At 38.6% G+C, this 72089-nt stretch overlaps 4 protein-coding genes across 4 annotated transcripts; 2 read left to right on the forward strand and 2 right to left on the reverse strand.

Annotated features, from left to right (window-relative positions):
• The first annotated feature begins 12264 nt into the window (after positions 1-12264).
• LOC111909092 (pre-mRNA-processing protein 40C) lies at positions 12265-18332 on the forward strand. The gene is made up of 16 exons (XM_023904881.3): positions 12265-12472; positions 13549-13775; positions 13924-14064; positions 14312-14924; positions 15016-15158; positions 15272-15309; positions 15417-15495; positions 15600-16037; positions 16386-16469; positions 16556-16696; positions 16806-16912; positions 16988-17111; positions 17197-17340; positions 17401-17547; positions 17620-17742; positions 17863-18332. The coding sequence occupies exons 2-16, from the start codon at positions 13557-13559 to the stop codon at positions 18187-18189; spliced, it is 2868 nt and encodes a 955-aa protein (XP_023760649.1). The 5' UTR covers positions 12265-12472; positions 13549-13556; the 3' UTR covers positions 18190-18332.
• An 819-nt stretch (positions 18333-19151) lies between these two features.
• On the reverse strand, positions 19152-22938 carry LOC111909093 (uncharacterized). The gene is made up of 3 exons (XM_023904882.2): positions 21400-22938; positions 20874-21313; positions 19152-20792 (listed from the first exon to the last, which is right to left on the reverse strand). Exons 1-3 carry the CDS (start codon positions 22903-22905, stop codon positions 19349-19351), a joined length of 3390 nt encoding a protein of 1129 aa, XP_023760650.1. The 5' UTR covers positions 22906-22938; the 3' UTR covers positions 19152-19348.
• A 5153-nt stretch (positions 22939-28091) lies between these two features.
• LOC111909094 (phosphomevalonate kinase, peroxisomal) lies at positions 28092-31609 on the reverse strand. The gene is made up of 11 exons (XM_023904883.3): positions 31458-31609; positions 31323-31377; positions 31010-31160; positions 30751-30842; positions 30483-30592; positions 30348-30400; positions 29611-29994; positions 29243-29347; positions 28931-29158; positions 28708-28830; positions 28092-28443 (listed from the first exon to the last, which is right to left on the reverse strand). The coding sequence occupies exons 2-11, from the start codon at positions 31328-31330 to the stop codon at positions 28213-28215; spliced, it is 1485 nt and encodes a 494-aa protein (XP_023760651.1). The 5' UTR covers positions 31331-31377; positions 31458-31609; the 3' UTR covers positions 28092-28212.
• Positions 31610-47483: 15874 nt separating this feature from the next.
• Positions 47484-51213, forward strand: LOC111909095 (pentatricopeptide repeat-containing protein At2g26790, mitochondrial). Its single transcript, XM_023904884.3, has one exon. The coding sequence runs from the start codon at positions 48096-48098 to the stop codon at positions 50490-50492; it is 2397 nt and encodes a 798-aa protein (XP_023760652.1). The 5' UTR covers positions 47484-48095; the 3' UTR covers positions 50493-51213.
• The last annotated feature ends 20876 nt before the right edge of the window (positions 51214-72089 follow it).

The raw sequence follows: 72089 nt of genomic DNA on the forward strand, positions 1-72089 counted from the left end.
GTACATGCAACCCTATAAACCTTGGATCTATGTTTTCTCTATAATACATGCAAATAAGAACTTTCCAAGGCTTTAATCCTAACTAGCATATTATGAAGTTCTTATACTACAAAGTACTAGTTAGATGACATACCTTTTTGATGTAGCTTGATGTCTTCAAGCTTTAAGAGTTTAGCCCCAATAGTGTGGAAGCCTCAAGTGGAATCACAAATCACCAAGACACCTTGGAAGACTTTAGAGAATATGAATACTTGGTTCTCTCTTAGTGAAATCGGCTAGCCCTCATAGTGTATCCACACACTAGTGCCAATTTCACCAACCAAAGACATCTTTATATAGTATGGAGGATTAAGGTTAAACCCTAATACCCATGACCTTTCATTTCCTAGGATCCATGGGTTAAACACTCCATGGACTATCCATGAAAGCTTAGCCCAACCTAAATGAACTTGGCCCATTCCATATATATAAGAGTCCATATTTAATTAGTTCTTTTTGATCACTTAATTAATTATAAATTAATTCTTGATCAATACTAATTAAATAATATGATTCCATATTAATATATTAGAACTTATAATATATTAATATTAATCATAAACATACTATTCTCAAAAGATTATCCATATAAATTGTGTCGGTGAAGTGCAACCCAAATGGACCATACCGGGTCGGGTCAAGTACATACCAAATATAGTTATGGACTTAGACATTAATCCAACAGTTGAATCATACACAAAGGCACGTTTTATAACATCGAGTTACCGAATGCGTTTTCGTCCAATCAATGTACAACTAACTCATAGTAACAACTCATATCTCTAGGTTTGAAGAATATAGGATATCATCGTCTCATGATCACTCGTGATAAAATCCATGAAGTGATTCCAATGAGCGCGGGTTGAATCTGATACTCAGAACTTATGAGCACTCATGAGTGTTGTAGCACAACTTTGTCCACCAACTTGGACCTCTACAAGCCAACCCATGTCAGTCTTGATTCATATCTACTTCCAACATATGACCGACTGTGGATGGTTTGAATAACTTAGTCATTCCGGAAGAATAACCTAGTTTATTCTGGAAGTCAAAACATGCAAAAATGAAACACAAGAATAATTGAATCTAATATGGTATCAAAACCTATGAACATAAATAAAACACCTTTTATTTATCACCATATGATTACACATTATTCATTGCATATTGTTTTATCTATCAACTTTATTCTTGAATTAAAACAATAGTTGTCCCATGCTCCGAGCATGTACACTATGTTTTTCAAAACAATAGCTTTTCCATGCACCAAGTATGCACTCTATGTTTGTCTTATATCCTTACTTTGTGAAATAAACCAATTGACCAAACTTTCAATGATTCTAATTTCACACTCCCGAATTCTCATGGCAAATGCAGGAATTTCAAATTCATGCCATTTTACCGAAATCTGTTAGATTCTAAACTTATATGCAATGATTCTCTTGTAATGATTATGCACAAAGTCACAAAGACTTTACAACAAACATTACAAAGCATTCCAAAGGAGATCAACTCCTTAGAAACATCCTTCTTGCATTAAGTTTCCTAATCTTACACATATTTATTGAACAACTTCCACTTATGGGATCATTTACATATTCCCCTTTTGACTATCACTTTTGAACAAGAGTTGCCTATTTTCAAAATATGTCAATATAGTCCTTCCAACAATTAACACTATACTTCCAACTGTCCCTGAGCAACCAATCTTTGGTAAACCTTAGATTGTCCTCGACAATTGCTTAATCGTTTTAGTCATATCCAGTTCTAGACCTTTTCCCTTCTTAATGCCCCAGGCATTTGGAAAATTTTAGAAAGGATGAATATATCACATGTAATCGATCCTATATCCGAAGCATATGGGACACGATTCATGATGTCTCACATAAAGATTAAACCAGTCTTTTGCTATAATATTTCCATTTCTATTTGCCAAGTTCTCATAATTCAGATTATGAAAAGGGATGCCGTAATAATAATCGAATTTTAGAACGCAAATAATGAACCCATATATAGAATTTCCTTATGCTGAGCCATTCCAACATGAAATTCATATATATTCTTGACTAAATTTGATTAAAATCTCAATCTAAGCTTTTAGAATTGAAATGAAGTATAATTTCCTCTCCCTTAATTATAGCAAAACAACTTTTTCAACCCCTGCTGCCTCACGAATCAAAACTTTTGTTTTCTATAATTAACATTGTTAACTTGCAATACTTATCATAATTATCATGCTCCCACTAACATGATAATTATTAGTATAACACTTATGCTCCCACTAGCTTTGACATGTACTCAGAAATCAGCTGGACTTCTAGAAAAACAATACTTTATTGACTTTCTTACCAAAGTTCAGATTTTTGATACTAGATTGCTTTGATAAAACTTTATCAATATCATACGCCTTATCTTAGATAGCTCATAGGTGTGTCTAAACAATTTAAGAACTATGAAAAAGGATGTCGTAATCATAGTCTTGATTGTTTAGAATTTTGCCACTTCTCACAAGTCCATGTTAGTGTGCCGGTTAACCACACACGCTCTACTAACGACTTTGAGAATGCAAATATCACAATTGCTATTTAGCTAAAATCTACTTAGTGAAAGTGTTTCCTCACCATCATTTTCATGAATCGGAGAGAAACCTTATGACACTTAGATTTAATGGTGTATGTGTTCTTATCCATGTGAATTGTCAAAACCATAGTCACAAGACAAGGATAATGACAGATCCAAACTCATATGGAATGAACTCAATCTTAATTTCTTGCCATCTAGCAGCTCAAGGGCCTGCCATTGATTCCAAGTTGTTGTGCAACCAATTGAGAACTCTAAGAACTCATGTGCAAAGCCAACTCTAATTGGAATGGGCATAAAATATGTCAACACGATAGGTTATAAACATCAAGTCGTGTGCTAGTGAAGAACTTCAGGTTTTATTCTTGATTAGTTCTTGAGACTTTCAAGACCTTTAAAACTCCCACTGTCCTCTTGACATGTAAGACTCCCTTTTCAAACATCCAAGAGATAGTGTGGATTCTAATCAAGACAAACACTTCACACAATTGGTCTTAGTTGGTCTTTGTTTTGTCCAAAACATCACAACTTACCAATTTCAAATGTACAAGAGTATAAAACTTTTACTCTTACATTTGACTAGTGTTTTAAACCTTTCTTTAAGATATTTCACTCAACTTACAGTCTTGGAGTATGACTCTAAGACTTGTTTTGGAACGAAGTATGACTCATCTTCTTGATTTTACCACTTCAACAATTCATAGCTCCTCTTCTTAGCTATCAGAATGCACTTAGAGGATGAATTGCGATAAGGTCTCTTAATCATTAAGATGGTCATATGACATGATACCAAAGTACTCTCTCATCTTTTCAGATTTGAGAAACTTTTATCCTTCTGCCTAATTTGATTCTTCTTATTCGCTCTGCCATACATTGGAACCTTTTCCAATGTATCAGAATTACACTTAAGCTTGTAAGTATAACCATATTTACTGAGCTTTAGTAAATTATGACAAATAGTCTTATCGATCTTTTGTGGTGGACTTGACCAGTGCACAAGAATGTGTACTCGATGCCTTAGTCCTTTACTTGACTCACACATCCATGTGAACAAGTAGTTAGCCTTAATTTTCCAATGCTTGAAAGTTCTCATTCATCATGCTATACAAACTTGCATGATTCCAAGTTTCGGTTCAATTGAAACTTGGGCGAAGAGAAATTTTCCTTATTTGGTAAATTTAGACACTACCACAAATGAAAGAACCAAATTCATATTTCCACTCTTGCTATTAATGGAATCATATAAACAATAATTTTTTTTCACAAATGTCATTGTAAGGATATTTTAAAATAAATAAAATCAAAATGTTTTGCTTTTATTTTAAAAACTTTGCGAAAAAACTATCCTTACAGTGCAAAAGCACATGAAAACTTTGTTGTTATCTATTCCTAAGCAATATATCATAACTCCTAAGAAGTAGCTCAAAAATCTGATCCTCAAACTATGCGATAGAAATCCATCTACGCGATCAGATTCAACATACTCTTTCATAAGTTTCTTCACTTTTCTTTGATTCGTACAACATCAACATGTGACCCAATCACATCATGTAACAAGAATCTCAGAATAGAAACTTAACAAAGTTAGATAATGGACTTTATCATGAAGTAGAGTCAAACTTATTGACTTTAACATCCTTAGGTAAAATTGGCAGCTTCGCAACTAATGCCCCTTCCTTTGGCAATATAAACATATGGACCCTTTAATAATGATACGCAGGACTATCACATACTTAGCTTTTCTCTTTACCATTTGGTCAACCGAGTTGATTATGGACGATCCCTTTCCATTGGGAGGAGAATGCTTTTTCTGGATTTCCATTGTCATCATTGTCACTGTCCATAAAGTTTTAGGAAGTTGATCTTAGCAAATAGATAAGATCATTAAGGGTCTTGTCAAAGTATGTTTCATAAGAGTCCCAAAGGAACTCACTATGTGACTTAGAAAGTGATTGAACCACCAACTTTCTCAAGACTTTGACACCCAACTCTCCCGGCTTGTCAATATGTGACTTCATCTCCAAGATGTGATCATACCTAGACCTTGCCTTGCAAATATGGCTTTAGTGACCTTGAACTTATGGGGTTAGGGAGCATAATTGGAGGAGATGGAGGAAGTGAAGTTCCAAGAGATTTGGGAGGATCATATATGTCTGAACTAGACATCTTTTGGGATACATTCAAGATAGTTGATTAAGAGTCTTTAATATAACACCCAATATGAGATATTAAGGCTAGGACCCTACAAACTATTTTATAACTCGGAAGAGGGATGCCGTAATCCAAACTATAAAATATTTGAAGGTAGGTGAATGATGATTCACCAATTTCCACCAAGATAAACGAAATGTATTATTAGGTTTTAATTGGTTTTGAAACTCTTAGTGTAACACCCTGTTCTGCATTGATTCATAGCCTGATGTTGTGGGATGAATATCGGTCATCATAAGGATTAGGGCCTTTGAAAAAGGCAGGATCTAGGCCCATTTGGGTGCGAGTGATGTATTAGAAGTGATTTGGGTGTTTAGTTATTGTTTTGGAACCTAGGGGTATTTCAGTAAAGTGGCAGTTCGGGCTTTTGGTGGAAAATGGATTTTTGTTCGGAAGGTCTTAAGAAAGGTTTGATTTGTTAGAAGTGTAGAGCTTCTCGTCACCTTTCCATGGATATAAGGATCATCGGAATCGGACTTGTAACGAAGAAGTTATGGCCTTCAGAAGTTTCGTGGTTTTCAGGCTTGGCTGAGTACGCGGGGCGTACACAAATTGTACGCGGGGTGTACTAGGGAAAAAGGGATTACGTTGGGCGTAATTACCAGGAGTGGTCGCGAAGGTTCTCTGGAGTACGCTGGGCGTACTAGAATTACGCTGGGCGTAATTCCGTCAGATCAGAACCCTATTTTAGGGTCTTGGACCCTATTTAAGCTCCTTATCTCATAACCTAACCCCAAGATCTTCAGCCTCCATCCTTCCAAACCCTAGAAATCCACCCTTAACCCCCATTTGAGTGATTTAAGAGCTTCAAAGTGGTTTTTAGTGTGATTTGGTGCTAGAGGAGGAAGAAGGAACTTCTTGATGAGTCATTATTTGACTTGGAGCTTTTGGATCCAAGCCTTGTGCACCCAGATCTATCTTCTGGAGGTATAAAGTCTCAACCTTTATAACTCTTTCATGTAGATCTAGCTAAGAGGTACATTGTTATGATTTGGTCCCTTTGAGGTGGTTCTTGTGAGTAGAAGTTACTCCAGAACCTTTGAGCCTCTTATTTGGTCCTAACTAAGGTTATGGAGTCATAAAGTTTGGATCTTGAGGAGTGTAAACCTTCCATGCATGATTGGGTAGTTATTTGATGAAAGTTTGGGATTTAGGGTTTAGATCTAGGCCCATTGAGTTATGCTAAGTCATAAAGTTGGAAACTTTATGACTTAAGAAGTCCCTTGAAATCAGATCTGAAAGTTTGGACTGATGTCTTAAGGTATTAAGAAGTTTAAGACATTTTGGGAGTGATTTTTGACCTTTTGGAATTCATCTTTGGTGTTTGGGATTCATTAAGCCATGCAAAGGATTGAAGCATTCGACTTTAGGGATCAAGTCACTTATATCTAGCCATTTTGAGGTGTTGGACGTCTTGGCTTAGTGGATTAAGAACTAGGAGTGAGAGTTGGTGAACAAGATGAGTGTGATGGGCGTACAAGCCTGTACGCATAGCGTACAAGCCCTTGAGCCAGTACGCTTAGCGTACAAGCTGAGTACGCCCCGCGTACTCAGCATAATGGGATTTTGGTTTTTGGGCTTCGGTTTGGGCCATCTTCTGGGCTTTGTTGTTTTGGGTGTTGTTGGGCCATCAGGTTTTGGGTTGATATTTTATTTGTAGAGGCCCACTATGGTCTTGGGCCCAGTTTGAAAAATTGGTCCATTGATGGATTAAGGATTATGCTATGGACCCAATTGCTAATTGGGTATATTGATTGGTAGTGACAGCTCGGGAAGCTGGCGAGGCAGCAACTAATGATTTCATGGGGGAAGCTTCTGCAGTGCGAGGTGAGTCTCCTCACCATACCAATGGGTCTAAGGCACCAAGGCCGACCCATTACGTGTTATGATATATGTGTTATCTATTCTGTGAATATATATGCTTGTGATTGTGCTTGCATGAAAGACCTCGGGGGGTTCCCAGGGCACTTAGGTGTAAAATATTGGAGGGTTTCCTTGGCATCCTAGGTCAAAGACCTCGGGGGGGGGGGGGGGTTCCCGAGGCGCTTAGGTATAAGACCTTGGAGGGTTTCCTTGGCATCCTAGGTCGAAGACCTCGGGGGGTTCCCGAGGCATTGGGCTAAGACCATGTGGGGGTTCCCATGGCACCCGGAGTAAGACCCTGGAGGGTTTCCAAGGCTTCCCTATGTGTTGGATTGCATGGTTTATGCGTTCTGTATAACTGATTAGCTAGTATGATATGTTATACATGATTGTGTGTGGGTATGCTCTATGGAACTCACTAAGCTTCGTGCTTACAGTTTTGGTTATTGTTTTAGGAATCATCGATTTGGAAAAGAATGGCTCAGATTGATCGCAACGCACACACCCATGATTTCCATAATGATAGATTTTGGGAGGAACTTTGATAGATGTTTTTAATTAACGATGTTTTGGAATGACTGAAATAAATGATATAAATGTTTGGCTATAATAAAAATGAAATTTTTACCTTTGATTTTTTGGTTGTTACACCTAGATTCTTTTGAGATTCATTGAACTGTTCAATGACATGTTTCAATCTCGAGTGTGCCCTTCAGGTTTTGTGACTGGGATGCTGAGGATCACAAAACAAGGTGTGAAGTAACCATGCAAATATACTTGGTTCCCTTAATATTTACCCCTTAATTGATGTGCCGGTTAACCACACACGCTCCACCGATACTATGATAAATATTAAGTTACCCTTTGCATACCTTGTTAAGTCCAGGTTAGTGTGCCGATTAACCACACACGCTCCACTAACGACTTAAACAAAGTGCAAAGTGTAATTTCATGGGTTAGCACCAAATTCACATTTTCCTAAGTAACTAAGATTGGGTATTAATAAGAGTTTAGTTACTTAGTATTTATCATTAATACTTTTAATGAAGGGATAATTCTAGTCCTTGTCCTGCCCGTTCGGCTAACGACCCTCCACCGGTCAAGGAAGCGGTGGGTGAGAGTGGACACCCATTAAATTGCCATTTTATAGGCAGTAACCTTATACCCCCCTTATAGACCGACTTCGTGAATGAGGCCTACTAACGGTAAGACTGACTTTACTCTTATACATACATATATATATATATATATATATATATATATATATATATATATATATATATATATTATTAACTTATAATATTATAAAGTATAAGGGTTGAATTTTAACTTTTAAAATTCTAAGGGCTAACTTGGAATTAAAGTATTCATAAGCGAAAACTTTTCTAATTCCAAAACTTGAGGACAAGTTTTTTAGACTATTCAAAACTAATTAATTCCATAACTTATGAGTTTAAAGTAGTTTTAATTAAAAACTCTTCAAGTTCCATAACTTGAGGACAAGTTATGGAAGACTTTAAACTATTAAAGAATGTAACTTTTCTTCTTTTGTAACTTATGGAACTAATTAAGGTTACACATTCTTATTATTTAATGAAGTGACTCTTGAACCTCCATAACTTGAGGACAATACTCTTCATTTTTGTAACCATTGCCAACTTTTATGAGTTTTATGAAACTTAAATGTGACTTTTCGTATAACTTGAGGACAAGTTACACAAACACATTTTAGAATCATTTCTTAGATTAAAATGGATTGAAAACACATAATCAATTAACTTATCGATTAATCTAAGCAACTCATATGAACAAGATAATTGGAATCAAACTTTTTCATGTAATTAGCATAACACTTAAACTAATACAAAACATGAATCTATTGACAATTATCTTTGAAATTGGATTAGTATGAACATTACCACATCAACAATAAGTTTATAAGTTCAAAAACAGCTTAGGGTAATGTTCTTAGTCCATTTCTAGCCAAAAAACTCGGAAATATGCTGTCTGGGGATCCTACTCGTTGAGTGTATGAACCTACTCGACGAGTAGGATGATTTTCATCATGGACTCGGCGAGTTCATCAGTGGACTCGGCGAGTCCAATGCCCAGAAAGCCAGAAAATCGATTTTTTTAACATTTTTCAGCAATTTGCATAAAGTATAATTGAAAACAAGCCTAGACTCTTATACTACTGTTGGGTTTTGAGCATTCTAACACTCCTAAGTGTACATGCAACCTTAAATACCTTGGATTTATGTTTTCTCTATTATACATGCAAATATGAACTTTCCAAGGTATTCATCCTAACTAGCAAAATAACATTGATTCATATGGATATCTCAAGTAGAATTACATACCTCTTTGATGTTGAATGTCTTCATGAAGCTTGAGTGCCTGGTGCCCCAAGTGTGACGCCTCAAATGGTTCACACAACACCAAATGCACATGGAATGACTTGAGAGAAATGGAAAACTCCTTGAAATCATATAGCCCTCATATTTACACACTAGTACACGATTTCTTGAGTCATAGGATTCTTTTATATGGTGGCTATTAGGGTTACACCATGTAACTCATAACTTTACTCATTCTTTTATGCTCCATGGATTTTAACCTCCACGGAGTATCCATGGGTCACCCCATGGACTTAGTCCAACATAAGGAATCTTGGATCACAAGCCCACATATATAAGAATGGATGATTTACACAACCAACACATATATTTAATTAGTCTCTTTTTGATCACTTAATTAATTCCAAATTAATTCTTGATCAATACTAATTAAATAACCTTATTAATATATTAGAACTTATAATATATTAACCAACCTTAAGTGTTATTTCTATCATTATAGTCTATCCAAATGCATGATGCCATGCAACCCAAATGGACTATGTCGGGTTGGGTCAAGTTTTACCAATTATAGTTATGGACTTAGACATTAATCCAACAATGCTAGCCATTGTTGCATTTCATGACTATGGGATATGACTGATGGACATCAAAACCGCTTTCCTTAACGGGAAGTTGGCTGAGGATGTTTACATGAGTCAGGCAGACGGTTTTGTTGATGCAAAGCACCCCAATAGAGTGTGTAAGCTTGAGAAATCCATTTATGGATTGAAACAAGCGTCTCACAGATGGAATCTTTGTTTTGATGAGAAAGTCAAAGAGTTTGGTTTTCTACGAAGCGAGGATGAATCGTGTGTATATGTCAAAGCTAGTGGGAGTATAGTATATCGATGACATACTGCTTATAGGGAACGACATCCCGACCCTGCAGGAAGTCAAGTCCTAGCTTGGGAAGTGTTTCGCTATGAAGGACCTCGGAGAAGTTGCCTATGTTATGGGAATAAGGATAGTGAGAAACATGAGTAAAAGACTAATAAGACTTAGTCAGAATACTTACTTGAACAAGGTACTAAAGCGTTTTAGTATGGAGAATTCCAAGAAAGGGGAGTTACCAATCCAAAGTAATGCCAAGTTGAGTAAGACTCAACGCCCGAGTACCGAAGTTGAGATAGCAGAGACGAGCTGAGTACCATATGTTTATGCAGTTGGCTCGATCATGTATGCTATGACTTGCACTCGCCCTGATGTGGCCTTCGCTTTGAGCATGGTCAGGAGATATCAAGGGAACCCTGGCAGAGCACATTGGACCGCAGTCAAGAATATTCTTAAGTACCTTCGGAGGACCAAGAAATGGTTTCTAGTCCTCGGTGGGAGTGATGACTTAAGGGTGCGAGGGTATAGTGACGCCAATTTTCAAACCGACCGGGACAACTACCGTACTCAGCCAGGCTGGGTCTTTACTCTAAATGGAGGAGCAGTGACTTGGAAAAGTTCCAAGCAGGAGACCGTAGCTGATTCAACGTGCGAATCAGAGTACATAGCGGCGAGCAAAGCGTCAAAGGAGACAATATAGTTGAAGAACTTCATTGGAGACCTTGGAGTTATGCCAACCATAAAGGAGCCAATGGAAATTTTCTGTGATAATGAAAGAGCGGTTACCTTGACCAAGGAACCGAGGGATCATGGTAGATCTCGACATATCGACATGAAATATCATTTTATTCGACATCGGATGGAAGAGGGACTCCTCGTAGTGAAGAGGGTATCATCGGAGGATAACCCAACATATCCCCTTACGAAGGGACTGAGTAGGGTTAAGCACTTGCAGCATGCTAGGAGCATCGGGCTGAAGGACAATATTAGTGTAGATTAGATAGCTTCGAAACGTATAATAGATAAATTGTAATTAACATTTGATGATTAAATAAAGGAGTATTATTTATGAGTAAAGTTACTGTCTTATGTTAATTGTTTACCTATTGTTTAACTTTGCATCTTTTGACTTCCTGAATAATAAGATTATTCGAACGTTCCACAGCCGCTCATACTTTAGGATTAGGTATGAAAGAAGATTGTCATGAATTGGTTTGTAGATTGTTTAAAGTCTATTAAACATAGCAAAGGTTTTTTGCAACGTTCATGAGTGCTTATGAATAAGATTTAAGCATTGGATTAAACCCACGCTTGCTGACATCACTTCATGGAATTTATCACGAGTGATCGCAAGACGATAATACCATATGGTCTTGAAACCTAGATATATGGTTTATTATTTGCAAGTTGGTTGTGCATTGATAATGCGTAAACGCATCGATAACTTGATGTTATAAAACACATTGTTGTGCATGATTTGATGAGTGAATGGTAAATACATATAAGTCGAAGATTATCATTTGTTCCTTTTATCCTAAGAGGGTAAAAGCGATATCTGGGCCCCTCGACGATTTGGTTTGACTTATGTGCCGGGCCCGGTCAGGACTGAATTGATGTGTTCAATTGAGTTCTATGTCAGGCGAATCAAAGACCGAGAAACAAATTGTTGGACAATAAGTATGACTATGTTCCATGTAATTGTCTGCACGATATCTAGAACGGAGGACTATACGATCCTTTATCTAAAGGACATGTTACTGATAACATTAGAGTTCGATAGCGTCTTTGAGAGCTACGATTGCTAATCAGATCCTGAAGTTGTACTTATAGTTACTAGACTTATCAAAGTGGAAGACTGTTGAATTAAGACTGTAACTATATTTGGTATGTACTTGACCCGGTTATGCATATTTTATATTTTTCTTCCAATTGGACTTAACTTTTGTTAATACAATATTCAAAATTCAATTTACAAAATGGATAAACTCCTTGGGTGATGTAGATGGGCAAATACTAATTATAAAGAATTTCTAAAAAGCAACAATATATTATGAGAAATTAAATATTTTCATATATTTTTCTTTTTGTTTATCTTCCTATTAATTTGAAATTATGATAATTGTCATATTTTAATAAAATTAATAATATTCTTAGACATTATCATTTAAAGATAAGTAGGAAAAAAAAAGATATTTGTCATATATTATTAACAAAATATTATAATTAACAATTGATATAATTATGTAAAGCGGGAAAGGAAACACTTCAATCGGTCGGACGGACCGGGGCCGTAAGAACCCGAACAGGAGCCATAAGGATGTGATAGTACTATAATTCAACCCAATGAAGCGAATATGGGTTTAAAGAAATAAAAAAGCCCTAATCGAATCGACAAGAGTGAGCAAGACAGAGGCCCGTAAACCCCCTCGCCGATCGCCGTGCGACTGCTCCGTCGCAAGTGTGCTCCGCCTCTGCTTCATTTTCGCCTTTACCGTTATCGCTTGCCCCGGCGTCTGTTTGGTTCTCTCTGCTGTGGGCGTACGACACAGGTTGGTTTGCATTTACAAGTGTAATATCTCTGCACTGATAAGAATGTATTTAGTATTTATTCATGTTACAATACTTAATTCCTGATAATTGACTAGAAATACTTGTTTAGGATCTTGCAAAAATTTCCAACTCTAAAACTTCTGATACTTATATCATACGCGAATTAGTATTTTGATTGAATTTCTATGAATTTGTAACCTTCTGACTGTTGAGCTCTCCTAATTATCCAAAAGGTTCAGAGTCAGACTGCTCTCTACTGTTTATGATAAAAAAAACAGTATTCAATTATTTGGCCCATGATATAATTGTTGTTGAAGCTGGTATCACTGACTGGTTCTGATACATTCTAAATGTCAAATCACTAATTTAGTACACTGCACCTGTGTTTTTGAGGATAAAGTGGCACTGCACAAGCTCTGTTCTATAAGTGTAGATAAATCTCTCTAGCGCTTGTTGCATACTGAATCGTTCTGATGGGTTTTTAATATCAATATTTTTTGCTCAATGGTTGAATAGTGAGATGGCTGTGTTTTGTTGTATTTTACAATTTGTAACTCCTGTTAGATTGAAGTAAATGAAATACACATGCAAATTGTATATTGCTGGTTACTGTCAAGACTCCATTTGTGCTGTGTCCTATTTGCATTCTAGTGCTTTGCTACTGCCTTACTATCCAAATTTCAACAATACTCATGGTCATTGTTTATAATTTGGGATTATGTAATAATAATTAGGATAAATTGTGATGACTGGGTGCATGACTGCATCATGCATCGCTCTTTACTTTTATACAGTCTGTAGATAATTGTATATTTGAGTTGGTTGAGTGTGGATCCTATGACCTATGGTGAATCTAGAATACTTGGATTAACACCAGCTTTGATTCTGTTTTCACCATCTTATACAAGAATGTCCGTGTCAGATTGGATTGAACATTACACTTCAAAATCGAGACACAAATCTATAGTCGGGCTTGAATATTACACTTGAAATGGAAGCAATAATTTTAGTTGCTCTAAAAAATCGATATTGGATGAACCTAAGTAAAATTTCTTTTTCCAATTTCATTTTGCAGCTCAGATTATGGAACCATCATCACCCGTTGAAGGAAAATCTTCAACACCATCAACTCCAACTACTGCACCTGCTTCAGTTCTCAGTACACCCACCTTAAAGGATGCAGACACTGTAAGCACTGAGTCAATGCATGGCTCTGTTGCTTCCATCCCTTCTCTTTCATACAACGTGCCTCAAAATGCGAATAGAAACTCTGAGAGCCCTCATCATTCATCATCTAACACTGTTAGTGGATCCCTCTGAACCTATCTTTTTTCTGCTTGTTGGAAGTGTTTTTACCAATTACTTCATTACCCAAATAGGCAAATATTGTTGTGAAGTTGTTGCAAGCCTTTTGTGCATATTGTCAACTAACTTTTGGTTATAACTGCAGGCAATGATAAATTCACCAGGTTCTTCATTTCCAAGACCTCCTGTTCCTGGTATTTCTTCTAGCAGTGCTCCTTCATTTTCATATAACATTCCACAAACTGAAGTTGCTGTGTCTGGTGGTCAGTCATTCCATTCAAGAGTGGTAATGATGAATTTCTCTATACTTCCATCCAGACATTTACTTATTATATGATTTGTGCTTATCTTTAAAGTAAGACCTTTTACATTTGAATGAAATGTCAATATTCTTTTTCCAGTTGTGGATGTGATAAGATTCTATAAAAAATCTAGTGAATTTTCTCACAAAGAGTGGACCATTAGAACATTTACCTGTGTTTATTTTGATGCTTTGTTCATTGGTTCTCAAATGTAATAAACATCCTTATCAGGTGGTTGCCTCCGAAGTGCCAAAGAATGTCTCAGTATCTCCTACATCTTTGCAACCTCCTGTTTCTGGACAGCTGGCACATCCCAGTTCATTTATACGAGGAATGCCACCACCTCCACCTGTTGCTGTCCCTAGAGACACATCATCAAATGCGGCTAATTTCTCTTACAATGGACATCATCAGTCTGTATCTTCTGCACCACCTGTCCCTCATTCGACTTTAGGTCCCACATCTACAAATTTTTCACCAACATTCTGGATGCCATCCGGACCACCTTTTCAACAACCTCCAGGAAGAGCTGCATCAGCACTACCACCCCCTCCTAACACCACTGTTGCCTCTTCACAGCAGCCAATTTATGGTCCCTATGCTTCCAATCCTCCTCAAGGAGTCTGGATTCAGCCTGCACCAATTGGTGGTTTGTCAAGACCCGCGATTTTACCATATCCTCCTCCTGCTGCTTTTCCTGGTTCCTTTTCATTGCCAGCTCAGCGTATGCCACCACCATCTGATGCTCAGCCTCCTGGTTCTTCAACTGGAGTTCCTGGCATAGTTTCTGACAGCATGCCATCTGTTGGTTCTGTGATGCCACTTGAATTACCTCCAGGGACTGGTATGTCATATGTGTGAGTTAATTGATAATGTCCAGAAGTGAATTTGCTGGGGTTTAGTTGAGTTATTTATTTATGTTTGGGTTTTTGCAGACAATAGCAAACATGTAAATGCTGTTGGTGCTGAACAGTTGGATGCATGGTCAGCCCACAGGACTGAAACAGGAATCTTGTACTATTATAATTCTGTGACAGGACAGTCTACTTACCAGAAACCTCCTGGTTTTAAGGGAGAGGTAAGTCCAATGTTTTTTGTCAATCCTTTCATGATCTATATATGTGCTTTCTTAATTAAGCTAATGTTGCTTTTTCTTTTTCTTTCACATTCTTGATATGTACTTGTTGGCAGCCTGAAAGAGTTTATGCACAACCAACTCCAATCTCATGGTGAGTGCTTCACATGCTTTAGTAGGATACACTTATTATTGCCTTTTTTCACTCTTAGCCCTTTTTAATTGTCAAATATCTGCCTTTTTCATTATTTGTTTGTTCAGGGAGAAGTGTGTTGGCACTGATTGGTCACTGGTTACCACAAATGATGGCAAAAGATACTACTACAATGCTAAAACCAAGGTAAAGTGAGACGGAGCTCTATTTTTAACTTTGTTTTACTAACTTTCTGTTTTTAAAAACATGATGTTTGTTATAAAAAATATAATGTTTATCTGGTTGATCAGTTGAGCAGCTGGCAAATACCAATGGATGTGGCTGAGCAAAGAAAAAAGCAAGAGAGTGATGTATTGAATTTGAAAGAACAATCAATGTCAGTGCCAAATACTAGTTTAACTGAAAAAGGATCTGGTCCTTTAAGCTTGAGTGCCCCTGCTATTCACACAGGTGGTCGTGATGCAATATCAGGTGTACCTGTGACATCATCATCTGCACTGGATTTGATAAAAAAGAAACTTCAAGATCCCACAGCTCCTGCCACCTCTGTAACCCCGCCAGGAGGAGAAAAGTCATCTGAATTGAATGGTGGTGATCAAGTAGGGAGTGAGAATGGAAAAGATAAAGTAAAAGATGAAAATGCTGATGGAAATCTATCAGACACTTCTTCAGATTCAGAGGATGTGGACAGTGGACCAACCAAAGAGGAACGTGCCCTTCAATTTAAGGTATCTTCTATATGTATTTTATTTTTGTCATCTTAAGGGCTGTTTTTTTTTTTTTTTTCATCAAGTCCTATATGGGTAAAGTGGCTGAATCTGTAATGATACTTCTTTTTGTAGACTGAATAAAGGGTCTAGTAAAAAGTTAATGTCTTGATGCATTAAGTCAGTTTTTTTTTGGCTTAACCCATTAACTCATTCTGTCTAGATTAAGTTAAAAATAAACAGTTATAATTAGATAGCTGTCCTCCAGATTAAGTGTTTAACCCATTAAACATATTAAGTAAAGAAGAAACAGGCATTTAGTCTGAAACTGGCGTTTATCATTAATTTTTAATATTATGGAATATTCAGGAGATGCTTAAGGAGCGTGGAGTGGCTCCTTTTTCTAAATGGGAAAAAGAGCTTCCAAAATTCGTGTTTGATCCACGTTTTAAGGTTTGTGATTCTTGTTTTTAAAATTTTCTTTTACTTTTCGTCGTTTTTAATTATAAAGTGTGAAAAAAAACAATATTGTTTTGTAGTTAATTCCGAGTTATAGTGCAAGAAGAGCTATTTTTGATCATTTTGTTCGAACACGTGCTGAAGAAGAACGCAAAGAAAAACGAGCAGCACAGAAGGCTGCAATCGAAGGCTACAGAAGGTTACTGGATGAGGCGAAGGAGGTTTGCATTAAGTCTGTCTCTAATTTTAAGCCTCAAAATATTTTTTCAATTTTTATATATTTTTTATAATAAAATAAATTGGCGTTCTAATTTGTTATCATCCTGTCAGGATATCAACCACCACACCGATTATCAAACATTTAAAAGAAAATGGGGTCATGATCCACGCTTTGAGGCCTTGGAAAGGAAGGATCGTGAAGCTTTATTAAATGAAAGGTGATTTCTTTTATTTTTATTGTTTACTTTTTTATAGTATATTGGCGAAGCTAAAATATATTGTTTCTGTTCAAGGGTTATTCCTCTAAGGAGGTCTGTTGAAGAAGAGGCGCGTGCAAAACGTGCAGCCTCTGTGTCTACTTTCAAGTCAATGCTGAAGGATAACAAGGACATTTCCTCCAATTCTCGTTGGTACAAGGTTAGTAAAAATACCTTCGAGTTTCTAAAAAAACCAAAAGTAGATTGTGTATTTATTTTATTTTTTTGAACTTTTGATCTTGAAGGTTAAGGATATTTTAAGAAATGACCCTCGATACAAATCTGTTAGGCATGAGGATAGGGAAGCTATATTTAATGAATATATTTCCGAGCTAAAAGTTTGTGAAGATGAAGCTGAAAGCATAGCAAAGGCAAAACGAGATGAGGAGGTATTGTTTTATTATTTTTGTTATTTGTAAAACATGTATTTATATAATTATTAAATACAGGAGAAATTAAGGGAAAGAGAACGGGCATTGCGTAAGAGGAAAGAGAGAGAAGAACAGGAAGTAGAGAGGGTGCGTTCAAAAGCTAGAAGAAAGGAAGCCATTGAGTCATATCAAGCATTACTTGTAGAAACAATCAAAGATCCACAGGTACACTTTAGATACACAGTTTTATGATAGTATAATATTTCTAACTAATTAATTAAGTAATTGATGATTTAGGTTTCATGGACGGATGCAAAGGTTAAGCTAGAGAAGGATCCTCAAGGGCGTGCAGCCAATTCATATCTAGATCAATCGGATCTTGAAAAGCTTTTCCGTGAACATGTCAAGTCATTGCATGATGTAAGTTAGCCTCCTCATTAACAGCGTTACTTCTCTTCTGAGGGTAAAATGGCCATTCAGTTAAAAAAAAGAAACAATATCTTTATGTAAATGATTTTTTTGTTGTTGTTGTTGTTTTAGCGATGTGCACATGAGTTTAAAGCGTTGTTATCGGAAGTGATAACGAGTGAAGCATCTACAAAAGAATATGAAGATGGCAAGACGGTTTTGACTTCATGGTCAACAGCCAAAGAGCTTCTAAAAGACGACACCAGATACAACAAAATGCCTAGAAAAGATCGTGAATCCTTGTGGAGGCGACACGTGGAAGATCTCCTCAGGCGAAGGCGCAAGTCAACAGTTGACCAACAAGACGCATCAGAAAAACATGGAGATGATAGAACAACAGCAGTTGATTCTAGGAAATACGTTTCAGCTTCTAGAAGAAACTACGATCCTCGTCGTTAGCTTTGTTATTTTAGAGCTTTATATATTATATATCATTTGAGATTTTATCCACCTTAGTCTTGTCACATTACCTGTGATCTTTTGTATTTTCTTTTTGGTGTACCATGGCTAGAGTTAATTTGATTGGTTATCATATCATGTCACAGCGCTTCTATTTAAACAACATTTGTGTCCAACCAAGCAATTTCACCAAAAATTGAATCCTTGTCGAAATGTTTACCAAACAATTTCATTAGAAATTACTTTATCTGAAAATTAACAAAATTATTTGTAGCAACTAAAAATCATATACAAATAAGCAACTTCAATTGAAAATTTTGCCAAAAAGTTGCAAGTTTGAAGCAAAAAGATCCCAAATTTATTGCAACTCTCATAAAGCCAATGAAAACTCGACGGAAGGTTCAAAACCATAAACTTTCAGGCCACAAACAGCAAGCCTCACTCGACTCCAAAAGAAACAGAAGCAAAAACAATTCATCTTTTTTCAAATAAATATTTCAGTAGTGATTTAGGCCCTGCTTCATTTGCCGTCAGCTACTGTCCCTATCTCCATAAACGATGCTTAAATGATACTATTTGAGAAAATGACAAGGTACTTGAGAAATTGGAAGGAAAAAAATGAGGGAAGATTTGTAAAAGGCAAGGATAAACCGCCTGAAAGAGACTAATAGACCATTTTACCCTTCCATTCCAAAAACCAAGTTTAACAATATTCATCAATTTTAATCAACAGAGTTGGGATCAAAAAAAGAAAGGCAAATAAGTAAAGCGTTAAATGTGTTAATACATTAAGCCAAGTTTTTTGGCTTAACCCATCAGGTCATTCTGTCCGGTTTAAGTGAAAAAGCAACATTCATGTATAGCTGTCCAACTTAAGTGCTTAACCCATTAAGCTCATCAAGTCAAAAAGAAACTCCTTCCATTAAGTCCAACAAAAAATACACACCAATAACAATCAGCTGTTTCACAAAAAACAATATTATCCGTTGCATTATTCAATAAATCATCAGGGATACAAAAAACACATCTCCTAATCAACATAATTCAACTACATAATTAATACATAAATTTACAGATTTAAATCATTTCACAATGCCAAAAAACATCATCAAAAGGGCAATACAGTAAAAAGGAGAATAAAGAAAGTACCTCTCTGAATCTAAGCAAGAAACAAAGCTTCCAAATAATCATCAATATAAGCAAGACACGGCCAATGATCTGTTCTAATCCTAACCAAAGTCGATCCAACCCCAACTTCCATTTGAAATAAAAGATGATACATCGGAGGAAGAAATATCAATACATAAAAACACCCCATTTTTCTTTTATTCAAATAACCCCCATTTTCATTTCCATTTTCACCATACTCCAAATAAAGTGGGCCCTCACTCACATTCAAATCCGCCACCACAACATCAAGGTCACCGGAATCTTTCAAAACCACATCACTTAAAACCCCTCCATCCTTCACAACATCAATAAGCGAATCCCCAACAACATTCACAACAAAACGCGCTAAATTCCGTTCAACACCTCGAACAAGTTCCCTCGCCGGAATTTCAAGAAACTTCACGGACCGTGTCCCGTTCACGGCGGCAACACCTCTGCCGCCCTTCACCGGAAAAGTCTCCCGCCCAGTGCTCGATGAACTCCCGCATGCCTCCCATAACGCATTAAACAAATCTATGTAATACCCGGGTATCGAATCTTTATCAACATCTTCGGGGACAATCGCGTTCAAAAACATGTCCTCGATCCCCACGGTAACACTATGGAGGTGACCACACATGATCTGACCGTTTTCCGTGTTCGATTCTATCGACACATCGATGAGTCCCGGTGTCGGTTCTTGTGGCTGCAATTCAATCAAAACGGGTGATTTGAAGTTGTCATCTTCTTTTATATGCCCGTTGCCAGCTGGCACGATTTCTAGGGAATCAGGTGTATTCTTTTTGGTGGGTCCCCCGAGGAGAAATGGTATGCGGTATGGTTGGATCGACCCGTATGGAGCTGAAGATGAGAACTTGAGGACAGTTGCATATAATGCGGGAAGCAAATCGGGTTCGGGCCCACCCCATATTCGATTAAAGGCTTCTGATTGGAAGCTTAAGTTACATGATATTACGATTTTGATCCCTTCCATGTGTCTGAAATCAGGGATTGAAGAGAAGTGTCTTCTCAAGATTTCAACGATTTCTGAAACTTTTGAATCGGTCACACGAAGGGGTTCATTTGGGCCTTCGATTGCAGGAATGATTGGGGTATTATCGGTATTATTATTATTAATACTATTTGGGGTTTCTGGTTGCCATGATGAGGTGTCATTGTCTCTGATGACTTCAAGATTGTTGTTGTTACTAATGTTGAAAGATGATAAAGATAAGGACCAAGATTGTTTGACTAATAGGGGTTTGACTCGGTCAAGGTGGATGTAGGATGAAATATGTTTTGATTTTTTGGAATCCAAAGACAATTTTGGAGATTGGATGTTGAAGAATGAGGTGGAATGAGAAGATGGTGGAATTCCAGGGAGTTGATCCCCGGTTGTTAGCAAGTGTCTGAGCTTGTTTCCTGGCACACAGAGTAGCATCCGCAAGTATATTCTGAAAATGCAAGAAATAGCAATGTACAGTAAATGACCATTTTACCCTTGTGAGAATAGTGAAGGATTGTTTTTTTGATACCTTGCATTGTCACGGACTTCAAGATCTGGAAAATGTAAGCAGGTGAAAGCAAGAAGACGAGATAACCCAAGAAAGAATCGAGAGCTTTGGTGATGCATCAATATTGTTCTACAAAGAACAAGAACTTTACTTCCTTGAGACCATGATCTTAATCCTGTATCTGGGCCATGTTTTTGAACTAAAATACGCATGTATTTACCATAAAGCTCAAGCAATCCACCTGGTGGAACTGTTTCATTTTCAGCAATTTTTTCAAAAAGTGGGAAATAAGATCCCAATCGATAGTCTACTTTGACCTTTGGAAGCAAATGATTGTTGAATGTTTGAAGCAGACGTTCTCCAAACACATGGTGCTTATGACACCTCAGCAATCGGTTCACAAAAGCTACAATCACAGGAATCAATCCCTGAGAGTTTAGTGTCATGGACACTAACATCCTCTGCACAATTGAAGTTTGATGCATAAATATGAATATGACCTAATCTATATAAGTGGAATGTAGCTATGAAAGATCTTACATTTTACCTCTGAAGCATGGAAGATTGTGGATTCCATGAGAGTTCTGGTGGAAGAACCATTATCAGAATGAGAAGATGCTCCTATCAAAAGTTTATGAAACATCCTGAATGCAACTGAAGTTTCAGTGCTCCATGGTGGCAACCATTTGAAACCAGACACAGATTCAAGACCATCTTCAAATAGCTTCACTACAGGGACATCAGAAACCATCTGACCATTACCATTTGCATCTGCCACTCTTGACATGTCGAGTAAAATTGAACAATATGCAATCAAATCAAGCTTCAAAGCCTTCAAAGCAAGTGGATCGAATACACTTGGGTAAAATTTTAAAGCTGTTGCAAAGATTTTCTCTTTAATGACCTTTCTTGTTGACATCACTATTCCCATGAAACCCAATAACCAGTGAAGTGCAAGCACTCTGAAGACCAAAACATGTTGTGTTTCCCTTGAAATTAGCAACAAACGGCTGATAACTTCATTTTCTTGTCCACTAAAAGCTTCGGGGAATTTCAAATACATTCCTAGAAATGCGTGGCATAGCAGCATATCGAATGTGTAAAGTAACCCAGAAAACTGCACCTTCAACAATGAAGCCTGCAACTCCAATGCTACAGCCACCGGCATTATAATGGACATGAACTCAAATAACCCAAAAGGTGTCAAAAATGGAGGCCATTCAAGCAAGAAAGACATTACCCTCCTCAATTCCTTAATCGGTAAAACAGAATTCTCTCTGGTTGAACCTCCTCCGATCAAAAACTGGGGAACATTGAATGGTATCAACGGAATTGAAGTTGTAAGAATTGAAACGTTTACCTTCGAGATCACTATTCCATGAACGACACTTGCTAGCATCAATACATAGCTTTGAGCAACATGAGTTTTCTCGCTTTGACATAATGTCCACAGATGTCCAGCTGTTTCTGATAACAAGCTAGGGCATTCTCTCTCTAATTCACGCAAACACTCGCATGCGGAACCACGTAGCTGTCGATCTACACCATGATTTGGGCGGTTTACAACCGTCAACAACACCTCAATCAAACCCTCGAGTTGACTTGTGTAAGTCAAACAAGGGGTTTTACTATCCTCGCTGTTATCGATGGTAGAAAGTATGAATATAGATGTAGTTGATACGAGTAGCTGTTCTTTGAGGGAATAAGTGATTGAAACGCCGTCGACCGGAGAATTGATGACGGAGCGAAGTGTTTCGAGGAAGCGAGCTAGGGTGTTTTCCGTTTCGGTATCGGATTCCGGCGATGGAAAAAACGAGGTGAAGTATTCTTCAAGGAAGACGATGAGGTGTAGCTTGAGGTTGAGTGGGAGATCTTTGCGGGAGATGGATGATAGACAGAGGTCGATGAGAGAGATACCGGTGTAGTTCAATGAAATCCAGCGGTCACGGCGGTATCCACCGTACTGGTGGTCGTCGATTAAAGACTCCCACTCTGGCGGCGTCAGTGGTTTCAGTGGTGTCGGCGCCGGAGCCGGAGCCGGATTGTTCTCCATCTTGGCCGTGTATCTTCATTAGTTTTGCTTCCTTTTGTAGATTGGCACTTTGGAGTTTGGTCGTTTAGTTTAGTTTAGATAAAAGGAGATAAAGTCCCTAAGTTCTCAATTCATAACATTTTAGTCCTTTTGATTTTGAAAATTCTTGTTGCCAACACGATAATTATGATTAATAATGTCAAACATAATTAGCTTTTGAAAAACCAGTAACACTCTTTCCATGTGATTTTCTTTCATAATACTTAAACTCTAAGTAACTCTACCTTTCATATGCTTTAATTTACAAAATAAGCCAATCGAACATGACAAGATAATCAAATTTGAATATTGAATTTGGAATAGATCCATCAAAACGGATAAATATTAAGAACGATAATTTTTAGGGATAAAAGGCAATTTGAACGAAAACATTTAAATTTTAAGACCAAATATTTATGACCAAAATTACACGACCAAGTTTTAGTACAAAACTTTCAGCAGCAGCAGTGTGCACTTGTTTTATGTTCACAATCCTCTTATACCATTTAAATTATGAGGCGTTGCCCCTTTACCCAGTAAGTGGGCACAAACTGTGTCATTCGTCACGCCCAAGATCAAACTACTCTAAACAAGTATGCACTTTAACTAACTTGTATTTGAGCATAGTCTAGCATTTCATTAAATTGTAATTTCAACTACCTAAAAATGCTTATGCTTAATGACACAAAAATCCCAAACATAATGTGTTCGTGTTGCATATGATTATGACTACGCACAACAAGATCCTAACGGTTGAAATGTGAAATTCCACACATAAAGTCCAAGGCTTGAACCCTGACATACCCAAAATATTGCTTTTGTTTTGTAATTGAACTTTTCAATGTGTTGTTAGATAATTATGGGACCACTTCATATATATGTAATGTTATCATGAAATCAATTTATTATGGTAAGAATATAAATTGTTGATTGACCGATTTATAGAATATTTACTTACCATGTGAGTTGAGTTCCCGGTTTGACTCAAGATTCTCAAGATCCCTTTCATCTCTCACATTAGGGTTTATATCCATCTATAAGTACATGTGATGAGGAGCAAATCAAAACACACGAAAATACACTAAGAAATCCGTATGGTTCATTGCTGGGGGATTTTAGAGAGAGCTCTTGAGATCAACTGGAAAGCTCTTCCTAGTCTCTAGATCTGAAAATCTCAATGGAATAAGGTATCTAATCATTCTTTCATGTTTAAGTTTTCTTTTAATCAGATTCGAGATTAAAGATCTTCATATTATGCTTCCGCGTTTTACGTTTTGGTTATAAAAATAACCAACAATTGGTATCAGAGCTTACTTGAATCTGTTACTAGAAAATTTTGATTGGATTATAAACCATTAAAATTGTGGGATATTTTCCGATCTGATAACATTTGATGTATAACATACTTGTATACGTAACTTTGTCTTCTTGTTCTTTTCGGACATTTTTTTTCTTGCTTGAAAGCAAGATGGTATGAGATTGTGATGCTTTAAGTGTTTCTCTTATGTTACGGTTGTGAATGATTTAAAATACAAGCCAATGTTTAATTGACTACTTTACTTGTGGATGTCCAATAATAATATCAAAGCTTTATTCTTTTAATTGATTTAAAAGATTTTATGTTTATTAAAGTCTAATAAAGAAATCAAAGATATCAGTGACCATGAGGGGTTTTATCAAGTATCTAAACTTTTAGATACATACGATATATTTAAAGAATATATGTATATATAATTTGGAGACTATAATTTTTTTTTCAAATCTTCATCATGATAAAACCCAATCTGGATTAATATATTGTTTATTTGTATATCTTTGATTCAATTAAACCTTTTGACTATAGATTCGTGTCTTTTCCAACTTTTAGTAAAACTGCAGACATTAGGGTACGTAGCAGCAGCCTTTGCTATTTATAATTTGGTTTCATTTTTTCAATTATTAATTTTTGTGGCCACATACAATTGTGTATGCTCAATGTAACTTTGTTCCAGATTTTAATCCATATTTTAAGTAGCAAATGGTCACAAGTTGACATGTGTGTAAGAATTAACCTTAAAATGAAGTAGCAATTTTTTTTTACCATAAAGTTATATATTTAAATTATGAAATTATGGTACGAATAAGTTTTTAAAATTATGGTGTATGAAATTGCTACCTATTTTAATATGTTCAACTTGTATGGTTAATTTTGGTATGTAATATTTAATTATTGCAGGTTTAATCTTATGAGTAAATATTTAAATTACGGTGAAATTAAATATTTAAAATTATTAAAAAAAGTTGTACAAAAACATGCAATAGAGTTTATGGAAACTTATAAACGTGTTTTTGATTATTGATAAATTTCATTTATGACATATTATTTATTTTAAGGGTAAATTAATTGACACAATATATCGCCAAAGCGATCTCTTTTGTGAAAATTAATTTACAAAGAACTTAAATTTTATGGTTTGTATTTATTACTGCGGATATTAATCGACCCAAAGGTAGGTTAATATTTGGCCGGATAAATACATGTTTGATGATAAATATGCGACGATTTTTTAGGTTACATGTCATTAATAAGTCAATCCAAAGAGGGATTTATTAATTGACATGATATATTGTCAATTCTTATTATCAAAATTTATAGTTTATGTGTTTATTAATGCGGGTATTAGCCGACCCAAAGGTAAACTGATATTTGGCTGAATAAACATATATGTGGTGATAAACGTGTGACGATTTTTTGGTTCCATATGATTAATAAGTCAATCCAAAGAGGGTCTTGTTAATTGACATGATTTATTGTCAACGTTTATATTTAAAATAAGGACATCTCTTGCAAGTTAGTATTACTGTCCAAAGACTTGATATTAATGTTGTGTTGATACCTTGTAAAAATGTCATAAATTGAAATTATTGATTACGATTTATGGATTAATGAGCATAAAAGTAGATTTACCTATACTCTCAAAATAGAAATTTGAATTATGGTATTATACCTGTTAACATTGATCACACTTATGATTCTTACTCAATGAGATTAACTTTATGGAATGCAATGAGGACATTATGTTAGTTCTCAATTGCGTGGATATTGACCATTCATTTTGGATAGAACAACATTCTTTGAGGATGTTGAGTTTGGGGGAGAAACAAGGTTAAAACATTGTCCTTAAGGAGGAATCAATCTTGATTCCTATTATTGCTTTTGATAGTATGCAAATTATGAATCAGTGATCGACAATGTTTTTCAATCTCCTATTTTGATTACACAAACTCAATAACCTCAACTTTGGATATCCTATGTGTGGTACCACATTTATCATCAATTTATTATCTCTTTTGGTTTTGGGGTAAATACAGTAAATGATATTGTGTATCACATATTAAGTGGGAGTAAATTTATCTTTCTGGTTTTGGGTCGATATCTATACAACCTAAGTTTGGATCATAAGAAAGTAGTCAAATGAATTTTGAGATATCTATATATAACAAAAGGCTATATGCTCAACTATAGGAAATCAGATGTTTTGGAGATGATTTTATTAGATGCCAAAATGGTTACCGATCCATATCGAGATACTTTTACATTTTAGCATGATGAACCACTTCATGGAATAGACTTCGGTAGCATCTTCCATAATGGCATCATAATTTATAGCATGAAATATGGTTGCGAAAATTTGTCACGAGGCTACACATTATTGGTATTGAAAGACCATTAAAGTTGTGATAATAAATCAGCAATGTTATATTCCAATAACAGAAGTTCTATTAAATCAAAGCATATTGACATCAAGTTTCCTTCTGTTAACACAATAGTGCAAAATGGAAATATATATATAGTACATATAAACAAACTCCATGAAAGCGGATCCGCTCATAAAGGGATTACCTCCCTAGGTCTTTCATGAGCATACTACACACGTTGGTGTGATATTTGGTTTTAGTGGGAGTTTTATGGTGCGTTATGTCTTGTTTAAGAATATGTTTTTTTGTACAGAATTAAGAATTCGGTTAACTCCATTATTAGTTGCACTTATTTGAATTTTGATCTCACTTCAAGTTAAAAAGGAACTCGTTGGAAATCTATTTAGATTTTAAAACCACACTTCATGTTTAATCTATGTCGTTAGTTATATATGTATATGTGACCATTTATAGGTTTAGTTACGTAAATTGTAACGAAGACCGCTTTGATCCTATACTATTATGATTAGTGGACGAGATTGTTTAAAGGTACCAATATTATGATAGCATTCATTAAAGCGATTATACGGTTATATGTACATTTATATATTTGTGGTCCAGTGGGAGATTGTTAAATAATTATGGGACCACTTCATATATATGTAATGTTATCATGAAATCAATTTATGGTAAGAATATAAATTGTTGATGGACCAATTTATAGAATATTTACTTACCATGTGGGTTGAGTTCCCGGTTTGACTTAAGATCCTCAAGATCCATTCCATCTCTCACATTAGGGTTTATATCCATCTATAAATACATGTGATGATGAGCAAATCAAAACACATGAAAATACACTAAGAAATCCGTATGGTTCATTGTTGGGGGATTTTAGAGAGAGCTCTTGAGATCAACTGGAAAGCTCTTCCTAGTCTCTAGATCTGAAAATCTCAATGGAACAAGGTATCTAATCATTCTTTCATGTTTAAGTTTTCTTTTAATCAGATTCGAGATTAAAGATCTTCATATTATGCTTCCGCGTTTTACGTTTTGGTTATAAAAATAACCAACATGTGTCCCCTGTGAGACAACTTAACCTGTGAGACAACTTAACACGAGCTGCTCAAATGGTGCAGTTTACCATATAGTCATGCCTTAAAACTTGGTTAAATATTTGGTTGTTGCTTGTAGTTACCTTTAAAGGTATCATTTTTTTTTGTCTTTCGTCAGGCGATTTATGGAATAAGAACTTTTAAATGTTCCTTAATGTTGCGTTAACCTCTTGTGAACTAGACGACTTAATGTAGTCTCTGTCTCACCTTGTTCCACCTTTTTGAACGAACAAAAAAAATATACAATTTTTGTTCCATCGACACAATACAAGGATATCTGTCGTGTCTTGCAAAACAAACGGGCCCCTCAAATTTTTTGACAATGAGATTGTACTTTCTTGGAAGTAAACAAATTATGCATAAGAAACAAGAAAACATTTTAGAAACCTCATGCTTATTAGAGGTGACAAGTGCAAAGAGTTATTGATACAACGAACATGAAAAACCATCAACAATTACTTATAAAAAAAAAGGCCTTAATTATAATTTGAGATGATTATTTAGCCCGAGGATCATCACTTTCTAAAGAAACCCCACGGGGATCTTCCCTAACTAACAATGCCAATACGTTGTGTGAACTCCATATTTTGGTTAAATTAGCACTTGAGTCACTTAAAGTGATAGCAAAAACAGCATCAAATCCACCTGCCCCTGGAACTCCACCCAACAACACACCTTCTGTGTCCATCGTCACATCCAGGAGTCTAGTCTGAGATTCAGGTTCGATCTGTAAAATTCAAATGCATATATTGTGATTAAATATAATTAATAATTGCATCTGTATCATTATTTATGTCAAATAAACAGTAATTTATAGCTCTTTGTTATTCAGCATCACTTCTGAACACAAGGGTAAAATGGTCATTTACTCATATTTCGACAACTGAAACAATCTTTTGAACTCAAGACTGAATTTGGATAACTTATGTTTGACTTTGAAGTTAGATGATGAAAAAGTAATGAATTTATAACAAAAAAAAAACTAACTAACCGGGATGCCTGCAGCCTCACCCATCTGTCGCATGAGGGAGCGGATGTTTTGCATGGAATCTCTTGCTCCCAATAGTGCTTTAACTATTTCTACATCACTTGTTTTACTAAATTGCCCCTCCCACTGCTCAACCAACAATTATTTTCTTTATATTTGGAAGGCATTGCTATAATTAGGTAGAATTTTTAACCCTAGTTTAAATAAAAGAGACAAAAGGAATCACCTTCTCTGATTTAAGCATGCTGCAGCTTTCAACAACAGTTTTGTATGAATCCCAGTTTTCTGCAGCCAATTTGCTTAACAAATTAAGGTGTTGTTCAAGTTCAGAATTTGCTTCTGACAACTTGTTCCATGTTTCTGTTGACTTTTGTGGGTCAGATTTTTGCCATTTCTTCACAGCACCAACCATAGATGGTGTTGATGATCCTCCACTCCCGGGTTCTCCCAATACCTTACAAAAAAAATCACAAAATCATTAAAATACAAAAAATAAAAACTAAAAGATTGTAATTATTGTTATTGTTAGCATATTCACCAGATTCATTAATGGTGGCAAGGAGAATTTAGTCCTTTCATGATCCCACTTTCCTTTCAACACTTCACCAATCACTTCATCTAATGGTGTGCTACACACAGCTTCCTGTAATCATAAAACAATATAGTGTCTAATTGACTAATTCAATAACATTGAAATATTATAAAGGTTTTTTTTTCCCATTAAGCCCTGTATGGGTAAAGTAGTTGAAGGGGTAATGATGTTTGTCTAACTGTGCACATTAAGTGCTTAACCGATTAAGCCCATTAAGTCAAAAAGAAACATCCCTAAAGTCTAATGTGTGTGTGTGTGTGTGTGTGTGAGAGAGAGAGAGAGAGAGAGAGAGAGAGAGAGAGAGAGAGAGATACCTGAGCTGAGGAAATGATTTTTGGTGAAAAGCGGACATAGCGATGGCTTCCATAAACAGCAGAACTAACATCAAAACCACTGCCAACTTTCCCTTGAGCAATGCAGTGAGCAGTTTGAGCTATCATATGCACAGTATCCAAATTTGAACTGAAGTCATTTTTTTGATCTTTACTGGAACTTAAAAGATCAACAACTCCAAGGTAATGTAGTAAAGCAGCTACTACAGCAGTTGTCATGGCTGCAGATGATCCTAACCCAGTTTTTGCAACTTCAGGCTTGATGTTTTTTTCTCCATTTGATTCTTCAGCATTAAAAGTAATTGATGTGAATGGTGAAAGAGAAGCCAATGATTCCGGGACTAAAGGGAGCCCACGTGCTTCAATCTAAACTTGTACATACAACTTTTCAGATACTTCAAAGTACTAAATTTCAAGAAATAGCAATGCACTTTCATTTCTTTGTGCATTATAGCATCTTACTTTGACTTCTTTCTATTACAACTTTGTACATTGTGCATTGCAATTTTACTTTTTTTTTTTCGTATTAGGAGTAGGACATTGTGTAAATTTTTCAAAGTAGAAAGTTGTAATATGGAAAAAATTGAAAGTAGGATGATATAAATAACAAATGAATGTGAGGAGTACATTGCTTTTCTTGCAACTGACCCAATTTCAAATCTCTTTATACAATTAGCATTGAAAGGGCAACTGATTTTGCTTTACAGAATGATATATACCTGATTCCGATATGAATAGAAGTCATTGCAACCCAAGATTGTAATATCCATACCTGTATAAATAATCAGTTAGTCATCAGAATGCTGAGTTCGTTTTATTCAGTAAAATATGCAAATATGAAGCCTATATTGTACCTTGTGACAGTAATTTGTGCAAATCATTCCTCTTATTCTTGTCCAGTGTGGCATATGCTGCTGCTATGGAATATTGGACTGCATACTCAACAAAGGGGTTCCTTGATTCACTGAGATTGAAGCAAAAGTTGATGAAGATCAGTGATAAGACTTTTTAAGCCACACCTTAAAAAACCAATAATCGTTCCCATTTTTCTTTATCAACTGCTCTAAATCATTTGTTGGTATTCAACATACATTGTTCTAAACATTCAATCAAAACACTTACCTTGAACATTGAAGTGTAAAATCTTTTAGTGACATTTTGTATGTAGTTTCTCTTGACATCTGAGGAGAGTTTACCTTCACTTCCATCCATTCCTGAAAACAAAAGAGATAAGGACTATAGTCACACAAATGCATTATATTGTTCTAAAAGGCATTATCTTCATAGATATATAAACAAATAACAGGTGCAAATACATGTTTGATTATTGCATTACTAGAAGAAAAGAAAAAAAAAACAAATTTCAACATAGATCACTCACCTCTGCCAAACAATCAGATCCCACTGCATCATAAAGTGGCTTAAGAATAGCATAAAATCGAGCATTTGTACTGAGAACGATTCCTGCATTGGGTCTCTCCAATACCAGATAACCACCAGTCATCAGAACCTTCCCCGGAGCAGAAGCAACCCTAAAAAGATCAAAACTCAACTTTCAAACAACAAGTTTCTCTATTATCCTCTTTAGAACGTATTCAAAGCAAGCATAGTTCAAGATAGACCAGAAATACATGCCATTACGACTCAGTTCCAAACTAATCATTTAAACACGAACAGAGGTATTCGGGACTTACACAGCCATTTTTCAAAAAATCGCAGTCGACGTTTGAAAGATTGAGCTGAAACAACCTACAAATGTAGTCAAAATCACTTAGTTTCTTTCGGAAAACGTAATTTGATCGGTACATGAAGACAAGTTATCATCTTACCCAGAATAGAATTCGACGGAGAAACTATAGAGCAAGCGTAGTGTGATTGAGAAGGAGAAAACACCAGCTGCCATGGTATGTTGATTGTTAATATAGTTATTGACGTTCAACGTTGCATCGCTGCTTGACGAGGGCCCACACTCGTCACTCACACTCTTCACATCTTCCACATTTTAGTGCTCCCTTTTGTCCATATATATGGGACTAAAATATTGTATAAAGCAGCAGGTCTTCTTTGATTTTAGATTTGGTCAAATTTTGTTATACTTATGGGTTAATTATATAAAATACCGAGATAGTGTGTTTTTATCATTTTCTTCCCGGAATCAGAAATTCCTAAATATATATTTTGTTAGAAAAAAAAGTGATTTTAATGTAATATAAGGTTAGTCCGGTAAAGAAATCCTTTTCCACAATAAATAAATTTGATCATCTTGATTTTGATTAAGGGAAATGGTTATTGTAGTCGACTATCTTTGTATATTAGTTTAAATGGTCCATCATGATTATTTTTTGCATTTAAAGGGCTTGTACTTATAATTTTATGATTTAAAATGTCACAATTTAACATTTGAAGGGTTCAACTGGTAACACCCATCATATCAGGATCTTTGTTTATGCCACTATTGCCAAGTAGATTAAAGATGTCATGTCATTGCCACGTGTGTGTAAGTAAATGAAACCTAATATCCGTTTAAACCCACTGAACTGTCCCTTTCATCTTCTTCATTCTGCTACCTTTTCATCCGTATACTTTTCTCAACCCGTTCTTGGCACGAATCTGTTTCTTAAACTCATCGTTGCTCAAATCGGCCAACATAATCATTTCTATGACTGTTTACATGAAGATAGATCTCCATTTTGCCAAAATTTTTACGGGGTACCCGCTATAGGTTACTCAGATGGAGCAGAGCAAAGGTTGGATGATGTCGATTTTGCTGGAATGGATAAGAGCGAGTTTATGGTGTTCCTTCAAAGATTCGCTAATGAGTTATGCTTGAATGTTTACTTTTGCATGCCCGATATTGAGTTCCTTGATGGATTGAGGATAATAGCTAATGATAAAGACTACCAGGAGTTCATTGAAGTAGGGTATAATTCTGATTGTGTAATTCATGTATACATGGACCATCTTAGTGTTAATGTACATCAATGGACACTTGACGAGCTAGCTGAAGTATGCAGTTCATTAGACGAACTGTCTATTGGAAATGAAGTTCATGAAGAAGTGCAAGGTGGTATGGATATGGATGATGGAATTGACATTGAGGATTTGCTAGGTCATAATTTGCAAGGTACTATGGAAGATTTGCAAGGTGAGGAAGATGATGACATTGACATGGAAGTTGACAATGAACCTGATAAGTGTATTCCTATGAACAAGACAAAAGATGAGGAGTTTTTGAGCAAGTTGTGGCCAAAGGACCAAGGTACCCCTCACAGTCCACCTCGTGAAGAGCCATATGATCAACTACATGAGGATGAGGTAATATCTAATAACCAAGCTATTTACAATGAGAATGTTTATTGGAAAAAGCAGAAGCCTATATTAGGTATGAGATTTGTCAATCCTAAACAACTGAAACACATGATGTGTAATTATGCTGTTGCAAATGGTTATCAATTATGCAACAAGAAAAATGATAGCATGAGACTTTTAGTGAAATGTTGTTTGGGTGCTTGCAAGTTTAAAATGTGGGCTTCTTGGATGAGTGAGGAAAAATATTTCCAAATTAAGAGTCTCATAAATGAGCATTACTGTGCAAGAAACTTTAAATTAGGTTCAATTGTGAACTATGCCTGGATAGGTAGCCATTACACCACCCAATTTTTACAGAAACAAAAAGTAAGCGTGAGGCTCCTTAGGGATGAGGTTAAAGAGAAATTTGGGATATATTGAAACATCCCAAAAATACGGTCCAAAAATTTCGTTTTAAATCATTTAAGAAAACCATAATTCATCAGACATCATAATAATAAAATCACAAGTCATGTATCTCAAAACATCGTATCAAAAATTCTGTATCAATCACTGTCAAAATATCATAGTCTAAACATCCCAGGCTAAAAGTTGTGGTGTGTGCCATGCAGTCATCCCGAGCTCTTCCCCTTGCTAGCAAAAGTACCTGAAACCAAAACTAAAAACTATAAGCACGAAGCCTAGTGAGTCTCCCCAAACTACCACATACCATACACATAATCTGTAACATCCGAATATCCAGGCATGGAAAATTGAGTATTTTATGTTGGAATATGAAGAGAATCGGCGAGTTGATGCCTCAACTCGTCGAGTAGGATGGCGGCTTGGTGATCTGTTTAATGAAGGGACTCGACGAGTCGGGTATCTGGACTCGCCGAGTCAGTGCTGTTAAGGAAAACCCTAATTGCCCGGGTTTGAGACCTATTTAAAGGACCTTATAGCCCTCTTGTGCGGCTACCAGTCCAGAGAGAGGTACCCTAGAGGGATGGAGCGAAGAGTGAGAGAGATAAAGCCATTCTAAGCAATTCTTGGTGTGATTTTGCAAGGGAGAAGTCATTTCCAGCAAGGGGAGGTCAAGGGAGTTGTTGATTCAGAGTTCTTGAGCTTATATCTTCATTGTAGAGGTATCAAATCGTTTTCCCTTTTTTGTTTTGGATGAGATTGGTGATTTTAGGGTTTTCACACCTTCCTATGGCTTGTAGTGATGAGTATAGGGTCCCTTTATGTGAGAGATCCCAGATATGGACCCATAGAGGTCCATAGGGCCTTATTTTATATGCTTTATGTTGATTCATGGAGAGACTGAGACTTTGATGCCATTCTTGGAGCCATCTCTCCAAGGAAAGCCTTGTGAGCCTTGCATGTATGTCAAGCCTCGACCTTTATGTGGTTATTGGTCGTAGGGGAGCCAGATCTATGGATTAGAGGAACAAATCTGACCTCAGAAGGTCAGATGAGTGTTGGCATGGGAGCAACTCGCCGAGTCCATGGGGAGACTCAACGAGTTGAGTCGGGTTGCCCGCGATTCGAATCCAGTGGAAACCCGTCGAGTGGAAGGTTTACTCGACGAGTCGAGTGAGGCCATGGAAGAGTCAAAAGACACGCATGGACTCGCCGCGTCACCCTTGTGTACTCGATGAGTTTGGTCAGTGTTGATCATTGACTTGAGTTGACTTTTAGGGTTTGGTCAACAATTGGTCATATGGACCATTTGAAGGGTAAAATGGTCTTTTATCCTTCTTAGAGGACATGGAAGGGATTAGTCTAGCTTGGAGAGATGTTATTGATTGAGATAATTGTTTATGTATTTAGGCAGAGGCTAGATCAGTGTATCTGCATGCGAGATTACTAGAGACATCCGAGGTGAGTCTTCTCACTATACTTTACTTAGAGTGGTAACATAGTTAAGTGACAGAGTTATTGTATGCTATCTATACGATGTGTGGCACTGCATTATTTCTATGTGATTTATGATGTGTGTATATCAGAGTTAGGACCAGAAGGTCCACAGAGCTAGGACCAGAGGGTCCACAGAGTTAGGATTAGAGTTATGTGCCAGTGTATTTGTATGTTATTTATGTTATGAGATTTGTTGTGATATGTGATATGTATGATTCAGAGTTACCAGAGTTAGGACCTTTGGGTCCATAGAGTTAGGACCAGAGGGTCCACTGAGAGTTGGGACTGGAGGGTCCCACTAAGACACACTGACCAGAAGGTCAATAGAGTTATAGCCTTGAGTGGCTAATATGTGTTAGAGTGGTATTTTGGGGAACTTGCTAAGCTTCGTGCTTACAGTGTTTTGTGTTATGTGTTTCAGGTTTCCTCAGAATCACAGGACGGCACTGGCTCGATTGTACACACCAGAGGAAGCGTTTGTTTTGGAGGATCCTGGTTTATTAATGTGATTGAACAAAAGAGTCATGATTTGTAATTTAAATAAAAATGAGATTTTTATGAAATGTGTTAAAGAAATAAGCGAATTTAAATGAAAATTTTGTTTTGAAAATTTCGGTGTTACAAGTTGGTATCAGAGCCTTGGTTTGAGGGATTCGGATGCACCTTCGGGTAAATCTGGGCTCAAACTGAGGAAGTAAGAAAAGTTTTCAAATAAATGATTTTCTAAAAGTGAATAAGAGTTCAAAGAGAAAGCGAGAAAGAGCAGTGTGTACAATCAGCCAGAGCCCGAACGGTGACTTCCCAAAATACCCTTACTTTGTTATGAGATATTTATGATACATTTTATGAGATATTATGCATGCTAGAGACAGGCTAGGTATTTCATATCTTAGGACTAGAGTGGCCTGATTTGTGATGCCTTAACCTATGAGTTGCTGTTGTATGAGATGTGCTTTTGAGTATGAGATAAGTGAGAGTATTCAGCAGGAATCCTTTAAGGGATTCGAGTAGAGGAGTAATCTAAGAGAGGTATCTATATGAGCTTATGAGGAGTCTGCCGAGAGGGTAGCCAGAGGCCATGTGGGGCGAAGATGTTAGAGTTCGGTGATATCCTTCGAGTGTGAGGAAAGCGAGTGGATAATAACCTTGGGAGGTTTTACGTGTTGAAGGAGATGCTTTGATGCCCGAATGCTGCTTGCTTCGTGCTTTGTGGAGCTCTCGATGATCTGAGTCAACTACTAAGTGAATATGACGATATTCAGGAGGTAGATGGCTGGCATCATTAGGAGTTCTTCAACAGCTGATGGCGGAGAAGTGGTAGAACCAAGAAAGAACCTAGGTAGTAACCTTGGCCAGATGAGTGCGCTGGCAGAGTATAGCATTTCGCTGAGGAGCGAGCACGCGTGACAGAATTGGTGAACGAGAAGGTTGATCAGCTACTTAGGAGCTCTGGGATGGTCCGTGTGGAAAGTATGGGTAGATGTGGCAGGTAGTATGGGCCCGTACTACCGAAAGCAGAGGATCCATACTCGATACAGGGAGTATTCTGAAGGTTCTAAGTAGCAGATTGAGGAGTGATGTTATGGTTCAAGTACCATACATCAGAGCAGATTGAGGAGTGATGTTATGGTTCGAGTACCATACATCGGAGCAGATTGGGAAGTGATGTTATGGTTCGAGTACCATACATCGGAGCAGATTGGGAAGTGATGCCATGGTTCGAGTACCATGCATCTTAGCAGATTGAGGGGTGATGTTATAGATTCGAGTGCCATGCATTGTAGCAGATTGAGAAGAGATGTCAGGGGTTGAGTATCATGGTTCTTAACATAGGATGCTTGTGATTCTCCGGTTGTCCGATCAGGATTGATTGGTGGAGTTGGACGTGATGGGGTTTAAGGCCTGAGGGCCATGATTGAGTTCGAAAAGGCATCCCTTGAGTCTAAGTCGTAGACACCAAATGAACACGTAAAGTCTCAGACTTACTTCTATGCATGGCCTTTTGGGTCTTAAAAGGACATAATAACGTATTTAAGCTTGCATGCAGCTTCCATGGTCATAAAAGTTTGCACCTTTATGCCATGAAACCCCTTCTAGATCCTAGATCTGAAAGGTAAGCCACTTGGGACTTCCATGTCCCAAAGATCAAGATTCTTAAACCAAAACCCTCATAAAATGGAACTAAGAAGATCTAATGAATTGATAGTCAAGTTAGAGACTTGATTAACAGAAAATGATTAGGATGGAAGGAAATCTCTGGATCTACTATCTTCTCCTTGAACCTTATAACTCCTTCTTCTTCTTCAAGCTTTAATAACACACAAATATTACTCAAGAATGGCTCACACACTCACAAAAAGCTCTAGGGTTTCATGGATTAGGGCTTGGGACTTGGAGGCTGGAAATGAGGCCATAAGGTGGGGATTAAGATGCTTAAATAGGGTGCAAAACCCCGAAATTAGGGTTTCACTATGGCAGACCTACTCGCCGAGTTGAGGGCTCTCAACTTGTTGAGTAGATTGCTGAAAAACCCGCGTCCAATCTTGTTTCAACTCGACGAGTCTGGGGCTCCCAACTCGTCGAGTAGCTCTACAAAATGAATAAATTATAAATAAATACGTACTAGGAATCAGGCGTTACATATATGTAACCAACAACGACATTGTAGGATTATTCGCGTAGCGTTTGAGGTGAGTCTTCTCACTATACTTACTTGTGTGGTTATTTATATGTGACCAGAGGGTTTGATTCATATTATTGAACGAAGGGTCTTGTTCGTGTTATTGAATTATTCGTATTATTGACCGGAGGGTCTTATTTTCTTATAATGAGATATGTATTATTATGCATTATGTTTTTGTGACTTATGCTGTTATATTATTTTGTGTGTATATATTGAGTTATGACCGGAGGGTCCATACCGAGACATGAGACCGGAGGGTCTTTACTGAGACACATGACCGGAGGGTCCTTATCGAGATTTAGTCATGAGAGGTTAATTATTTGTGTATGTGGTATTTTGGGGAACTCACTAAACTTCGTGCTTATATTGTTGATTTAAATATATTTCATGTACTTTTGTAGATTCCAGGAAGGCAGATGCATGATTGTACACATTCACCGGCTTATGATGTCTTGTAGATTTTGGGATACTCTGATATTGTTTTAATTATGATGTATAATTCCGTGACAACTTGAATTTATGAATAATGTTTGGTGAATTAAAAATGAAAATTTTGTTTTGAAATTCGAGGCGTTACAAGGGGAGGAGTTCGCGAGTCATTCACCGAGTACGTTATTACACCCACAGTTTGAGGTGAGTCTCCTTTCATGGAATTTGTGGGTCAAAGGCACCAAGGCTGACATACTAGTTATGATATGACATGATGGTTATTTTTGTGGTAATTATCGGTTGTGCATGTATTATTTGGTAATTCTGTGAATTATGTGTGATAATATATAGTAGAGGTAGGGGTGAAATAGACCCGATATCCGGTTGAAATAGACCGAAGGGGCAGGTCGAGCACCCAAATATGCTCGACATTATCCGGTCGAAATAGACCTAAGGGGCTGGTCGAGCACCCATATATGCTTGGCAGTATCTAGTTGAAATAGAACGAAGGGGGTAGGCCAACACTCGTATATGATTGGCAATATGTTTATTTTGTATATGGTATGGTGGGGGAACTCACAAGGCTTTGTGCTTACAGTTTCAGTTTGTGTTTCAGGTATTTCTAGCTCGAAGGGGGAAAGGGTCGGCATGGTCTCATCGCACCACACTATGTTTTTCCGCAGTAGAGATTTTGGGACTTATGCTCTGATAATACTTTTCTATGTCTGGTTTTGTTGAAATACTATAATCACCGTATGTACACATTGCTTTTGAAACTAATGATATTTTGGGATATGGAACTAGTAACTTAAAAAAAAAACAAAAAAGAAAATTTTGGGTTGTAATTTTTGGGATGTGTTACATAGACCAAAGGTAAACAAAAGAAGTGATGCATCAGAAAATCTTCCAAGACACATTGTGTCTAAGGTATGGAAAATAATTTCGTGCACTGTGTATAAAAAAGCAGGGCATAACAAGGTTATTTATCCTAAAGTTAAAAGGCCACATGTACAAATGGCAAGGGTTCAAAGGCCCACAAAACTTAAGGTCACCAAAAGGAAAACAAAGGCCAAGGGTGAAGATGGTGAAAGAAGTTATGTATCAAAGGTTGTTGATGAAGGAAGTTGTGGACCAAAGGCAATTGATGAAGGAAGTTGTGGACCAAAGTCAGTTGATGAAGGAGATAAAGGACCAAAAGTTGGCGGTAAAAGAAAAAATTCAGAGAGAATCATAAAAATGAAACTTGCAAAGAAGGTTAAGACCAAGGATGAGAAAGGAGAAACTAGTGCAAACCCAGTAGACCTTAATGAGTAGGGAGTATTTTATGGTGTTATGTGGTTATGTTTGATAATGGCTTGACATTAAGGTGTAGTTGTTTGGTTTTACATTTAGTTATTTGTTTGAAGTTAGTTTGTTTGGTTTGACAATGGTTTATATAATTATCATGCTTTGGCTGTCCTTTAATAATAATAGTTTTCAATGTGCATGCATGTAATTCCATGATGTATCATGTGGTCCTTGTGTTCTTAGTGGACAAATATACAATTACTGTTAAATTTTTTTAATGCTATTTAGCAACGTAGTATATGTAATTAAAAAGTTAAGGGTAATGACATGTAATTCCAACATTTAAGAACATTTGGTCCTTGTGTTCTTAGTGGACAAATATACAATAATTGTTAACAATTTTAATATGATTTTTAGCAACGTACTATATGTAATGACATTAAGGGTGGCATAATTTCACCAAATTAAGGGTAATTAGCATCCCTATATGTAAATAAGGGTAATGACAAGACAACAATACATCAAGGTCACATCACACAACTATAAATTATTCTTAATTCAACTACCCAAATACATTTGATTACAACTTATAAATGATTAAACCCAGAAAAAAAAACCCAACTACAAAGTAAAATCAGCTTCAACTTCAACACTTCTGATTCTAGCTTCTTCTTCGACCTCAAAAGTACAATTAAAATGATTCCTTCATTGTTGCATTTTATTTCATTAACCCAAGAAATGAAACCTAATTGGGCTCCCTAAATAAGAAATTAAGGTTACATTTAGAAAACAATTGTGAACTAGAGTTCTAAAAATATGACTACATTTACCTTGTTTGTATGTGCATAAAATGGTCTTCCAGGGTTAGTGTCAGTCAGAGATGTGAGAATTATTGTCGGACTTCCACACCCACACACAATCTTCATCTTGTCGAATTTTGTTGGATCTCACTCGACAATTGATTTGAAAGAGACAAAAAAATGAAAGAGGGACCCTTTTGAATGAGACACCCCTTTTTACAACTGTTATGAACATGAAATGACAAAACTACCCTCACCGTGCAAGGCACATGGGTTCAAGAATCCAACATATGTTTTGTTCTTCGTTCTTGCATGATATGTCAACCAAAGTCAAAGTGTTCATAAAGTCAAACATGAGATACAAAATGCCTGAGATCAACTTAGGTCTTTTTCCATTTAGAAGCTTAACAAACGTACAAAATGTCTGTCATCAACACACGGCTTTTCACATAATCCATAGATAGCACACAAAAAAGAAAAAAAACATGAATAGAAAACCTAAAACTATTATATCTATAATATATATGCATCGTAATGTACCCCCAACAACTTATCTAAGCTTCATAAGAACTTTGACCCCAACCACCATCATCCCAAGCATTGCCACCATGACGCCACCCATCACCACATCAATCGCTTTTAACTTCCTGTCATGATCTTCCAATTTGTGATGGAGACTGATGTGATCAACATGGCACACATTGGAATCTTTACCCAGCTGATCTTTGAGCCTCTACATCTCGATCTGGATGGAAACAATCTTGTCTCCACAGTCGCAAAGAATGGTATGTAGGTCGTTGAGGTTGAGAAACTCCCATAAATTTATTGATTCAGGTGAAGGAGGTGGTGGAGCTGACATTGCTAGTATTTAGGGTTTTGGGCGGAATTGTGTTTTCCCAAATAAGGTAAAAAATTCTTGAGAATATGCTAGGTTAAGCCCCACATGGGTTTGTGGTGGTGCTTTTTCCCCCCACCACCGACGTTTCCTTGTCCTCTAAGGGTGGTTGGTGGGTTGGTAGAAGTTAATGAAGGTATTAAATCGACTTAGGTGGAAGACGAGTCCACTCGTCTATGACTCGATGCTGACTCACCCACTTACTTGGCACTCCACACAGTAGTATTACCTTCAAATGTGGGTTAAATTACCAAAGTGACCGATCATTTACAAGTACAAGCCCTTTAAATGCAAAAAATAGTCACGATTGACCATTTAAACCAAAATACGAAAGATAGTTGGGCTACAGTGACAATTTCCCTTTGATTAAATCTTTGAATTCTAATCGTTAGTTTTGCTAGTATCCCAAGTTTCAATTCCATATGGCATGATCAAATAACTTAAACATGTTATTATTTTTGCATGACATCAACCATTTTCAACATGTGTCTTGAATTTTTAACTATTTTCACATGACATCAACCCATGTTTTTATTTATCCAAACAACCAACCCAATTCTTATATGAAAATTTACAAATGCTTGGTTTCCTGTTTAATGTTTTTTTTTTTCGCCAAACACGATAATATTGTTGCTATTTATTAAATAACATAATTAAATTGGAAACCAAATTAATTTAAATGAGTTTAGTTATTTTATAAGTTATTCAAGACAACTGGATGGTAAACCAATACCAAATAAATACAAATGTAGGATTTTTAATTAGTCTTAAATTTTAGAAATAACAATTAAACCAAAGTAAGAAACCCTAGATTCATTCTTTCGTGACACCGATTCTTACATCTTCCATGGTCTCATCGCCACCCCGTCGGAAAAGCTATGTCCACCGTGAAGAAGAGATTCTGTCAGCCAAAACCATCCCAAAACTCATCAACTCTTTGCCACAATAGGGTGGTCGAACTTTTTGAATAAACATTTCATCATTTTCTATGTTTGTAAATTATAGGTAATTAAACTACATATACGTTGTCACGTTTGCCAATAAGGCGATGTATAATTGATAATGTGATGTAATTGTTGGGTTTTGAGCATTCTAACACTCCTAAGGTGTTCATGCAACCCTAAATACCTTGGATCTATGTTTTCACTAATTATACATGCAATGGTGTTTCCAAGGTATTAAACATATAACTAGCATACAATTGTCATATACCACACAAGAATCTAGTTAGGATAACATATCTTATGGTGGGAGATTGAAGTCTTGATGTATCTAGCCTTAAGAGCTTAGCCCAAATAGTGTGGAAGCCTCAAGTGGAATCACAACACATCATGGACAAAGGAGGAACTTGAGAGAGAATCTCCATGCACCCAAAACCACCATGAACTCCAAGAATACACAAGTGTCGATTTTGGACAATGAAGTATGTATTTATATACGGGATTTCTAGGGTCAAGGATATAAGCCAAATCCATACTCATGGGTCTTATGATCCATGGTTCATGTGGCCCAACTCTTTATGTATCCATACATAAACTTGGTCCAACATGGATCATAAGCCCAACACACATAAATATAACTAATTAACATAATTAGTCACCATAGATTTAATTAGTCTCTATTTGATCACTAAATTAGTTCTAAATTAATTCTTGATCAATACTAATTAAAACCATATGATTTCATATTAATATATTAGAACTTATAATATATTAATAAATCATATATAACCTTCTCTCAAGAGCCCATCCTAACAAATTTTCCTGATGATATGCAACCCAAATGGAGCATGCTACTCTCGGGTCAAGTACATACCAATAATAGTTATGGGCTTAGACATCTAATCCAAGTAACCTCATATTGTTAAACTGAACCATTGTAAACTAAAATGTTTCTTCTTCTTAAGGTCCAGCCTTATATCTAAACCCTTTGCTTATAACAATTCTAAATCATATTTTAACAAAAAAAAAATTTACAATTTACCAAAAAATTTGTTAATAGCATATGGTTCGTGTGAAAAGACAAAACCAACCTCCTTAACATTTAAAGTTCTTAAGATATGTAACATCCCAATGTTAAGGTACTTCTAAATTTACCCCTTTAAGTTTATTATATGACATTTTGGTCCCTAAGTACAAGAGAATGTGCCTTGAAGCCCTAGTGGCATTTTCGTAATTTTAGGCAAAAGAAGTACGCCAAGCATACATGTATGTACGTTGAGTGTACTAGGGCGTGCTCTAGTACGCTGGGCGTACACTTATGTACGTGGGGCGTACTAAATAAAGTTGGAAACCCTAATTTTTAGCTTTGGGTGGTACTTAAGCATCTTTATGGCCTCATTTCTCTTCACCTAATCAGCCTCTACCCTTTCTTCATGATTTGAAACCCTAAAAGCATCTTGTGAGGCCATTTCAAGCATTAAAGAGTGTCTTTGTGTGATTAGAAGAGGAAGGAAGAAGATCAAGCTCAACTTGGAGGATGAGACACCTTAGATCTGGGATTCATCTTTCATTTGCAAGCCTTTCAAGGTATAAAGCTTGCACATTTGTCTCTTAATCTTGTAGATCTAGTAATGGGGGTTTACGTAATATTTTTGGTCCCAAAAGTCTCATCTTGAGCATGACATGTTCTGGACGTTTTGATTTGTCTTTTCAGACCCTAGGAGGGGTCCTTAGCCATAAAAATGAAGTCCCTTTGATTAGTTTTGATCCATGCATCTTGTAGGAGGTATTAATTGATTAAGACCTTGTGTTAAGCTCTTACTAGACGTATAAAGTCACAAAGTTGGAAACTTTATGACTCTAGGGTGTGTTTTGGTCATGGATCTGAAATATGGGCTTAAGTGCTTAAGCCTTTAAGCACTAAATGGAGTTTGGAAGCTGCGAGGGTATGCCTTACGTACATGGGAGTACGCCCCACGTACTCAGTCAACCGCCCCGATTGTGGTCTTCTTCGAGGCTTCGCATACGCTAAGCGTACCTCCGGAGTACGCCCCACGTACTCGCATGGGCTAGCCTTGTTAAGTTGACTCGACTGGGTTGACTCGATTGACTTAGTGGTTTGACCAGTTGACTTTGACCAAGTTTGAACTTGAGGGTATTTTGGGATTTTAATGGAATTAGTCATTTGGTGGAAATAGGTACCATTAAGAGAGTTGAGATTCGGAGTCAGGCCTCATCAGTTTTGTTCAGTTTGCGAGGTGAGTTTTCCTTACTGCACTTGTGGGTCGAAGGCACCAATGCCGACCCATTGGATTGACATCCTGTTATGCATGCTATTGTGTTGTAGTGATCTCTTAGATCGATATCCTGGTATATAGGATGATGCTATGCTTAGTGATCTGTAGATCTGTTGAACTGGTTGTAGACTGCTATATGATTATCTGTTATATGTGCTCATGTTTGGTCGGTGGCTGAGGCTTCACTGCTTTGTGCATAAGCCAACAGACCGGGGCATACCAATCCGATGGTTGAATGGGCCCGGGGGTATTCCATCCCGATGATGATTGGACCCATAGTATGTTGACATTCCAACTTGATGGTTGAGGGGTCTGGGGTATTCCAATCCGATTGTTTATTGGACCCATAATATTGGCATTCCAACTTGATGGTTGAGGGGCCTAGGGTATTTCAACCCGATGATTGATTGGACCCATAGTATGTTGTTATTGTATATGTGTTATTTGTTCGTGTGTTAGTACTTTGGGGGAACTCACTAGGCTTTGGACTTACAATTTTGGGTTATGTTTCAGGTACCTCAGATGATCGTGGGAAGGCGAAGGCGTGATCATGAACCTCCTCGTGTTTTGATTTATGATTTTGGGAAAAATATGATATTAAACATGTTTTGAAAACTATTTTGTAAAGAATGATGATTTGTGGATTAGTTTTAAAATTTAATTTTTTCATGAATTTTATGGATGTTATAAGATATTTCTCTCCCCGTGATTTAGTAAAACTCGCTATGTTGAATGGTGAAAACTCTGTGTGAATCGTTCAAACTGCATGAACATAATTCAATAGTGATAAAGATTAAAGAGAAATTCTAACATAAGTTTTATATTAATTACTAACCTTTTCCAAATCAAAAGGACCAAAGTAAAGAGATCTTTCAATTCAAAAGTATCAAATCCAGCAAACTGCACTTCATGTTGAGGTCAAAAATCAAAATAACTACAAAAAGGAGTATACATTTAAGAAACAAAGAAACATGAAGTACCCTCTACGCGAGACAACGCCAATAAGGCTATGTATAATCACAAAAGAGCAACCTTGACCAAAAATGGGTTATAGTCATAAATTATAAAAAATGATAGCAAATGAGTTTCTTCTTATTATATAATACAAATAAATGTAATAATGGATCTAAGAAGCCTACTTATTGATCTTAAATTATAAAAATTGTTCCTTTAATCACATAGGTTACTTGATCCCTACAAGTATTATTTACTCTTGGATAATGTTGGATATCTATTCGGCCAAAAAGAACTATTTTGCCAAGCAAAAATCGTTATCTAAAAATTAGTTAGGATGGCTACCATAGTCAAGGCAAAAATTACGCAAAATAATAATAATAATAATAATAATAATAATAATAATAATAATAATAATAATAATAATAATAATAACATAAGAATGTAGTCTTTCCTGCCTCAACAAGTTGGCCCCTGTTATGGGTACCATTGTTAAAGCAAAAAACATTGAAAAGTATTCATTTCAGCCTCATCAAGTTAGGCTAATATAAAACTAGTTGCATACACTCAAAACAAGAAAAACGAAACTCCAAAACCGATTTCACTTATTAAACCTTGATGTATTTTTTTTTTTTTTTTTGGCTAACTTATTCTATTTCCAGGTTAACTCCCCGGTGACATTGCATACTTGGCATGCCACATAGGCATTTTTTTTTACTTCTATACCTAATATTTTGGTAGTTTTTCCGGTTTAAATCCGGGTGCTATGTAAATATATTAAGTATAATTGTATTTAATCATTATAAATTGTTATGATTCTTTGTATGCTTAGATATAAATTTCTATTTTTATGAATTTGCATGCTAATCGATGTGAAAAGATGTTAAGTCAATGAGTCAATCATGTACATGTTACATCTCATGCATATGGTTCATGGGTGAGATGACTTTGTGTGGTTCGGACAATCTATATGGATTTTAGGTTTATCAAGTGCTTTGATGATTCTAGATAAGTTGTCCCTAGCTATGTGATACATTCATGATGAAAAGGCTCATGGACATGCAAGCATACGAGGATTGAAACATGACATGCAAAGGACACGATGGACGAAACAAGGATATGCAAATGCATGAATGTCGAAACAAACCCAAGAACGTGCAAAGAAAATGGGTGATGAAGGAGACCAAAAAGTATGTATACACATAGTCTTAGTATAGCGGTAAGTTTCCAAACCATATGGATCGTGTTTTTGGATTTTGTAAAAGTTAATCGTTTGGTCTATTTTTGTGGGCATGCTCAATATCATTTTTTTTTTTGAAAAACATGGTTCATGTATTTTTAAGGTTCCATGACATTTTGGGTTTCCCTTGGACCGAGACAAATTTTGTTTTGGGTTTTAGTCATTTTGGGCCAGTTTTACTTTTATGGGCTTTTTCAACATCCTTAAAAATAACTAATTAATTATGAATATTTATTATTTTTTAATTACATACAATTGATTTTTTTTTTCAAATTGGCATGGTGTATATAATAACATTGGCAAATGCGACAGCTGTGAAAATGCACCCTATAGGTCGCCCATGCTGAACGTACCTAATGGTTCATCATGTGGTGGTTAATCGCAAAGTACTAATAATATTTTAGACGTGTTAAGGTTTGAACCTTAGATATTCTTTATGAAATCAACCACTAGACATTCTATATTAGGAGCAAATATGGCCAATGTGACTGTGTTATCTATGCAATACTTTCATCACTCATGATCCTGGCATGTTTCATCATCCAAAATAAATATGGAAATCATCATAAATTCATCATTGAGTCATCATAGAGTAGTAACTATGTTTAACCAAAAAATGCCAAAGTGTTAAATGTTTTGTAAGAGCCACAAATTTGGAATTTTGTGGAAAGAAAATGTTGATGTGGTATGTCATATCATTCCTGAACAATAAAATCATCATTCTTTATGAATTAAATTCAAATCAAACATAAAATAGAAGGTTAAAATCACTTACAGAGTTATTTAATGCTTCAAACTCCAAAACTGTTCCTGGATGCACCAAAGACAGTTTGAAATTTTGAATACTAAAATGCTACAATATTATATTTTGTACTAAATGGAGTTAGAGACCCACTTTAATTATGTGTTTTGCAAAAAGGTGATAAAAGTCTCACCTTTTCCAATCTCAATTATATACAATTCTCACCATTTTGTTAACGACAAATAAGATGCAAATTGCAAATGGAGTCAAAGACAGTTACAAGGCATCTCGCAAATAAATGGTGAAAACGTTATTAAAGTAGGACCAAACGAAAGTAAAAGGTAACTTTTTTCTAGATGGACCTCAAATGTAGATTAACAAATAGTTTAGGTACCATTTTACACTAATAGTATAGTCAAGGGTTCTCATTGAAATCAGGATTCTGGCACATCGCTCCCTCGCTTAAACCCTGACGTTGCTCCGCTATACCTTCAACCGCTGTCAAACCTTAACAAAGGTTCTGAATTTTTTATCTATTGCCTCTCTTGATCCATCTATGGTCTGATCGGTTTAGGCAACAGATTCTCTACATCGCATACTGCTATTTATTTTTCTTTCTAATGACACAATCACTTCTCCTCATATGATTAAGATACTTTTTTGGTCGTGGTTAATAAGGCTTCTTCTTTTCAGTCCTTCTGTATTGGAACTCAAGTATCTTCTCGGAGCATACCCTATCCACGAGCTCACCTGTAGGATAAAGTTGCTAAGTGCATCAATTTCTTCCCAGAAAACCTCGAAGCATTTGGTCTTGTGCAATGTGCTTTCCTGCGCTTTATTATTCCAGAAAGCAAAACACTTGACTGGAATCTTATCCAACGGAAGGCGAGCTGCTAAAAATCGATTTAGGTTTTAAAAGGGGGCGGTTATGTAAAGGAAGGGCGATTATGTTTTGCTGTGCGATTTCTTTTTGAATCCCCATGTTACTTCCATGTGGGTTCCTCTAATCAGGTTAGTTTTTCGCCGTAATTTGGTCAAATGTGACTATACTATCCGATTTAATTCAGTTTCATCACTTGCCAAGTTACCCTTCTCCGACTCCGACGTGTCGGATTCCGGTTCAGATGAAAATTCTTCATTTTCCCACAAAAGTAGTAGTTCCAATTCATTCGATCATTCTCGCATTGTGTTTTATAGATATAGATTCACCAAAATCTTAGCCCACTTACAATTAAAACCCAAAACTGCATTGTTTTTAATTACCCATTTGAAAGAATGTGGTTTTAAGCATGATGTTGTAACTTACATGGCTGTTATAAGGTTTTTTTGTTACTGGGGTATGATGAAGAGGTTAAACTGTTTGTTTCTGGAGCTTATTGATGATAAAATTGGGGCTTTTGGTTTTGAAATTTCTGATCTGTTTGAAGAATTGTTGGAAGAGATGAATGTGGATGGCTGGAATTTGTTTGGTAGAGCAGTTGATGCTTTAGTCACTGCTTTCTGTGAAGTCAGGAAGTTTGATGAGGCTTTTAATGTGTTGTTAAAGATACAGTCTGGATTTCTCCCATCTGTATATACCTGTAACTTTTTAATGAAACTGTTGGTTGAAGAGGGCAAAGTGGATAAGGCTATGGCAATTTATGAACATTTGAAGAAGAAAGGTTTCTGTCCAAATGCATACACCTATGGGATTGTGATCAAAGGACTTTGCAGAAAGGGTTGTTTAGAAGAAGCTCGAGATGTATTTGAAGATATAAAGGAAACTGGACTTGAGAATACTTTCACTTTTGGTTCCTATATTGATGGACTTTGCTCAAATGGCTACTCAACTTTGGCTTTTGATTTGCTAAAAGGGTCAGATTCACCTATAGATGTTTTTGCTTATACTTCTGTCATTCGTGGTTTTGTAAAAGAGTTAAAGCTAGAAGATGCAGAAAGTGTCTTTCTTCATATGAAAAATCTCGCAATTGTCCCGAATGTGTATTGTTACGGTGCTTTAATCCAAGGGTACTATCGGAAATTGGATATTTTCAAGGCCTTGGATCTTTATAATGAAATGTGTTCAAAGGGTATCAAAACAAATTGTGTAATTGTGAGCTTGATTATGCAATGTTTGTGTCATATAGGGATGTCATCTGAAGCTGTAAACGAATTCATGTACGCAATGGAATCCGGTGTTTTTCTTGATGAAATCTCATTTAATATTGCGATCGATGCTCTATGTAGACTAAGGAAAATGGAAGAAGCTATGGAGCTTCTAGAAGTGATGAAAAGGAGGAAAATGAAAGTAGATGTTAAGCATTACACCACTTTGATTAAAGGGTATTGTCTCCAAAGTGATCTTCTAAATGCTTTAAACATCTTCATTGAGATGAATCAAAATGGGTTGAAACCCGATACCATTACTTTCAACATGCTTCTTGATGGGTTCTCAAAATGTGGCCTTTTCAAGGAGACGATGAGTCTTTATGATGATATGTTAGCACAAGGTTTAAAACCCACAAGGGCTACAAACAATGCTATAATCGAGAGGTTATCCCAATGTGGAAAAGTGAAGGAAGCAGGGTTATTTTTTAATAATCTTGAAAGAAAAAGCTTGAATGATTATGTTGCTATGATGAACGCATACTGTGACACAAACAATGCAATCGAGGCGTACAAACTTTTTCTTACATTATCCAATCAAGAAAAGGAAGTGTTTTTAGCGTCAAAAGCTTCTTGTTGCCAGAAACTTCTTAGTTGTCTATGTGAAAAAGATGAAACCGATAAAGCTTTAATCTTCTTTAAAGCACTATTGAAATCAGAAAATGGTCCTTCTAAAATTATGTATAGCAAACTCAAATCGGCTTATTGTCGTGGTGGAGATATGAAAATGGCAAGGTGGGTTTTTGATAAGATGATTGCAAGAGGAATAAGACCCGATGTTATCTCCTACACGATTATGTTAGATGGATATTGTCGTGTGAATTGTTTAAAAGAAGCCAAAGATCTTTTCAATGACATGATAAATCATGGTATACAACCTGATGTCATAACTTATACGGTTTTGTTTCAAGGGGATTTTAAATCCGGGAGAAAAGAAAGGGTTTTGACACGAGATTTAACCCCAGTCCAAGAGTTTGCTCCTGATGTTATTTTGTTCAGAGTTTTGATGGACGATTATTGTAAATCAGGGAAACTTGAGGGTGCTGTTGGTCTCTTTAATGAAATGATTGAACGAGGTGTTAGACCAGATACTGTAATATACACTTGTCTTATGCGTGGGTTTTGCTCTCAGGGTTTTGTGGAAGAGGCTGAAATGCTTTATGGTAGGATGGTATCTGAGGGGGTCCCACCCGATTCAAGTACCATGGCATTGATAAAGATGATGAAAAGCAAGAAAATGTGATTTTAAGGACTTTGGAGTTTTTGGCAACTTTGTACATGTTTGACATATGAGGGCACTCACTTGTATATTCTTCACCTTCTTTTTGGTTTTTTGTAAAGTAAATCTGTAGGTAAATGCAGTATTTGAGCTGTTTTCACAAAATTGGAACAAAAATGAAAAAAAAATGGTTAAAGGTACCTAGGTGGAGTAGTAGCAAAATATCTACATTTCATTGCCATTTCGACACATAATGATCTAAGTGAGACACTTTTTGTCAATCATGGCATCCTACTTTCTATTGCAGCTTTGTACTTCAAGAATGTTTCTCATTAAGACATTGTACTTTGAAAATATATCCAATTATAGCAATGTACTTTAATTTTTTTTTCTTAATAGGATACTATACAGTGAAAAATCAACTTAATTATTACAGTGAGAAAATGGCTTTGTATTTGTATGATAGTGCTATAATTGGGTACAGTTTTCAAAGTACATTGATGAGTGGGAAGAAATGAAGGTAGGATGCTATAATAAACATATCAATAAAAAGTCCTGTTATTTCTTGCATTTAACCAAAACAAAATTATCATGGAATTTAAGGACTATATTGAACAAATAAGAAAGTGATATCAAGTAAGATGCATTTGGTTGATTAGAGAGGGGATTGTTAGTATTCCATCATCATCTAAATTTGTATAGTTAAGAGATATAGGGGCTGCCAAAAATTGGGGTTTTAATTATAGTGCTTCTCTTTATCAGTTTTATTTATTTATTTTTATTTTATTTATTTTATTTATTTTTTAAATATATATAAAAGATTGGGGAATTTTTTAAAGCGTTTTAGTAAATGAAGATTAGTCAATCTACCATTGTTTGGTAAATGTATATTTTTAATTAATATCTCTTGATTTAAAACTCATCCATTGACGATAAACTTAAATTTCATATATTTAGTCAATTAAAGATCAAATATCGCCAAATTTCTATATAATTGGTTAGAATTTTCTTTCGATTCCATCGAATTAACTAATTTTCCATCGAATTAACTAATTATTTTATTAACAAGCCATTGTAAGGCAATTTCATGTATTTTTTTTATAAATATATTTTTAAAATTACTTAAGTATCAATGCTATAAGCTTATAATTAAACGAACAAGCTAATTACCTAATAATATTAATTAACTTTTGCACATTATAGTGAGAAGACCCATCTTTCTCACATGATTAGACAAATCTCAGCTCAACATCACGAAAGAGGTGCTACTGTCCACCTATTGAACCATACAAGGTCTCATCTTAGTCTACACTCTAATACTAACAAGTTGACCAAAAGTCAACCTAGTCAGAAAGTTAATGGTCAAAGTTTGACTTCGACTGACACCCACGTCGTGGCCAATCCATGGCCACGTCGTGGCTGATGAGTTTGGCCCCGGCCCAACCTCTCAGTCGCAAGGAAAACCATCGTCACGCCGTGGAACACAAATCACCACGTCATGGCAACGATAGTCCAAAAAAGTCATGAATTCTCCGGCCCTCACGCTATGGCGAACAGGATGCTACGTCGTAGGCACTGAACTTTCACAACTTAATGGATTCAGCCTCCAAATCATTAAGCCAACCATTTATCCCTTCGAGAAAGCTTCTTAATGACCACTATGTCCTAAAGATTGATGTTTTTCGGCCATGCATGCCCAATACATTGCTAGACCTCAAGCTATGTCACAAATGAAGAGAAACACCAACATTTCATGCAAGGCGCTCCAAAAAATCAACACACTTGTCACACCCTCGAACCATACGACGGAAACGTCCGAGGGCTCGTGTGACTATAAATTGAAATATCATCACAATGAATATACATGAAACATAACACAATCATCATCAAACTTCACATAATACAACTGGTATTGTTCACATCAAGTACACAAAATAAATCCACACACTTGAAGGTTCTTTTGCTTAACGGTTACCTGCGAATACAAGTTATTTTGAAAACGGTCAACATATATAATGTTGGTGAGTTCATAAGCATGTTTGAATGAAAGTCTTTGTATTATTTGTAAAACCCAGAAAATCCGATATTTTCTGTAATTAGTATGAAAATGATGTGAAAATCAAGTATAGATGCATGTGTGAATTTCATAGTAAAAATATGTATAAGTATGCAATCTAGATTCTTTGAATTCTTTTTGTTGTATGTAGAAGGTAATTTAATAATAGTGTTTCCCCAGAAAATCCGATATTTTCTGCTATTAAAAGTGTCGTGATCAAATAATCCCAAAACCAAGTATCGATGTATGTATGTTTTTGAATCGTCAAGATTAGTATGATTATACCGAAATCTTTGATGGAGTTAGTCTCTAAGTGAGTCGTTACAACCATGCTTGATAATGACTAATTCGCCTGTCATGACGTTTTGGACGCCGGATAGGTAAGGTTTGTCGCCCTAGACTGGCCTAGTCTAGTTGTAGCGAACAACTAAGGCGTGGGTGTGTCATCCCCGTATAGATCTATACACAAACTCCCGCTCTCCCTCCAGAAGACTCTGGTTATAACTACAGGCTACGATCGTACCCTCAAAGGTGTCAACCGACAAGTCTCACTAGATCCTCAACTTTTCACGATTGTTATGTTTTTCACCATGTATAATGTTTACGTGTATGTTTTTAAGTTTTCCAAATTCCAAGAGTAAGTGATGTATAGTCCAAGCCCAATTAGCATGTATATGGGCCACTAAGGCTCAATAGACCTGTAAAAAGGGTAATTTAGGCCCAATAGGCATGTAAATAAGCCACCAAGGCCCAATGAACATGTGATCCATAGCTCGGGCCCAAATTAACATGTAAACGGGCCACTAAGCCCAATAAACATGCCAGGGAAGATATTGGGCCCAATATACACTTGAATGGACCACTATGGTCCATTAACCATGTAACGAGAGTATCACGTCCCAATAAACATGAAATTGTTGTATTTTGTTTATTCATTAAGATATTGTTCATTTTAGTTTGAATGTTTTACCAAAGTGATGAAAAAGCCCACTATTATTAATATGACATTTTTGGTTCATTAAATCATGATTTTTACGATTTGAACTCGTTTTTTTAATAAAATTTTCACTTTAGGTCCCTTAAGACCTAAATATACATTTCTGGACTTATTTCAAATAAAATGACATTTTTGGTCCTTTTTGATGAAAAATAACATTGTAGCCCATTAGATCGTTAAACTTTGTATTTTCGGCTCAATTATAAAATAATTTACAATTTTGGTCCAAAATGCATTCATTGACATTTTCAGCCCTTATTTCATAACAAATGATATTTTCAACCTTTATTTTGTGAAGATTTACATTTTCAGCCCTTATTTGCTATAAATGACATTTTCGGCCCAAATTTCATAAAATTAGCATTTTTGGCCCAACTTTGAAATAAGTGTCATTTTCAGCCCCTAACTTTGTAAGTTTTCATTTTTGACTCAAGTTTTGATCAAATAACATTTTAGTCCATAAAAATTTATATTTTTGCAATTTGGGCCCAAAAAACCGTAAGGCCCATAATGTAAAATTTTACACTTTTGGTCCTTTGGAAGGTATGGTTGTTATAAAAACTCATTTTTATACAAATGTAACCCTTCTGATCCTTACAAAACTGTAAGTGTCAAAATTATCCCAATCTTTTGTTTACTTGTCAAAAATGATCCTTATACAAGATTTTTGTTTTGTTTTTCACATCTTAGGCATGTATAACACTTTTATCTTTGTAGTATGATGTTTAGAGTGTTTTAGTTTATGAATCTCCCCCATTTTTGTTAGAGTTTTTGATATTCATCAAGTTTTATCACATAATCATAACATAAACCAAAAAAATCACACATAACATGCATAAATACATAGATCTACACATAAACACTTGTATTCTCCCCCTAAAACATGTAAAATCCGAAAACAAGGGGGTATGAACTCACAATGGGTTGATGATCTCGGTTGTGAAGAAGAAAATGGACAGATCTCGGGCCTTTAGTAAGCTTTCTTGAGTGGATTTCGAACTTAGGAAGTTCTAGGAAGCAAAATCACGAAAACTGTTGGGTTATGAGCATTCTAACACCCCTAAGTGTACATGAAACCCTAGAAAACCTTGGATCTATATTTGTCTAAAACACATGCAAAATATGATTTTCAAGGTTCATAATCCTATCTAGCATACAAGGGGAACTTTTAACATAAAAGATGGCTAGAATTACATACCTTGTAGTTGATTTGATTCCTTGAAAACCTTGAGAGCCTAGCACCCCAAGTGTGATGCCTCAAATGTTTCATATAACACTAAGTGCTTTGGAATAACTTTGAGAGAATGTATAACACTTATAAAATCGGCTTGCCCTCTTATTTTCTTAGTGTAGCCGATTTTGGATGACAACATATTCTTTATATAGTGTGTCACATCTAGGGTTACACCATGTAAATCCTAACATGACATGACTCTTCATTTCCATGACCCATGGGTTTGTAACTCCCATGAAGCATCCATGGAGCATCCCATGAGTTTTAACCCAACATGATAATCCATGGAGCCTTTAGCCCACTATACAAGTTATGGATGATTTACATAATCAACCCATATATTTAATTAGTCATATTTTGATCACTTAATTAATTCTAAATTAATTCTTGATCAATACTAATTAAATAATAATATTAGTATATTAGAACTTATAATATATTAATAAACCACAAGTATTATTTCTCTCATTTAGTCTATCCAAATGCATAATGCCATGCAACCCAAATGGACCATGCGGGGTCGGGTCAAGTACATACCAAATATAGTTATGGACTTAGACACCTTATCCAACAGTCTCCCACTTGGATAAGTCTAATAACTATATCTACAAGTATGACTTCAGGAACCGATCAACAATTGTAGCTCTTTCAAGGTCTCTCGGAACTGAGAAGATGATGTTACACCATTTAAGATAAGTGATCATCTAATCCTCTATTCTAGATATGAGCTGGACAAATACATGGAACAATGTCTTACTTATTGTCCAATAGTTTGTTTCCCGATTTCCGATTTGTTTGACAAAGAACTAAATTGAACACATCAATTCGGTTCTGACCGGACCTGGTACATAGGTCAAAACAAAATCATCGAGGGGCCCATATATCGCTTTTAATCCAAGAAGGAACAGATAAACTTCGACTCATATGCTTATTCTACTACTTGTTGGATCACACACAAAAGTACGTTTTATAACATCGAGTTACCAATGTGGTTTCGTACGATCAATGCATAACCAACTCATAGGGAACAAGTCATATCTCTAGGTTTGAAGACTTATATGATGTTACCGTCTCACGATCACTCGAGATAAATCCCATGAAGTGATACCAGTGAGCGTGAGTTGAATCCAATGCTCAAAACTTATGAGCACTCATGAGTGTTGTAGCCATGTACAACAACTTAGACCTCCGCAACCAACTCATGACAGTCTTTATTCATACCTACTTCCAACATATGACCGACTGTGGAGAATTCGAATAATATGATATACCAAGCATAATTATTCTGGAAGTCAAAACATGCAAAAGAAATATAGTAAACGATTGACAAAATATATCAACACTTTACTCATAAATAAACACAACTTTTATTCATCATCAAATGTCAATTACACTTTACATATTTCAAAATTATATAACTACTAAAACTAATATCATCCTTCAGCCCTATGCTCCAAGCATGCTGGAGATGCTTAACCCGACTCAGTGCCTTCGTGAGGGGATCTGCTGGGTTCTCATCCGATGATTAGGGGTGTTCGTTTGGATGGATCGGTTTGATCCGATCCAATCAAGTGGACCCGAATAGTCCAAACTAAATTTAAATCGAATCCGTTCCGATCCAATTACAATTCGGTTGGATCGGTTTTTATAATTCGGTTTTCAAAAATCGAAACATTTTAAAACGTCAAATAATTATAATATTACTAAACTTTACACAAGAAGCAAAAACAAATTACTTAGTTGTGATTTGGAATTTATAAACAACTAATAAGAAGATATATTATAGTTAAATATTTTATAGATAGAAAACTTTTGAGTGAAAATGCATACTAATGTTTTTTTTATAGGGTGAAACGTTTCTATTTGAAAAAAAAATTATAAAATTATTAAAAAACTATATATATATATATATATATATATATATATATATATATAATAAATGTTTATTTGGTTTTTTTGGACTATTCGGTTCTTATTTTATAAACCAAAACCAATCCGAAATCCAAAATAATAATTCGGTTTTGTTGAAAACCAATCCAAAAATCCAAATATCCAAACCAAATTGTCCTTGTAACAACGTAAATTTTCAAAACAATTTTTCATTTTTAAAACATACATTTACTCATAAAATAATGTCAAAACACATTGTATCAAATACTATCATCACAAAACATCTCTCCAGAATCTCAAACATAAACTCCACAAGTGTGTGTGTACGAATCATGCCGACGCCTTCCCGCGCTCATCACTGGTACCTGAAACACATAACACAACAACTGTAAGCATAAATGCTTAGTGAGTTCCCCAAAATACCGCATACAACACATACGTCACTCGAGGCTATAATACGACCTTCCGTTCGATGTGTCTCAGCGGGACCCTCTAGTCCTGTAGCTCATTGGACCCTCTGGTCCGGTCATAGCTCGTTGGGCCCTCCAGCCCGGTCTGTATCGTTGGACCCTTCGGTTCGTCTATAACATCATACAGCATACATATAACACATAGCACATAATTTCATACATAACACATAAGACCTTCTGGCCAACACAATATACCACTCTAGCTAACATATAGTGAGAAGACTCACCTCGGTGTCTCGGTAAGTATCTGACTCGGTAGAAATTTGATCTAGCCTATGCCTAATCACATAAAGTAAATACTCTCATAAATATAACTGAACTCAACCCTAAAAGTCAACAAGGTCAACGGTCAAACTTTGACCCGACTCGTCGAGTGCACTAGGGCGACTCAGCGAGTCTACACGTGTCCACTGACTCTCTTAGACCCTCTCTTGGCACATAGAGTACTTCCCTTGACTCGACGAGTTCCACCTGGCATGAATCGCGGGGCCACCCCGACTTAACTCGCCGAGTCTCAAGAACAACTCGGCGAGTTCCACCTTGAACTCAATCCCCTTGACTCTCCCTGACTCACCGAGTTATTCCCCAACTCGACAAGTCCACTCACTGAGTGATTTACGGGAAACCTTCATACTACTCGCCGAGTCTGTTCTTCAGACTCGGCGAGTTCATGCCATGCGCAAACTCCATACAACTCCTGAGGTCAGATCTGTTCCATACATTCATAGATCTGGCCTTCCCAAGCATGATAATCATGTAAAGTTCAGACCTTGACACTCATATAACATCTAAATGGTCCAACTTGGCGATTTAGCCTCAAAAATGACATCCCAAGCTAATGTCTCCCAAAATGACTCATAAAGCTCCAAGGGTTAAGCTCTCTGGACCTCTTTGGGTCCGGATCCAGAACATAGACTCGAGAAGGGACCAAATGCTCCACTTATTCAACCTCAAAAAGGGTTAGAAAACCCTAACACTAAGAATCAACACCAAAACTAAAGAAGGTCCGAGCAAAATACCTCAATATGGTCTCTAAGAGCTCAGGAATCCCCAAAATCGCACCTCCTTTAGCCTCCCCTTGCCTTGGTTACCACCTTCTTGCAAAAACACCAACAAAGGATCCAGAATGGCCTCTCCTTCCTCACAAACGCTATAGATCTCTTAGGGTTTCTCTCCGGGGGTTGGTGGCCGCAAATGACGGCCCTAGGGGCCTTTAAATAGGTCCCAAACCCTGGAAATTAGGGTTTCATTAAACAGCGTGGACTCTCCGAGTCTAGCTGTGAACTCGCATTCGAAATCGCGACCATACTCGGTGAGTTTAGACGCCAACTCACCGAGTCTCCTCACAATTCCCAAAAATAAAAGAACAAAATAGGATACCTGGGAATCCGGATGTTACAATTCTCCCCCACTAGAATCAGACTTCGCCCTCAAAGTCTCACTCTGCAAACAACTCTGGATGCTGCTCCCGCATGTCACGCTCCGGTTCCCAAGTCAACTCTGACCCTTTACGATGCTACCACTGGACCTGAACCAGAGGCACCTCCTTGTTCCTCAAAACCTTAATCTTCCGATCCCTAATCGCCACCAGTCTCTCAACATAATTCAGGTTCGCATCCACCTGAATATCTTTTAATGGCACCACTTCCGACTCATCGGCTATACACTTTTGCAGCTGCGACACGTGGAAAGTGTCATGAATCTGACCCAACTCTGCTAGCAACTCCAAACGGTAGGCTACCTTGACTACCCTTGCGATCACCCTGAAAGGGCCAATATATCGGGGCCCCAATTTGCCCCTCTTCCTGAATCGGATCACTCCTTTCCAAGGAGAGACCATCAGGAGCACGAAGTCGCCGACCTGAAACTCGAGCTCGGACCGGCGTCTATCCGCATAAATCTTCTGATGACTCTGAGCGGTCAACAACCTCTGTCTGACCTGCTGGATTTGCTCTGTCGTCTGAAGCACAATCTCGGTACTACCCATCACACGCTGCCCTACTTCTCCCCAGCAAATAGGGGTTCGACACCTCCTCCCATACAACAGCTCAAAGGGCGGCATGCCAATGCTTGAATGATGGCTGTTGTTATAAGAAAACTCTGCCAAGGGCAAATACGTGTCCCAACTCCCACCAAAATCCAACACACATGCTCGGAGCATGTCCTCGAGTGTCTGAATCGTCTGCTCACTCTGCCCATCAGTTTGTGGGTGGTATGCGGTACTAAAATGCAGTTTCGTACCCAATTCCTCATGAAACTTCTTCCAGAATCTGGAAGTGAAACGTACATCTCGATCTGAGACAATTGAGATCGGCACTCCATGCCGCGATACCACCTCTCTCACGTACATCTCTGCCAACTTCTCCGCGGAAGAGCTCTCATTGATGGCCAGGAAGTGAACACTCTTCGTCAACCTGTCTATAATCACCCAAATTGCATCGACACCCCTCGTGGTCCTTGGCAATTTGGTGATGAAATCCATGGTAATCTGTTCCCATTTCTACTCGGGAATCTCTAATGGCTACAGCTTACCATGTGGACGCTGGTGCTCGGCCTTCACCCTGCGACAGGTCAAGCATCTCTCTAAAAAACATGCGACATCCCTCTTTATACAGGGCCGCCAATATTCCTTTTTCAGGTCCAAATACATCTTAGTGGCCCCGGGATGGATCGAGAATTTTGATCGATGAACCTCTTCCATCAAAATGGTACGCGTTCCGCCCACGGACGGTACCCATATCCGACCCTGAAATGTCATAAGCCCCCGGCTATCGGTAACGAATTCCGATACCAACCCGAAAACTCGCTCTCTCTTCTGGCTTTCTGGCCTCACAGCCTCAGCCTGGGCCCCACGGATAACATCCAACACCGGGGTCATCACTATCAATCTCAAACAAACATCTCGCATTGGGGCGCCCTCCACCCTTCGGCTCAGTGCATCGGCTACAACATTAGCCTTGTCCGGGTGGTATAGGATCTCACAATCATAATCCTTGAACACGTCCAACCACCTCATCTGGCGCATATTCAGGTTGGGATGATCCATCAAATACTTCAAGCTCTTGTGGTCCGTGTATATCGTACACCGAACCCCATACAGATAATGTCGCCAGATCTTGAGGGCGAACACTACCGCTCCCAGTTCCAAATCATGAGTGGGATATCTCGACTCATGAGGCTTAAGCTGCCTCGATGCATATGCTATCACATGCCCCCTCTGCATAAGCACCACTCCCAATCCGGATATCGATGCATCACAATATACCACAAAATCCTCCATCCCTTCCGGAAGGGCTAATACTGGGTCTTCGCATAATTTCTGGCGAAGTGTCTCGAACGAGGTTTGCTGCTCCGGACCCCAAAAAAACGCAGCACCCTTCCAGGTCAACTTGGTGAGTGGCACGACGATCTTGGAGAAATCCTTAATAAATCTTCGATAATAGCCGGCTAAACCCAGAAAGCTCCTGATCTCGGTGGGTGATCTCGGCACCTCCCACCTCATAACCGCCTCAATCTTGGTCGGATCAACCAATATCCCATTCTGGTTAACGAGATGCCCCAAAAATTGAACCTCTCGTAGCTAGAACTCACATTTGGAGAACTTGGCGTAAAGCCTCTCCGCTCTCAGAACTCCGAGGATCTCCCTCAAATGCTCCTCATGCTGCTCTCTGGATCTCGAATACACCAATATGTCATCGATGAACATGATCACTGAGCGATCCAACATCGGTCTGCACACCCTGTTCATGAGATCCATGAACATCGCCGGTGCGTTGGTGAGTCCGAAAGGCATCACCACGAACTCGTAATGCCCATAACGAGTCCAGAATGCTGTCTTCTGGACGTCCTCCTCCCGCACCCTCACCTAATGATACCCAGACCTCAAATCGATCTTGGAGAACCAAGACGCTCCCTGCAACTGATCGAAAAAATCATCAATCCTCGACAACGGGTAACGGTTCTTGACCATTAACTTGTTCAATTCCCGATAATCAATGCACATCTGGTGCGAACCATCCTTCTTTTTGACAAACAGAATAGGCGCCCCCCATGGCGAACTGCTCGGCCTGATAAACCCCTTCCCCAGCAGCTCCTGGAGCTGCGAGGATAACTCCTGCATCTCCGGAGGCGCAAGGCAATAAGGCGCCTTGGCGATAGGCACAACTCCCGAAACCAATTCAATACCGAACTCTACCTGCCTCTCCGGAGGCACACACAACAACTCCTCTGGAAACACATCCGGAAACTCACGCACTATCGGGACCTCATCAACTGACTTCGGTCTCTCTGAATCAACCCTCACATCCATCACATATGCCACAAATCCCTTACAGCCCTACTGTAGACTCTGTCTCGCTCTGGCAGCCGAGAAAAATGCTGAACTGTAACACCCAAGATTTTGAAAGCCAAGAAAGTAAAGGAAACCCTAAATTTAAGAGGGACTCGACGAGTCAAAGGAAGGACTCGGCGAGTCGGAGCGGGATCTGGGTCGATAAGAAAGAGACCAACTCGACGAGTCGGCCAAGTGGACTCGGCGAGTCTGGTCTGTGCGAGGAAAACCCTAAATCTGGGGCTTGGAGCCTATTTAAGCATCTTAATCTTCTTCCTAGGGCTCCTTTACAGCCTCTTGCACCCAGAACGCCGCACTTTAAGCCCCCATTGTGTTCATTCAAGCTTTTAGCCATTTTGAGTGGTTTTAAGGAAGAAGAAGGAGTGGGAATCTTGGAGGCATCAAGGAGTGGCCTTGGATCTGAGGTTTGGGGAACATTTCAGAGCATTGGAAGGTATCAATTCGTTTCCTTCCTTTAGATCTTCTTTGGTTATGAGTTTTGGGGCTTTTAAGCCATGTTTAAGACCAATCTTGAGCTTGAGGTCCAGATCTGAGGTTGCTACCTCAGATCCATGTTTATTTTGGTATGTAATCCCATAAAGTATCAGCCATTGAGTGGAAATTGGAGTCTCTTGGTCCAAAACCCTAGCTATGGGTGTATTTTGCCTAGATCTCATTCTCTACACGTAAAGTTTGCAACTTTACGTGGGAAATAGGCTTGGGGAGGGTAGATCTATAGTTTGGAGCTCATGCATGACTCGGAAGTCCTCTGCATGTAAGTGGATCTTAGTGGACTCGACGAGTCCTTCGAGTGGACTCGGCGAGTAGCTTGAAGATGAGGAGGAACTCGACGAGTGGGATGAACAGCTCGTCGAGTCGGATGAAGATGGGCATGAACTCGGCGAGTTGGATGAACAACTCGTCGAGTTGGATGAAGTTTGTCGTGTGCTCGGCGAGTCTGTTCTTAGACTCGGCGAGTCAGGTCGAGTGGTCCCAAACCCTTCGAGTTAAGACTCGAGTCAGCGAGTCGAGCCAGGACTCAGTGAGTTGGTCAGGACAGGAATCGGGAATCGGTAAACTCGGCGAGTCAGGGGCTGACTCGGCGAGTAGAGTCGCGAGTGGAAGGACCTTGGATTTATGAACTCGGCGAGTCAGTGGGGTGACTCGGCGAGTAGGGTTGACCTGGAAGGTTGACTTTGACCAGAGTTGACTTAGTTGACTGTCAGACTAAGTGTTATATGTATATTGATAGCTCGGAGAGCTAGAGGAGCAGCGGTTCAGGGGATTGTCGAGTAGCAGCCAGAGGTTTATCAGCAGGGCTCAACAGTTCAGGTGAGTTTCCTTCCAGTAGGAACGGGTCTAAGGCCACAATGCCGGCCCGTTTAGCTAGCAGTAGTTTCGGATGTTGATCTGATACAGCAGTTAGTATGTTTGATGCCTTCGTGGCTCAAACAGGAATTATGTGTTATGTGTTCCGGGCTACGGCCCGATGTAGTATGCAGTATATGTGAGTTTATGCCAGTTGATACGCTATGATATGCTGTAGTCAGTTAGCTTCGGACTTCGGTCCGATGCCAGCTTCGGACTTCGGTCCGATGGAGGGGACAAGTCCCAGATAGTTAGCTTCGGACTTCGGTCCGATGGAGGGGGCAAGGCCCCAGTCAGTTAGCTTCGGACTTCGGTCCGATGTCAGCTTCGGACTTCGGTCCGATGGAGGGGACAAGGTCCCGGACGGTCAGCTTCGGACTTCGGTCCGATGGAGGGGGCAAGGCCCCAGTCAGTTAGCTTCGGACTTCGGTCCGATGCCAGCTTCGGACTTCGGTTCGATGTAGGGGGCAAGGCCCCGTTAGTCCGGACTTCGGTCCGATGCAGTGGGCAAGGCCCAACATGTGTTTATATGTTTTGTGTGTTATGTGGTAGATTGGGGGAGCTCACTAAGCTTCGTGCTTACGATTTTCAGTTTTGGTTTCAGGTACTCGGTTTTCAAAAGAGGAGCTCGGGAAGATTGCAGAGCACACACCATAGTCAGTTAGCCTGGGAATGTTTGACTCTGATAATAATATTATGTTTTGAATTTAATACTTGAAAGTTATGTTTGACTTATGATACGTTTTATAAATCCAGTTTTAGTAATGTTTTAAAAGAAATTTTTAGTCGTGATTTTTGGGTCGTTACAAGTTGGTATCAGAGCCTTGGTTTGAGGGATTCGGGCGCACTCCTGAGTGTGTCTGAACTCAAACTAAGGAAGTGGTATATAGTTTCAAAAGAAAAATCGTAATTACAAAAGAATTTTGAGAAAAGAAAACAATTTTAGAAAAAGCAAAAAGAGTTTTGAAAGGAGAAAAGGGTGTGGTGCATGCAATCAGCCGAGCTCAAGTAAGTACTCCCAATTTACCCATACAAGTTATATTATGATTATCAGTATCGGTTTCAGTTTCAGTTTCAGTTCCAGCTTCAGTAGAACAGCATGCTAGAATAGGACTAAGGATCTAGGATGATGCCTTATGTGCCTGCTTTATGTGTTCAGCTTTATGAGAATTGCATGCTAGTATTGAGTAGACAACAGTAGGATAGCCTGTGTAGGTTATGCCTGATAGCATGAGCTTAGCATTGTATGCTAGTGCAGTTTCTTGTTATGAGAATTGTTTTGCCTGAGTATGTTTCCTTTATCCGAATGCTGCTTGCTTTGTGCTTTGTGGGACTCTGAGTGATGAGAGTTAGCCATTAGGTGAATACGTTTCATCACATGTGATCAGGGTTGAATAATCTCAGAGTGTTGGATTTGGCCCTATTGCGCAGCTCTCGTTTGAGTCCAACCGTTCTAGGGATGAGTCTTTTACTTGAAGGATTATCTGAGCCTCGTCACATGTGATGGTATTCAGGTAGTGACTAATTGGCATTACTAGGAGGCCTTCAGCAGCTGAGGACTGTGTGGGTAGAGTCAGAGGTTCCCTAGGGCAAGCCTAGGATGAGAGTAGCAGAGATCAGTAAGAAGAGTAAAGGGGACTGTGTGGAGTTGAGGTAACTCTTGAGGAAAGTATGGATAGATGTGGAAGGTAGTAGGGGCCCATACTACTGAAAGCAGAGGATCCATACTCGATTCAAGAGGGGCCAAGATGAAACCAGGAATGGGGTAGTGAGTGAGAAATCCCTCAGCAGTATTATGTAAATTGATCAGGATTTTGTTATATTTTCAGCATGGTGTCATTGCGCGAGCTACCAGTTAGCAGTTCAGGTGTCGAGGAGGGGTCTGGCTCGGGCTTCGGAGCCGGGCAGCTTGATGATCAAATGAGGGATTTCATTTCCGCAGAGATTACGCGCAACATCATTGATCAGACTCCAGTGATTTTCGGTTCGGTTAGAGAGGCCATCGTGGAGCTCATGGACAGTCATCTTGAGGCCTTTAAGGCCGGGTTAGTTTCAGGACAGATTGGGGCTCGTCTAGGTCCCGAATCTTTTGGAGTTCAGGGATCCATAAGGGAGGGAGATCCCATTTCGAGTTCCTGCCATCGGGGGGCAGGGGTGAGTGGGGAATTCTGTCTCCAAGAGAGACCATTGCATGATTGGATAGTTGAGGAAGTTTCGTGAGCCATTTGCGAGGAGCTGCCCGACATGGTTGTGAGGATCACTGATAGATTAATAGCGAGGCTTCAGGATCAGACATCTGTTGTTCAGTTAGCAGGCGTTGCCGTTGGGGTAACGCAGGAGCGAGAGTCGGGCAGGGAGTCAGAAGGGAAAAGGAAAATCGATGAGACTCAGGTAGCTACAGGTTCGGGTAAGAGGCCCAAGGGTCCAGATTTGAGGACGAGGAACTATCAGAGCCGCAGTCGATGCGGGAAGTGCGGAAGGACGCACATGGGTGTGTGTAGGCGTAGGAGTGGTGGCGATGCTGGGTGTTTCAAGTGCGGCCAGATCGGTCATTTTAGCAGAGACTGTGTTGTTACCATCGTCCAGGGGCTTGATCCGTTATGTTTCCATTGCAGTCAGAGGGGCCACAAGAAGGCCCACTGTCCGAGTTTGTATCCAGCAGGGCAGGTGCCAGCCCCTGCCCTTGGGACTTCGAGTACCGCCAGCAGTTGTCGAGGCCCGGCAAGGGTGCCCACGGCTCAGAGCCGAGTTTTCCGGTAGATTTCAGCAGGAATTCGAGCAGCACTGTGTAATGAAGGTGCGTAACTTTTGTTTTTCTGTCAGCTTATGTCATGATTATATTGTTATGGTTCTGCATCAAATTGTGGTATAAGTATTGTGTTATTGTGTGGCTTGCTTGTGATTATGTTATATGCCATTTGCATACCTCAGATAATTGGTTGGTAGTTAGGGGATGTGCTCTTATGGAGAAGGTTTTGGAGGATGCAATAACTATAGCATGGTTGGGAGAGATTTGGTTCGTTTCGCTAGTTCGGAGTGGTTAGTGTTGGGATGGATTGGTTAGATCCCTAGCTATGGCAGGCTTGGGCTCCTTAGCAGAATGATTATAGAATGGCAGCAAAGATCGGGATCTCTTTTGAGTGTGAAGCAGCAAGGGGTAAGCAGGATCGAAGTGGGGGAGAACCCTCCGGGGATACATGGATAAGAGTCTCGTAGACTCAGGATGAGTGTGCGGCCTCTGAGAAGAAATGGTAGTAGCACAGCTTTGGATGGATTGAGAAGTTCAGAATTTGGGGAGTTCGAGAACTTTTCCCAGCAGTTAGTTCATGTATCGAGATGGTTAGAAGCTGGTTGGGAATCCAGGATTGGAGGACCACCTGTCGGACGCATGAGAGTCGGAATGAAGATCCTGAGAACGGGTAACAAGAGATGTTTTCGTATTAGTAGCCAGTGTCTGAGGCAGCATGCAGGTTGCGTAGATTCAGGACTTGGGAGGTTGGAAACTTCCCAACAATAGCTTCTTGTATCCGGATTAGTAGACGGTTGGTTTGGGAACCAAGCCGAAGGATTCCTCGACGAAGCGCTAAGTATATCAAGGATATAAGATGTCGAGGATGATGCAGAATTCAAAGTCTAAGGACTGTTTTTTTTGAAATCGGGATGAGGAATCACTAGCGGGACTAGGGATAGTCAGGATGTTCTCGAGATAGTGGTAGTGTTGTAAGTCTGCGGGGGCAGCCGTAGCATTCACTAGCAGTCAGATGGTAGTAGTAGTGGTGTTGTAAGTCTGCGGGGGTAGCCGTAGCATCCACTAGCAGCCAGATAGTATTAGAAAGTTGTAAGTCCGCGAGCGTAGTCGCAGCCTTTTATCAGATTGGTAGGTAGCATGAGCGCGTGTTAGACGCGAGAAAGCAGTTGTACCCACCAGTTCGGGTGCAGCAGTGAGGATATGGGAATCCACGGGTTAGCTTTCGGATTTCCCAAAGGGATCAGTTATGGCTAAGTCAGCAATTTGGGCTATAGATCGTCACATCAGTTATGAGATCAGAGTCGCAGTGGACCGCTGGGGTTCGGGTATGTTGTGGGCTACCGTCAGTCAGGGAGCCATCATGTTGTTAGTCGTGGAATTGATGATGTCAGGAGGTGACGTATGAACCCGATCGGTTGGATCGGAAGGTTGCTAGAGCCACAGTGACAGGATAACTAGTGGAAACTAGTCCTAGAGGAAGATTTCGTTCAGGAGTCGTGGAAGCGACTAAGTGAGGAGTCCCTTGACTCCACAGTTGGGTTGGAGTTCAGTGTTTCAGGCAGCTCAGTGTTTTAGCCAGTTCAATGTTTCAGGCAGCTCAGTGTTCCAGCCAGTTCAGTGTTTCAGGCCGTTCAGCGTTTCAGTCGGTTCAGCGTTTCAGGCAGTTTAGTGTTTCAGGCATGTTCATTATTGCAGGTAGTTCAGTGTTTGGAAGGTTTCAGGGTTTTGGGTCAGTATTAGTTTTGTGTTGGAATGCAAGTGCTGACGGTATAGTTGGTTGATTTGGAAATGGCAAGTCTCTCTCAGCAGGATCAGTTGAGCCTTCTGCCAAGTGTAAGTGATCTAAAAGGATAGCTAGGCAGGTAGCTTTTCTTTCAGGATGGAAGGCTCGAGTTAGTAGGAGTTGAGTAATCAGATGGGAGATAAGCAAGTTGGTTCCAGCAGCATCGTTTCAGTATGAGCGGCAGAATGGATAGAACAGTTATAGATAGTCGAAGTATCTTCAGGAGTCGCTGGAAGCGACTAGGAGATTGTGATGGAGTGTAGTGACCGGTGGGAGTCCGGTAACTCAGATATCGGTAGATTATTTGGACCGGGTGGAAGACCAGCGCAGGTAGGCGGCTGGTGTTGGGTATTGGAGGCAGATCGCAGGCGGTGGGCCATGATAAACTTCGAGGACGAAGTTCAGTTTAAGTGGGGGAGAGTTGTAACACCCAAGATTTTGAAAGCCAAGAAAGTAAAGGAAACCCTAAATTTAAGAGGGACTCGACGAGTCAAAGGAAGGACTCGGCGAGTCGGAGCGGGATCTGGGTCGATAAGAAAGAGACCAACTCGACGAGTCGGCCAAGTGGACTCGGCGAGTCTGGTCTGTGCGAGGAAAACCCTAAATCTGGGGCTTGGAGCCTATTTAAGCATCTTAATCTTCTTCCTAGGGCTCCTTTACAGCCTCTTGCACCCAGAACGCCGCACTTTAAGCCCCCATTGTGTTCATTCAAGCTTTTAGCCATTTTGAGTGGTTTTAAGGAAGAAGAAGGAGTGGGAATCTTGGAGGCATCAAGGAGTGACCTTGGATCTGAGGTTTGGGGAACATTTCAGAGCATTGGAAGGTATCAATTCGTTTCCTTCCTTTAGATCTTCTTTGGTTATGAGTTTTGGGGCTTTTAAGCCATGTTTAAGACCAATCTTGAGCTTGAGGTCCAGATCTGAGGTTGCTACCTCAGATCCATGTTTATTTTGGTATGTAATCCCATAAAGTATCAGCCATTGAGTGGAAATTGGAGTCTCTTGGTCCAAAACCCTAGCTATGGGTGTATTTTGCCTAGATCTCATTCTCTACACGTAAAGTTTGCAACTTTACGTGGGAAATAGGCTTGGGGAGGGTAGATCTATAGTTTGGAGCTCATGCATGACTCGGAAGTCCTCTGCATGTAAGTGGATCTTAGTGGACTCGACGAGTCCTTCGAGTGGACTCGGCGAGTAGCTTGAAGATGAGGAGGAACTCGACGAGTGGGATGAACAGCTCGTCGAGTCGGATGAAGATGGGCATGAACTCGGCGAGTTGGATGAACAACTCGTCGAGTTGGATGAAGTTTGTCGTGTGCTCGGCGAGTCTGTTCTTAGACTCGGCGAGTCAGGTCGAGTGGTCCCAAACCCTTCGAGTTAAGACTCAAGTCAGCGAGTCGAGCCAGGACTCAGTGAGTTGGTCAGGACAGGAATCGGGAATCGGTAAACTCGGCGAGTCAGGGGCTGACTCGGCGAGTAGAGTCGCGAGTGGAAGGACCTTGGATTTATGAACTCGGCGAGTCAGTGGGGTGACTCGGCGAGTAGGGTTGACCTGGAAGGTTGACTTTGACCAGAGTTGACTTAGTTGACTGTCAGACTAAGTGTTATATGTATATTGATAGCTCGGAGAGCTAGAGGAGCAGCGGTTCAGGGGATTGTCGAGTAGCAGCCAGAGGTTTATCAGCAGGGCTCAGCAGTTCAGGTGAGTTTCCTTCCAGTAGGAACGGGTCTAAGGCCACAATGCCGGCCCGTTTAGCTAGCAGTAGTTTCGGATGTTGATCTGATACAGCAGTTAGTATGTTTGATGCCTTCGTGGCTCAAACAGGAATTATGTGTTATGTGTTCCGGGCTACGGCCCGATGTAGTATGCAGTATATGTGAGTTTATGCCAGTTGATACGCTATGATATGCTGTAGTCAGTTAGCTTCGGACTTCGGTCCGATGCCAGCTTCGGACTTCGGTCCGATGGAGGGGACAAGTCCCAGATAGTTAGCTTCGGACTTCGGTCCGATGGAGGGGGCAAGGCCCCAGTCAGTTAGCTTCGGACTTCGGTCCGATGTCAGCTTCGGACTTCGGTCCGATGGAGGGGACAAGGTCCCGGACGGTCAGCTTTGGACTTCGGTCCGATGGAGGGGGCAAGGCCCCAGTCAGTTAGCTTCGGACTTCGGTCCGATGCCAGCTTCGGACTTCGGTTCGATGTAGGGGGCAAGGCCCCGTTAGTCCGGACTTCGGTCCGATGGAGTGGGCAAGGCCCAACATGTGTTTATATGTTTTGTGTGTTATGTGGTAGATTGGGGGAGCTCACTAAGCTTCGTGCTTACGATTTTCAGTTTTGGTTTCAGGTACTCGGTTTTCAAAAGAGGAGCTCGGGAAGATTGCAGAGCACACACCATAGTCAGTTAGCCTGGGAATGTTTGACTCTGATAATAATATTATGTTTTGAATTTAATACTCGAAAGTTATGTTTGACTTATGATACGTTTTATAAATCCAGTTTTAGTAATGTTTTAAAAGAAATTTTTAGTCGTGATTTTTGGGTCGTTACATGAACCCGTACGTGTAACCTCACCGTACACCATAAGAACTCCCCCACTAGGGTCTCGAATCATCACTAATTGACGCTCGCAGTCTATCACAACTCCATATCGTCTCAACCAATCCATACCCACTATAACACACACGTCCCCCATCGCGATCGGAACCAGATCTATCGGAAAATCCACACCAAAGATCTCAAGGACACATCCTCGAATCACATCCAAAGCATACACTGGTCGCTCATCAGCTATGGAAACTCGCAGAGGCCGATCCAACGCCTCTCGACGGATACTAATATGCTGACTAAATGCTACGGAAACAAACGACCGACTCGCACCCGAGTCAAATAATACCAAAGCAGGCACAAAACTCACAAGAAAAGTACCTACACATATCATCATATAAGCATAAAAACTCAACTCAAACAAAAGATGAATAGAGAATACATACCAGCCACAACATCGGGCGCTGCACGGACCTCCTCCGCAGTCAACTGAAATCCTCTCCCACGAGCCTTCGGGGTCTCGGCCTTCACCGGCCGAACCTCGGTAGTCCTAGCAGCAGGCGCAGACCCCTGAAGAAGCTGAGGGCACTCGACCTTCCGATGGCCGGTCTGGTTGCAATGAAATCAAACCGAAAATTCCTTGGGGCAATCCCTCACGATATGCCCCTCCTTCCCACACTTGTAGCATACTTCAGCCTTGCACAACCCCTCGTAACTCTTACCGCACTTCCCGCAAGTGCAACCCTTCGTGCCCCCAAATCTCGAATCAGCGGGTCTAGCCCGCTTGGCTGCCGACTGAGACTGAGCCGGCCGCCGATCCGCCCTCTGTGACTCGGCCTCCTCCTTGGCCTGAGTCTCCAACTCAATCTCCCTCTTCCGAGCATTTACCTGAAGCTCAGCAAATGTCCGTTAATTCGAGTTCGCCACGAACTCCCGAATATCTCTCATCATAACACTCGAATAACGGCTCATCAGAACACTCGAATAACGGCTCATACGAGCCTGCTCAGAGGACACCTGCTCAGGGCAAAACATCGCCCTCTCATGAAACTTCCTTGTGATCACTGCCACATAATTAGTACCCTGCTTGAGGGTCAAGAACTCCTGAATCAACCGTTCTCTCTCCACCGGGGGAAGATACTCCTCTCTGAATATAGCGGTGAACCTCTCCCAGGTCACCTCGGAAATCTCAGCCAAAGTGAAGTTCGCCGTCACGAACTTCCACCAATCCTTCGCTCCCAGGCGGAGCTGGTTCAGGGCGAACCGAACCCTCTGTTGGATAGAGTGTCTAAGTTCATAACTGTATTTGGTATGTACTTGACCCGACCCGGCATGGTCCATTTGGGTTGCACTTCTCCCGAACAATTATTGGATAATATTTGAGAATAGTACAGGTTATGATTTATTAATATATTATAAGTTCTAATATATTAATATAAGATCATATTATTTAATTAGTAGTGATCTATAATTAATCTAGGATTAATTTAGTGATCAAAGATATTACTAATTAAATATGGGCTTCTATATTTATATAGTGTGGGCTTATGCTTATTTGGAATGGGCTAGGCTTGCATGGAGAAGTCCATGGATACTCCATGGAGCTTTAACTCATGGATCTCATGGAAATGAAGAGACATGGGTATTAGGGTTTACATGGATGTAACCCTAATCCACCACACTATATAAAGGAGGCTTTGGTTCTTGAAATCATACTAGTTGACACTTGTTGAGGTGAGGGCCGATTTCAAGATAGTAGTATCTATTCTCTCAAAGTTCCAAGTTTGTGGTGATTTGTGATTTCCACTTGAGGCATCCACACTATTGGTGCTAGGCTCTAAAACTCCAAGCAATCAACTACAACTTCAAGGTAAGCATTTCTACTAGCTTTATTTGATTCATGTTCCCCATGCCATGCTAGTTAGGATATGAACCTTGGAAAAATAATTATTTGCATGTATCTTAGACAAACATAGATCCAAGGTTTATTAGGGTTGCATGTACACTTATGAAGTGTTAGAATGCTCAAAACCCATCACCCTCAAGTGCTCTGGACAAGAAAATGTATAGAAACATCCCTCGATGTTAGAGATCCATCTCATAGCGGCAATCGGGTCTTGCGTCCCGTCGAACTCTGGTGGCTTCGTGTTGCTGAACTCACAGAACAACAACGAGTCACCTCCCTGAGGTCTGGCAGCAGCAA

Source organism: Lactuca sativa, chromosome 3 (genome assembly GCF_002870075.4).
Source record: "Lactuca sativa cultivar Salinas chromosome 3, Lsat_Salinas_v11, whole genome shotgun sequence".
Lineage (NCBI taxonomy): Eukaryota > Viridiplantae > Streptophyta > Magnoliopsida > Asterales > Asteraceae > Lactuca > Lactuca sativa.

Coding starts and splice junctions, on each gene's coding strand:
- LOC111909095 (XM_023904884.3), top strand. CDS start 48,096: ATGTGGGTTCCTCTAATCAGGTTAGTTTTTCGCCGTAATTTGGTCAAA.
- LOC111909092 (XM_023904881.3), top strand. CDS start 13,557: ATGGAACCATCATCACCCGTTGAAGGAAAATCTTCAACACCATCAACT. Junction 13,776..13,923: donor ATCATTCATCATCTAACACT/GTTAGTGGATCC, acceptor TTATAACTGCAG/GCAATGATAAATTCACCAGG. Junction 15,496..15,599: donor ACTACAATGCTAAAACCAAG/GTAAAGTGAGAC, acceptor CTGGTTGATCAG/TTGAGCAGCTGGCAAATACC.
- LOC111909094 (XM_023904883.3), bottom strand. Junction 28,831..28,930: donor GCATGCTTAAATCAGAGAAG/GTGATTCCTTTT, acceptor TTGGTTGAGCAG/TGGGAGGGGCAATTTAGTAA. Junction 28,444..28,707: donor GTGAGGCTGCAGGCATCCCG/GTTAGTTAGTTT, acceptor TGAATTTTACAG/ATCGAACCTGAATCTCAGAC.
- LOC111909093 (XM_023904882.2), bottom strand. CDS start 22,905: ATGGAGAACAATCCGGCTCCGGCTCCGGCGCCGACACCACTGAAACCA. Junction 21,314..21,399: donor CAATCTTCCATGCTTCAGAG/GTAAAATGTAAG, acceptor TCAATTGTGCAG/AGGATGTTAGTGTCCATGAC. Junction 20,793..20,873: donor GAAGTCCGTGACAATGCAAG/GTATCAAAAAAA, acceptor TTGCATTTTCAG/AATATACTTGCGGATGCTAC.